Raw genomic sequence first — 72,089 nt, 5'->3', positions numbered from 1 at the left:
ATATTTATTTCCTTCCTACAGCAGTGAAATGGTGCAAAGCTCTAGAACTCGGGTGTCAAACTCGATCGTGTCACCTGACGTATCATGATGTATTGTGACCTTTTTTGCCTTTGGGGAGCTGGGGTGGGTGTGGCCTGCATGTGACACATCCGGCCCATGGGTTACCAGTTTGACAGGCCTGCTCTAGAACATTACAGTTGAAATAATGGATGAAATTAAGTATTCTGTAGAAAAAAACCTCTGGTTTTGCACTTTTCCGAGAGGTGATGGGTAATATTCTCTACATGTGTGTTACTCACCCCACATTTTTTATTTTAAAAGATCAGCCAAACCAGATCAATAGATCTTCCTTTTGCTAGGTTCACACAACTCACTGAAATAAGCTGAAATGGAGTTGGATAATTTGTTAATACAGTGTGTTGTAAGAACTGATTCATTAAGGATATTTTGTAAACAAGAGCATCACTTCAAGCCATAATGTTGGTTTGTTTGTGGTATGTTATAGTAGCTGTGTTAACAAAACATAGCTACTATAACATACCACAAAGCACATCCCATTGTGTGAATCCATTTTCAAGAAGATCAGAAATGGCTGAATTATTGAGACTTGCCTACATTTCAGAAAACACATCCCTGGCAGAGAATGAAGTTCTCCATTCAGTATGGAGCTATTTTTTACAAAGATGGGCAAAGCAGATGATAGAGCTTTCCATAGACGTAGCCTTGTCTGAGTTGCAAAGCATTTATTTATTTAAACCATTTATATCGTTCCCCCAACTTATGAACGGCAACCCTGAGTAGCTAATTTAGGATTCAAGACAGAAAACAAAGTAGCCAATAAACATTTTTTAAAATTACACAGTATAACACAAGGAAGGCCAAACCGCAGTCATATCAACGTTCCCTGATCCATTTCAGGAGTCTGGCCCTCAAAGTCAGGGGGAAACAGGTTTTTAAAACCTTGCAAAAAGAGCAATAGCGTCAGTGCTATCTTAATCTCAGCAGGTGTGTGCTGTTCCAACTGTTACCGATTTCATTGCATTCCTCCTCTTGCACCAGAGTAGTAATCCTAGCAGATCAGGACTTGCTTCCAGCAATAATGTATTTGTACGCTAGTCTGTGTCTAGTGGGACTCATAGATTCTTCTGGCATTCATTCTGCAATGCAGCTCCTTGCCAGCATTTCTCTTTCCATGAACTCATGCTAGAAACATTTCCACACACCCTTCCCTTGATGCAGGGTTCAGCAGATCCAGGCAGAAGGGGGCTGTTTTTTCATTGACTGCTGCTGCTGCTGGGGAGTAGAAAAGGAAAGCTTGGGGGGGGGTGTATTGTCTCTCCACCTAGCTTGTCGATCAACCACAGAAATCAGCTGAACCCAAACACATAGCATTTTTTCCAGAAGTGAAATCCAGCAGGTTCTAACAGGTTCTGGAGAACCGGTAGTGGAAATTTTGAGTAGTTCAGAGAACCAGCAAATACCACTCTGGCTGGCCCCCGAGTGGGGTGGGAATGGAGATTTTGCAGTATCCTTCCCCTGCCACACCCACCAAGCCACGCCCATAAAATTTTGGATTTCACCCTATTTTTTTCCCCTAACTGGCTGTGCTTATCGTCTGAATGTGAATGAAAGCAAAGGTTTTCTTCAGCTTTCCCTGGAAGATTCTATTTTAGTGAAACAGAATAATGCCCGCCTCCATAACTGATCCATCATTCCAGTAAATGGAGGCATTTTTCTTATCTAATTCTTGTCTCACAAAATAATCTAATCCCAGTCAGAACCATTCCTATAACTCAAGGAAACAAATACTGCATTTTCCTGAAAGGCCAGGTCTCCTCTCCCACTCTGCCTCCCCCTGACATGCTTTCAACATGGATCATCTTAGTTTCATAGCAACCATAATGCAAGCAGCTTTCTTGCTATTTAACCCGGTCTTTCATATCAAAACTTAGGGTTGATGTATATATTACATCATATATTAAAATTGACCCCAGTGACAGGTGCACTTACTGCAATGCTAATGATGGTACAGCATCCTTCATCTTATCTGACAACAGCAAAGTAACAAGTTGAGAAGAGTTCAAAGCTCAGTTTCCAGTATGAAACATTTGGGATAGAGTAGTGTCCTTAATTTTGGATGTATTCTTTGATACTCAAACTCTAACAGCAATTCATTTAAAAACAGGAGCAAAAGACGTGTATATACATATAAGAAAGAACAATGGATAAATAGGTGTTGCTCTCTGTGTGTGTATGCTTCTGTATGTAATTTTTATTAAAGGTTTTTTTTAAAATAAAGGATTTTAAATAATAATAATAATAATAATAATAATAATAATAATAATAATAATAACAATAATAAATAAAAGGAAAGAAAGACAGAATTAAGTACAAAGAAAAGGAAGACAACTAAGGAAACTAAATTACTTTACTAAAAAACTCACTATCCCCACTCCCTCTTAAACTATTCCGGATATCCTAAACCCATAAATCGTTTAACCTTTTTTTCTTTTATCAAAAAATCCATAAAAGATTTCCAGATGTTCAAAAGAAGTATTTCTTGCTTTCTCCCTGACTAAACTGGTCAGTTTTGTCTTTTTTGCCAAATCTGACATTTTTCATAGCCCATTGGTCCATTGTGGGAATTTCAGTGCTGAAACTGAGTCAAGTGCTCTCCATCCTTGCATGTACAGTATTATAGTGTATTGTGTGGATACCATATCCAAATTCAAGCTAAATAGCACTTTTGATACAGCAACACCTCTAATTGCATGAGAGTAAAAATGTAGATTAACAGATCAAAGCAACATACCCTAATCTGGTAATTTCCCAATCTGATGGGATTGCAGCAGAAATTCTCTCTGGTGACATGGAATTCAGCACGTCAATTCTGGAAGCAGAATTAGAAAAGACGTTGTACATCACCCATTTCCAGGCGATCTCTCTAGTGAGAAAAACATTCACATGTACATCCCATTCAGTTCAGCAAAGTTTTAAAATTATTTCCATTAGTTTATTTCTCTTATTTCTCTACTGCCAAAATCCAGAGAGACTTTTACAACAATAAAATGTTTACCAGAATAAATGCATAAAGTATATTTCAGGTTTTAAAAAATCTGCATTTCTAAACGCTTGTGGTTGAGGTATACTGTAAATTACAAAATGAAACACTCCCCATGCTTTGTTTACTCAATTCAGTTTTGTTTGAATGCCTTTCTAGTGGAACATTTAAAAAAAAAAATGAGGAAAAAGCTTTTTTCACACAAGAGTTTTTGTCTCAAGAGGCTGTCTATTCTTCATTCTTCTTAGAAGAGAAACATAATGTGCATTTGAGTTCAAAGAATCAGGGCTACACAATGTTTGCTATTTAGAAAATGAGCATATGGGAAATACTAATTTGAAAAAGGAAAAATAACCAGGGAATCTTTATTAATTTAAGGATACTCTAATTTACCAAAAAGGAGTAAATACTTTAAAAAAAGGTAGAGAATCTCATAAAGGCAAACATTTTGAAGAACCCAATTTTTCATAAGAACCAGGCACACTGATCTTCAATGTTAATTCTTGTTTTAATAGTCATAATATTTAATCTAATAAATCATTCAGCCTTGCTTCAAATTGGTCCTTGCCTGCCCTTTCCTCCTCTTCCTTACTGGATAATTTCTCTCATTATCTAACTCCAGGATGTCAAACATCCCAAAATTGTCATGTACATTATCACATGATCAGTTGTGGTTGTGATGGTACCACATTACCAATATCATCTTTGATTCTCTAGGAATTTATAACTATCAGAAATATTTTTTAAAAAAATAATATTATAATTATCTCAGTCCACTTATTTTTTTAAAAAAAGCCCCAAAATGAATACTACCTTTTCATATTAGCTGATGACCCAACTCAATCGAAAGCACAATTGGAGAAATAGCAATAGCATGTAGACTTATATACCGCTTCACAATATTTTACAGCCCTCTCTAAGTGGTTTACAGAGTCAGCATATTGCCCCCAACAATCTGGGTCCTCATTTTACCCACCTCGGAAGGATAGAAGGCTGAGTCAACCTTCAGCCTGGTGAGATTTGAACTGCCAAATTGCAGGCAGTCGGTAGTCAGCAGAAATAGCCTGCAATACTGCATTCTAACCACTGCGCCACTGCGGCTCTGAAAACGGGAAAAAAGCTCATCCATGACCTTATTTAGAGCAGCCCAAAGCTGTTTCTTTCCTCTGCTGCAATGAATTGGAAATTATTGTCTGGACTTCGGTTTTACAGATTTGGTAACAATACTGGCCAGATGTTATATTCAGAAGTTCATCACCATGGCTCCCAATTGGTATATTCCCCTGCTTATTTACCCCTCTTACTTGTGTTAGGAAAGAAAGGGCCAATTGTTTTCCTTTTTATGGGCAGATCTTTGACCAGCTTGCAGTTTCAATTGATAGACTTCTTATGCAGAAGTTTATTCTTTCTCCTTTGACTTCAGATCTGATGCCAGGCAAATATCATGGTGAGAGTTCAAAAAGGTTTAATTTTCTCTTTGCTCCTTGAGCTAAAACTCATAGGACATCTGTAATTTCACCTTGAAACAAAGATTGCTCATGAATTAAAAATAAAAAAATAAAAGTTTAACTAGTCAACTGCTGAAACTGGTAAATAAAAGGCATCCAGTAGTTCACTGATCTTCTCTGACTAGCTCTCGCTTGGCCTGATCATTATTAAACTAGTTAGATGTGAGAAATTGGTAAACTAGTGCTTCAGAGCACTGCTTATTGGATATGATTTATTTATTATATTTTTATTCCGCCTTTATTACTTTAGAACTGCAGAAAAAACAATTGCTGCCAGCCTGCCTTCCACTGAGGACCTGTATACTGCACAAGCCAGAAAGAGGGCTGTGAAAATATCTGCAGACCCCTTGCATCCTGGACATAAACTGTTTCAACTTCTAACCTCAAGACGACGCTATAGGACATTGCATGCCAGAAAACTAGACACAAGGACAGTTTTTTTCCCCTTGCCAACACTCTGCTGAACAACTAATTCTCACAACACTGTCAAACTACCTAGTAGGGCTGTATTACTATTATCCTTCTCATCTTTCCTATTAGCTATTTCCTTATCTTCTTATGACTATAACTTTGTTTTAACTCTGCTTTATAAGCCACAACTTCGGATGTAACTCAACAATATCCTTAACAGCTTGTATCTTACGATTTATATTGTTTTATTTAGCATCCTAGTATGATTTATGTTGATTGCTTATTTAATATCCTATGATAATCACTAAGTGTATCTTATGATTTATGATGAATGTATTTTATGATGATTATGATCGTGATTTATCACTTACTTCTACGTACACTGAGAGTTTATGCACCAGAGACAAATTCCTTGTATGTCCAATCACACTTAGCCAATAAAGAATTCTATTCTAATTAAATTGTGAAGCTGGCCTGACTAAGGCCATCTTTGAGGCTTCAGTGTTGCCACAATGGAGATGAAGGTTAGGGTGGGGGGGAATAGAGATAGCTGGGGGTGGGTGGGTTTGTAGCCAAAACAAAATAGTTTCCTCTGGGAACCAAGGACATTCCCCCAGATGGCTGGAGAGAGGAGGAGTGAAGTTACCAAGCAACCGGACAGCACCATGATTGGACCATGTGACTGATTGTTTGGGAAAAGGGGGAAAACATTTTCTTTTAATTAGATGAAAACTGTGGGAACCATTTTCACCAGTCTTTGCCAATATGATATATCCAATAAAACTGTTATTTAAGAAATCTACCTGCCTCAGAGTTCTGTTTCTTATGGGTATATTACCTGGAATCCTGACATCAAGGCATATATAATATTTCTTCCTCCCTCTGTTTTCCTCACAACAACTTTGTGAAGTGGCTGAATGTCGATGCTGTAGTTTAAGAGTCACTATAAAAAGTCAAATACCAGGACTTAGAGGAAGGACAGTATAGTTTCTACACTTTGGACTTGTGATCTTTAGGTCATCTGGGGATCTGGTTCCTATAACTGTGATACCAGCATAATAAGATTTCCTTTCTAAAACTTTTCATATTTCCTTTTTCTTTAAAGATACACTGACACCATCTTTATGACCTATTTAAAGCTGGAAACTGAATGCAATTTCCTTGATTTCCATCACAGGCAAGGAAAAAGGAAGCAGGTCATCATGCATACAGCATTTGTCAAAGGCCATATGTGAGTGCTGACTCTGAGAATTGGGAAACAGAAAAGAAACAAGTGGCATTTTGCTTAGAAGACCTGTGATTTACTTTCTGGACAGAATGCAATAAATTCATCTCCAGGAAACATGATTCATTTCATGGGTGGAAATGAATTTCAAGAATTTATCTTGATAAATGGTTTGTATAAAAATACCTTCTTTAGTCACCTCCAAGCACCAGCAGGGTCTGAAAAGCAGCAAAACTCAACAACTCTTTTCTGCTTAGAAGCTTGGAATGTCCAGTTTTTGTTTTATGAACTTTATTTATTTCCTGAAGTTTTTAATTTCATTGTGAGCTGCTTGTTCACATATTCCTATAGGGGCAAACAAAGTATACAAAATTCCATTTAAATCCCCTTGGGCTGATTCAGAGCCTCTCCTTTTTTATACACAGCATAAAGTTCAGCCTCAATTTAGAAATCTGAATTTCCCCATCTATTAATAGTAGAAATGATTGGAATTTTTTTCTCTCTCTCTTACAATGTTGATGACATTATCTGTAGTCCCTTATTAAGAATAATGTGCAAAAATCTTCAGAGGAATAAATGTGGGGAAGAGTCCTTTAAATTTTGATTTAAAAACGGGGAACATTGTAAGCATCTTTCAGGAATAGGTGTGATATCCAGAAAGAAACAAGATAAGATCCCTTTAATTGTTCATTTTGGTTTTAGAAGCGGTGAACAAAGACATTAGACAAGATAAAAATATAATGGGATTAAAAATAAGAAAAGAGATATATAAACTGAGAGCTTTTGTTCATGGCCAGATTTTGATTTTATTGGATTCCTTAAAAGGGATTGAGTTTTTGATTGAAAAACTGAATGGCTTTGTCTTATTAGCAGGTGTTAAGATTAATAAACAAAAAATAATGATCCTGGTGAAGTTCTGAATATACAAGATCAAGAAGACTTAATGAAAAAAAAATCTGGCTTTAATATTGAGATGATTAAATATCTGGGTGTTACTTTGACTAATCTGACTTCTATGTTATTTCAAAACATGTTAAAATATGGAATGAAGTTGAAAACGATATGTTGAGATGGGAAAAATTGCATTTGTCGTTGCTGGGGAGAATTTTTGTGAACAAAATAAATGTTTTATCTAGAATGTTATTTCTATTTCAGACAATACTTAGCTTGATGACTCACTTGGAATTGGAAAATTACGCACATCATTGGTTTTCCTATGCTCAGCTAATGGAAATATTTAAATTTGATAAGAACTATGGCTTTGAAAATGGGTAAGAATGAATTTGATGTGGAATTGTGTACAAATGATGATCACATTACTGCTAAAATGTGTAAACTTTTATTGAAAATGAAAACAGAGGATGAATAAATTAAAGTCTGTATATAAAATGGGCAAAAAATCTTGGAAATATATCTTGGTACCAATAGAAAAAATATGTGAAAAAAGAGGTTGAAATTCACTTTGAATTATAGCCTTAAAGATAATTTTAATAAAAGATATATCACTGGTATTTGACACTAGATACATTGTCAAAAATATAGAATGGAATTTCAAATATTTGTTGGAAATGTAATTAATCTGGGAGTACATTTTTTCATCTTTGGTGGACATGCAAGAAAGCCAGAAAATTGATTCAGAAAATTTAGAATCAGAACTGAAACCAAAAGTTTTTATTTTGGGTTAATGGACGAGCAGATTGAAATATCTCATGGAAACTTGCTTTTATATCTGATAACAATGACAAGATTCTATATAAATAAAACAATGGTGGAAGGACTTACAAATACCTGTATTGAAAGAATGGATGACTAAACAGAATTGGTGGAGATGAAAAATTGAGAGTTTCGAATATTTAAAATTTAATAAATCTTTTTTTTTTTAAAAAAAAAATCAAGTTACATTTGTACATAGCAGGGCTGGGTTGCTTTGTTATTTCAGCACTATTATAAATAGGTTCTTCCATTAAAATTTCAATATAGTCTTCCTCCCTTCCTTCCTATTAGTCTTGATCCCTATTGTGGCAGCTATAATTTGCTTAATTTTCCCTAGGATAACCTGCCAAGTCCCAGCCTAAATTTTGCCTAGATTTCATAAATAGATCCATCCAGTAGGGGTTTGTAAATGAGTATGTGAGCATGAAAACACTGATGTAACTTGCCTAAATCTCCATCTGCATGTAAACAAAAGTGTGACGTAACACCTATTTTTCAATCTGACCTTCTGACACAGTATTCATCTTGTCTTCACCCCAGTAAGATCACAGTAAGCTGTCCTTAGTTGTTCTATTCTTACAGTCACATTTTCCCCTGTATTGTAACATTCTCCAAGAAGTGTCTCAAGGGGTATAAAGTCAATTAAGTTTCACTACCTGTTATCTTGGTAGCAAAGTCAGGTGACCTGTGGCAGGTAGGATACCAGAGATGCTTATTGGGTGTTTGAGGTTGATACAAACATGCTGCTTCCATTCAGACTCTTCTGTTGTCATTCAGCAATTCTTTCCCATAACATGTGGTCACAATTTGGGGTATGAAATATCACAAAACCCAAGAAGTAATATGAGTGATAGGAAATTGTTTTATTGACAAGAAAACGAAATGGATATGACTGTGTGGCTACCAGGATTTAAACTTAATTTAATCAAGACTTTTAGGTTACTATTTACATGCAGATAACAGACTGGAGTTGGGGGTGATTGGCCTGAATAGTGCAGTAATGTTAGGCTCCTCCACTCTATAGCCTTTTCTGGTTTTGCCCAAAGCTGAAAAAAATGTAATACTGAATTGATGGAAAGATGAGGAAATTCTAAATAAAAATCCTTTCTCCCAGAAGGAATTGCTAATGACTCAGTTCCCTTCTTGATTCTTTTTCTTTTTTACCCTTAATTCAATTTATGTTACAGTGTAGGAGGAGGGACATACAAAGGAAGCTGGAGATGTATAAAGGGAACAGCACATATTTATCGAACTCCACCCTACCCTATCCCAGCTGTAATGTTATGATTGTTGCCAACTCGGAAGATACGGAGGATGGAGAGGCACTAGAGTCAACCAATCTCTTTGCTAGCACAATGCCATTATGCAGTGGTTCTGAACAGATACAACAGAGGCAGGATCGCAAGCAGGAATAGGAATAGGACAATTCATATTTTTTTGGGTGGACTCAAGGCTAGAGTGATATCACTTTAATTCAGCAGTATAAAAAGGCTATTAAGCTTTGAGATGAGATGCAGGCAGCTCCGAGCACTCAGATCCTGATTTAGATAATGACAACACTATATACAAATAATCATACAGCTATTGGACTGAGAGTCTTCAGAGCTTACCATAAATATTTGACTTTAGCTATGCCTGAATTTGCACATAATATAAAATAAAGCAAACAAGCCACATGGAGACTGGCAAGTGAGGAGTAAGAAGTTCAGATTGGCCAAAACAGAATTTGCAGTCCCAGGCTATGAAAATTGGGAATTCTGAGCGCACATTTCCACAAACTGCAAATCTGCATCTGTTTCTGCTGAGTTAGATGGATTTTAAAAGCAGCTCCCTGGAAGATAACCAAGCCACTCTGGGAAATGCAGAAAAAATTAGTCCCCCCTCCCAATCTTGCTGCTTGGTCTATAATGAAAAAAATCTGGTCAAATAGGATTCCAGCCTGAATTTTTTTTTAATAAGCCTGTTAAGTAGGGAGCAGCACTCCTCCCTGAAACTGGACTCTTGGCACCTAAATGGGATTGAAAGCAGCTTGAAAGTCAAGCCAAACTGTAGGTCTCACCCTCACTTACACCCTTCTAGTCCCAATTCACTTCTTTCCACTCAACCAGTAGCTCCAAGTTATAGTTCCACGACGATTTCCTGCTTTAGCCTCCATCTCAGCAGGAATGAGCTAGTCTTGGAGATGACAGAGTATAAATAAAGGCTATTTCTCTGCTTGGTATGCATTTCCTGTAACGTTCAGCAGCAAACGTGTGGGAATGGGATAGAGAACGTTAATACAAACCGACATATATTAAACATACACCGTTACTCTCAAAGTAGCTGGACATTTGTGAATGTCCCCTTTTTTTCTGCAGCTGCGACTTCCTCTGCTTCCCAGAGAAATAAAGTAAGGACTGGCATGATTGTCTTTTGACACTTCTCATATTTCAACAGGTCTCTGGAGCCATGAATGAAAGAAGGAAAAAGTGCCTTCGAAGTCTTTACGGTATAAAATGTCGCCATTTTCTATCCTGCTGTGCCTGCAAGTTAGAATAGAATGGAATAGAAAGAAGGAATTTGGTTCCCCCTGCTGGTAAAGATTTTAAATGGCTCTGGATCTAATGTGATAGGGAATTTAGAGTTTCGAAAATAAGAAGACAAACAATAGTTTGCTTGTTTCTTCCTCAGGAAAAATCTTGGAAGAGCTCTTGGTGGAATCCAGTCTACTCTGCTTCTGATGGTAGCCTTTTCGCATGTCTGGAGATTCTCCTTCCCTTCCTCAAAAGACTGATCAAACAAATACTGTGAAGACCTGGCTTAAGCAACATTTTTACTTAAAGATGGGCTGCAGTAGGAGTTGGAAAGGTCGGAAGAGTAAATCTCTAGTCCTGGTGACAGATCCAGGTTCGATCTTGCAACATTTTTACTCCCCCTCCCTTTCTTTTTCTGCTTTCCAACTACCTTAAAATGCTTTGGGAAACATGGATGCTTGTACCTGTTTTGTCGCCTTTTGGTTTTGCTGAAGATATTGGAAGCACAACCTGCTTCCTGCCATGCAGTGATATTCTGCTTACCATTTGCTGGCGACATGCAGCAACCAATACAAGGCCACTTTGCTGAGGCAGACTGAAATTTATCCAAGAGATTCTGGCAAGATCGAAGCATTTTCCATCTTATGCCAGCAATCGACCTCTCATTCACAGACAATTCACAGGGAAGAGGAATAGTCTTCAGAGATCAGTAGTCAGATTGCTCTTTCCTGTCTAAACACCAGGCTCTGCCCCTTCATGGCCATTTGTGCTGTGGGCTTCTGAAGACACCAGACATCTCTCTTTGTGGTTGTTTTATTTCTCTCTTGTGGTGCGTGTGTGTCAGAGAGGAGATGCTAATCATATATAAGTCCAAATACAAATTTTCCTGGCAGGTAATATTGTGACATAGAATTAAAGTCTCCAGGATCCTAGTGTTCATATTGACATGCAGGGAAAAAAAATTCTTATATCCTCAAAAGACAATTGAAAGTCATCTTCAGAAGCTTGTTTTAAATTAATATTTGTGCATTTCTCCTGACATGTTACTTTAGATCAGGGGTGTCAAACCCGCAGCCTGCGGGCCGGATGCGTCACGCCCATCCCCCGTTTAGCAAAGGGGGAAAAAGTTACAATACATCACATGATGTGATGCCACGAGTTTGACACCCCTGCCTTAGACACAATCTAGTATGCTTCATCAATAATATATGTGATGAGATTGTCATTGGTCATTTGAGGCTGCAGTGGGTAGGCCACTCCCTTCTGATTTCTTGGCATTACTCTCCTTTTTGGCTTGAAATTTAGGACTCAGTGGACACCTGGCTTCCCCTGAGGCTCCTTGCTAGTGCTTCCTGAAGCAGTTGTCAGGGCTTCCATAGCATCTTTATATACAGAGGTTTAGCACTTTTCTGAGAAGAGTGTTGGACTTGCTTCTCTTAATGACACATTTACTATTCTTGAGAGAATACTACTTCTGTGCTGCACAGGTAGATCGCAATTTGGAAAGAGGGCCAGGGTCTGCTATGGATGTATTGCTTGTTTTCTTTCCAATGAGTGCATTGCAGATTTTCCACTGCCTCTGTTTACATGTGGCTGTACTGTTTAATAATTTTATTACTGGATGGGAAGACTGCCATTTAGTTCACTCTCATCCCATTGCCTTCTTCCAGAATTACTTACAGGAAGGTTTCCTTACTGCTCACCGTGCTATTCCTTTGCAGTACCTGTCGAGGACAGTGTTTGGTCTCCATTGATTGTTTCACCTCACACACACCCATTCACTTTTGACTGTCTATTTTTGGATACAAGGTTAGCACTGTTTCAGAAGCACAGTAAACCGGTGTTCAGAAATAGCCTGACAGACAGGTAACAAGTGCAGGGCACTTCTATGCTTGTAAGTCAAGCCATTTATGTAGTCCTGCTAGTTCTAAGCACCTGGCTACATCCATCCATCCATCCCTACCTCATCATGATTGATGGTCACTTTTTCCACTGCCAGATATAACTTTCAATAGGAAGAGAAACAAAGCCAGGGGACCCCACCAATCACTTTCCTTAACATGTCCCACATTAAACCTGCAAGGACAGCATCAGTTGCTGGTTTTTTTTCCGAGTTAGAAGAGAGATCTGCAAAGAAGGCAGTGCCACTTCTGCCAACATGCTGTTCTGCCTAATTCATGCTTTTTCTCACTAATTCAAAGATAGCATTTGAATGTGGCCACCTAGCTGTGCTCTTAATTTGTTTGATCCCAAGAGAAAATAAACAGGAGTAAAGAGATAACAGGAATAATAATAATAATAATAATAATAATAATAATAATAATAATAATAATGATGATGATGAAGATAATGATAATAATAATTTTATTTCTATATCGCCCTTCTCCTGAAGGACTCAGGGCGGTGTACAGCCTATTTAAAAACACAAGACAAAACATCGATTAAAAATTTAAAATAATTAAATAAATTTGGCTCAATTTAAAACCCCACAAATTTAAAATACCCCAATTTAAAATTATTATGTTGATAGCCCAGCCTGGCGGAACAACAAGGTCTTCAGTGCACAGCGAAACACCCGGAGGTCGGAGATCTTACGTATTTCCGGGGGCAGTTCATTCCACAGGGCTGGGGCTCCCACAGAGAAGGCCCTCCCCCTGGGTGTCGCCAGCCGACATAACTTGGCTGATGGCACCCTGAGGAGACCCTCTCTGTGGGAGCGAACTGGCCGGTGGGAGGCTATTGGTGGCAGAAGTCGGTCTCGAAGGTACCCGGGTCCTGTGCCATGGAGCGCTTTAAAGGTGGTGACCAACACCTTGAATCGCACCCAGAAGACCACTGGGAGTCAGTGCAGCTCGCGCAGGAGGGGTGTCATGCAGGCATGAGTTGCGCCCATAACCACCTGCGCGGCTGCATTCTGGACCAGTTGGGGCCTCCGAGTGCTCTTCAAGGGGAGCCCCATGTAGAGAGCATTACAATAGTCCAGCCGGGAGGTGACAAGGGCGTGAGTGACCGTGCGCAAGGCGTCGGTCAAGAAAGGGCTGCAACTGGCGAATCAGGCAAACCTGATAAAAGGCCCCCCTGGCCACGGCCGTCATATGCTCTTCTAAAGACAGCCGTGCATCCAGGACGACACCCAGATTGCAAGCCCTCTCTGTGGGGGGCAAAGATTCACCCCCAATAGTCAGCCAGCTGACTATATCGGGACGCCGGTAGCCACAGCCACTCAGTCTTGGACAGGTTGAGTCTGAGCCTGTTCCTCCCCATCCAGACCCGCACGGCCTCCAGGCAGCAAGACATCACATCAAGGGCATCGTTGGGGTGGTCTGGGGTGGAGATGTACAGCTGAGTATCATCAGCGTACAGATGACACTTCACCCCAAAACCACGGATGATCTCACCCAGCGGCTTCACATAAATGTTGAACAGAAGGGGCGAGAGGACCCTTCTGGAAGTTTAGAAGAAGGAAGTTTAATTTTATGCTTTTTATATTGAACATCCAACCTTGCTTATTTTGTGGGGGTTTTTTTACTTCTTAAAACTGCCAGAAGTCATTCTATTTGGGCATGCTGATTCTTGTACTCTAGTAGATTGGACAGCATCCAATGGGATTAATTGATGTAGCTTATTCCATGCTTCATTCTTCCTCAATGTTGCTGCTTCTGATGCCCACATGCCTTTGAAAGCATTGCTTCTGTTTCTATTATACCAAAAGTTCATCCAAAATCCTTTTTAATGTTTACATTCCATCAGCTATCAAATTGGGTGGCAAATAAAGGCCACTGCATTCTCACATCATAATGGGATATGTTGCTTCCCAATTGGCAAGAAAAGCAAGATTAGAAAAAGGCTATAATTAGCTGATGTTATTATTACGTGGGTGGGTTTTGTTTTTTGTTCTGAGGGGGAAAAAAAGTACTCCTGAGGAATTAAGTAAACACCACCACAACAAAAGAAAGAGAACCAAAGCCCCTCCCAACATGCATTCACAAGATTATACTATCATACTATTTACCGTATACTTGCAAATGAATCCACCCATGGATAAACAACCCAATTTTGAGAGAATATTCTGGCACCTAAAATTCTCAGCTAATCTACAATTATCTCCAAGGTATTAAGAGCATCCAAAATCCATAGGCATATGGGGGTTTACACGTTAGGGCTCTGCAAAACAGCTGCTGGTACTCTTTTTCACATAACATAATTTATGGTCATGTTACACATTTTTGGCACACAAATTCCCCAATATTTAATCTATTCTTAAATTTAGCAGCTTCAGCCTCATCATGGAAAACATTTGCCAATCTGATATCAATTTTACCAGAAGTGCTATCAACTTAAATTTATATACACCAATTCTTAAATGGAATATAAACATATTATTTATGCAGTAGTTTACAGCTGCTTAAACACCTCAGGGTTTCAGGGTCACCTTGCCAATTTGCAGTTCCATCTCAAGAACTAGGCTCACTTAAATGAATTTAATTTGCCAATTCATTTTCAAGCACCAGCTTCTCTGCCTGAGGTCAATCCAGAATTCTACATCTTCAGCAGCCAATGATAGTAGGGATTGCTTTTTTTATTTTGTAGAGGGGGAACTGTTGGCATTTCATTGAAGGCCTCCAGGGCTGGCTATCCTTCCCCGCTACAAAGGTATAAGAAAAAGTAGGTGGTTGGAAATAAACTTTTTGTTCTTCTCAGCCACCCATTTTTCAAAATCTAGGTTACAGCAAGACACAAGATGCAAAAATTCTAGAATATCCCCCCTCCCCCCAATACTAGACAGAATAGAGAAGGGATATCAAACTTGAGGCCGTGGGCCGGATTCAGCCAGCAGGGTGCTTAGATCTGGCCTGCAGGGCCGCCCTGGAAACAGCAAAGGACCGGCTTGTGGTGCCTATGCCAGCGAAAACGGAGCTTGGAGCTGCCAGAGGGCTGCAGAATGTTGAGCTGGCCATGCCTTCTCCAGCCACGCTCATTCGGCCCCCGAGGTCAAACACAACCCTGATGCAGCCCTCAATGAAATAGTTTGACACCCCTGGAATAGAGGGTGTAATAGCTCAGTAGTTAAATACACTGAGTTTGTTAGCTGGCAAGCTGTCAGCCTGGGTTCAAGACCAGAGCGCCACAAAATGGGGGTGAGCCTGTTACTTGCCTCAGCTCCTGCCCACCTAGCAGTTTGAAAGCATGCAAATGCGAGTAGATAAATAGGTACCAAAATAGGTACCACTTAGGTGGCAAGGTAACAGCATTCTGTGCGCCTTAGTATATAGTCATGCTGGCCACATAACCACAGAAGTGGTGAAGTGGCTCCCTTGTTTAAGAAACAGAGATGAGCATCGTCCCCTAGAGTTGGACAGGGGAAACCTTTACCTTTACTAGATAGTATATCACAAACTGAAGAAACCAGAAAACTATACCTTCTTTTAACAGAGAATTCTCAGCACAAACTTTTATTTCTTGAGAAATTAGGGAAAAGTCAAATCAATGGCCAAATTTGAACATTGTGAGTCGAACAAATAGATATATTCTGAGAACAGACTATAATAGGAATACTCTGGCAAACAGATGCCCTCTAGAAACTTCGAAATAGAGTTTCTACAATGCCTTACCATTTGCCATAGTGGCTGGGATTATTTAGGGAAAATTCCTTTATGTTAGAGAAAAATAAGCTGGAGGTTTTTACGGATCTAGTTCAGGAACTGCAGTTGTACAGACATACAGAAAGCATTTTTAAATGTTCATTTGTAGATAGCTAGCAGTAGGCATGAGCTTAAATGGACTCCAGAGGATGGTAGAGGACAGGAAGGCCTGGAGGAACGTTGTCCATGGGGTTGCAATGGGTTGGACAAGACTTCGCAACTAACAACAATCTCACCTGTATGCATACAGAATTTTTTTCTGGAAGTGAATAAAACAGCTACAAACTTTATTTCCTAAATGATTTAAAATTTGAAATATTTGCACACATACTGAAAAGAACCTGAATTCTCAGAGAGGAGATCCCAGTATCACTGACATTAATTTCCTAACCCTATTTTATAAAAAGAGATTTACCGTATGGCACGACTTGCATTTTGGACATACGTGCTTCTGTTTCAGGTCTTTCCATCTGAAAAGATTGTCCCAGAACAGAAACAAGACAGCGTGTGGGGATTTTGACAGAAGAATAAGGCTGTCTGGATGCTTCATCAAATAACTGCACTGAGGGAAGCATATATTGCATATTAAGATGTCCATCTAGAAACAACCAGAATGAAAAATGCTACCCATAATTAGTGGGAAATGTAGTGAACCATCAGGGAAGGCAATAGTTTGTGTACAGGAAACACAAATGCATACTAATCTTGAAAAATTTCCAAAAGTAAGAATTATAGCAAAGCAACAATTATAGCTGAAAAGAAGCACAGCTTTGCCTTCTAATTTACAAGTAAGAAAGGCAATTTAAACAAAACTGCTCATTTTGCAATGCCTTTATATACTTTCCAGGTGCAATTATCTTTGGAATACTATGAACTTCAACTTAAAAGACTTGAACATTGGGCGCTATCTAACAAAATGAAATTCAACAGTGAAAAAAGCAAGGTTCTACATTTAGGGAAGAAAAACAAAATGCACAGGTAGAGTTTATGTGGTAATTAATAAGTGGAACAACTTGCCTGCAGAAGTTGTGAATGCTCCAATACTGGAAATTTTTAAGATGTTGGATAACCATTTGTTTGAAGTGGTGTAGGTTTCCTGCCTGGGCAGGGGGTTGGACTAGAAGACCTCCAAGGTCCCTTCCAAATATTCTATTCTATTCTATTCTATTCTATTCTATTCTATTCTATTCTATTCTATTCTATTCTATTCTATTCTATTCTATTCTATTCTATTCTATTCTATTCTATTCGCCAAGCCCCAGACTCTCTGATAAAAGGATTATTGCAGAAAATGACTGTGGGTCTGGAACAGTTTACTTAAGAGGAAAGGAAGGTGACAATGTTCAAGGGTTTTACATAGAAAAAAAAAAGGTAAGGCAGGAGGTAATAAGAAAAAATTCAACTCAAACTTGACTTGGTGACTTCATGGATACAATACGTCCACATAGTTGTCCTTGCAACAAATGGAAGCAGAAATTCAAAATACTGTTTGTTGTTATTGTTGATATCCTAATGTAGCCCACATCTCTATTATTCCCTAGGGGTCTCCCTTGTAAGTAAAAATCAGATCTCATTTGGCTTATTTTTTGGAGATCAACCAGATTAGCTGTGAAGAAGACATAATTACAGTGTAAATTTAGACATGCAGACTTTCAGGTTTTTTTCCTTTAATATAAAAATTGATTCATTCCATAAATCTAAAATGTGGAAGAATCGTAACAGAAAAAAGCATTCTACAAACATCTATGCAATATATTAGCATATAATACAGCTGGAAAGTTAATTAACTTTAAAAAGCAACTGGATAGATTTATACAGAATAAGGTTATCAATGGCTGATAAGATATGCATTTATTATGTTAAACAAAGGCAGTCTGCTCTCTAAACCCAGGTTTGGCTGAAATCTCACCATCATTTGATGGATATTTGCTTGGCATCTGATGGGCAAGTTCGGAATATAGGATGATAGTTTATTTGTTTATTAAATTTATATACACCCATCTCGCTAGTTCAGCATGGTCTTTCACGTCTTACAACTATTGGGGAATTTGCCAGTAATTGTGTGCTATGTGAAAACTGTTGCTGGGAAAGGTCCAGCAATGAAAAGTTCTTTGATTTTATTAGATGACTTTGTATAAAAGAAATTATGTTAAACTTTAGAAATGCAAAGACCAGAAAGATTGATAAGCGAAAAGATATGATAGGAAATATAAGCAGCAAAAAAAAATAAAAAATAAAAAAAATGCAAAACTGGGAGATTCTCAAGAATAGCAGCTTGTGTACGTTGTTAAGATTCACACCCATGTAGGCACAACACCAATTTATTCTCTCAGTTAAATGGGTGAAAGGTTTTCCTAGAAAATATTACATTTGCAGTGGTATGAATATTGTTTTTATATTCAATCTGTTGTGACTCTTTTCAGGTAATAATAAAATTATTAGAATAGTTATTGAAAAATGAATTTGCAATCTTGCAATCATTTACACTAGAGTTCACTGTTTGGGTAACCGAGGCTACTGAATACATCACTGAGGAATGCCAGCAACCAAAATGCTCAACTAGATGGCTGCAGTGTCCAGCTAAGGAGATAAAGCTCAAGTTGATTCACAAAATTATTAATAATGCACTTAAAAAAAAACTTGTGCATCTCTGAAACTACTGCAGCCACTTTCCCAGAGAATGCAGTTGTGAAAAATGGAAATGGGCAGAGCTCAAAAAGGCAAGGGAAACAAAGACAAAGAGGGAGGACTATATGAGAGTAGATTCAAGACATAAGCTTATTAATCAACATGAAACTCACTACAGTGTATCACCCAAGACACATGATATTGGCACACTAAATCAAACCCATTCAGAATCTCTCAGCTTTAAAAAAATATATTTCTTTGGAAAACAGGTTAATTTGAAAGGTCCACAAACACGCACAATGCAAAACAGAGATTTTAAATATATTATTTCTGTATTCCAAGAACCTTCACTTTTCATATCTGAATATGAACATTAATTATCAGCATTCATATAGAAACTTGCCAATCGCTTTTCCTTTTAAAAATGAACAATAAACCACCATTAGGCTTATATTGTTTGCTTATAATCAATACTTTTTTCCTAAGCTTAATTTATAAACTTCTGAACAGTAACTGTAACACAGCTTTTAACTCCTGTTTAAGCATCTTGAGAAATATACAAATTGATCATGTTTGAAATGAAGAATTGGATGTCCACCCAGTAAACAGCAGTAACTCAATAAACTTTAATTCCAATTTTGAAAAGCAATCCAACTACCTGTAGCACACCGTGACAAGCTAGGCCCTGTGCATAGGGCTCACTCAAAGCAGTGAGTTTGCAGAAATCTACCACATTCTTAGTAGAGCCTAAATTCACTGAAGCTTTGCTTACATTTGCAAAGAAATACTTGCAGATAGGCTAAATCAGTGGTCCACAACTTTTGCAGCTCGGCAGCCCGGCTGGGGGAAGAAGGGGAGAGGGGAACTGGCCCACACAAGTTGTAGGTCAATGCACATGTGCCTGCAGCTTGACTTGTGCATGTTGAGCTGCACACACATGTGCACGTGTGCCAGCCCACCGCTCACACGGCCTGGTTCCAAATAAGTCACGGCCCAGTAGTGGGCCACGACCTGGGGATTGGGTACTCCTGACCTAAATCATTCCAGTGGATTACCTGGGCTGATTTTTCTAGTAACATGAGCCGCCTAAATAGCTCAATCTCTTATTTCACCAGTTCTGAAGTTGCTTGTTCGAGTTCATTATGAATTGGCACTAGCAATTTCAGAACAGTTCTTCTATAATATCAGTAACTTGTTAAGTGGCACAAAGGGGCACACTCAAATCCTTCCTTTCTCTATAGGATGCTATGAATTGAGATCTACATCCTTGTAGCCTACTATAGTTGTAGCCTGAAAATTCTCTTTTACTCAGATAGTAAGCTGAAGGGAACTTGCCCTTGCTTCTCAGGAAATCTCAATATTCAAGAAGGTTCAGATCAAAACCAAACAAAACAGGAAAGTTATTTTTTGCAGATCAACAGGCATCAGTGTTTTTCTATTCTGATTGTGAAATTGGAACCCTTAGTTCTTCCTCTCAATTCCTGATCTTTAGCTGAAATTATCTAATTGTTCAAATTATCCAATTGAGATCTAAAATACTTGCTTAAAAATACCTGATCTCGCAATAATATAGACATTAAGTCATCTAGTTACATTCCATAGTTCTCACATGAGGAAAGGTTGCTCAAGCCCTTATCATGAGACTTCTTGAACAAGCTGGATTTGAAACAGCAAAAATATTTGACTGCGAAGTTCTTGGGGACAATTCTGGCTATTTCAGGAATGCAACGTTATAAATAGTCACAGATGTCATCACTATTTTTTTTAACCTACTTCTAAGTGGAGAATTAATTAATTAAAGAGTCCAGCAGTCAGTTGAGTCAAGAAGAGTTCTGTAAAATCTAAGTTGTAAGAAATGGTAACAATTAACACTTCTATGAGATATTTAATTACAAAAATCCATACACAGATTATAAATTTCCTGTACAGAGCCCAAGAAATAGGGGTGTCTTTCCCCCTCCATTCTCCATAAGGACTGAAAATGGCAGGTAATGTTTCTTCATGAACTTCAAGATACTGCTTGGTCGTCCTTGGGCGTAGCCTGTAAAAGAAAAGTAAATAGCATTAGATTAGGACTCTATTGACTATACTTAAACTCTTTGAAAAATCGTGTTGTAGGCTGCACTTGCCCTAATTCTGGAAAAAAATATTCTCTGTACCACTTTCTGTGGGCAGACACAATGACTGGAGCTTTGCCTAGAAAAGGCTATCATCAAAGCACCTGTAGAGTTTTTTCAAGGAAAGAATACTGCCTAAACAGAAGATGGTTATTAAAATCACGAGGATCGTCTAAGCCAGGGGTCCCCAACCCCTTGGCCGCAATCCACTACCAGACCATGGTCCGTTTAGAATTGGGCTGCAGAAGCGGCGGCAAGCACGCATGCAACTCCATTTGCGTGTGCAGCAAGCTTGCACGCTGCTTGCGCAAATGGAGCTGCGCAATCCCCTGCCGCTCACACCGAACCATCCCCTCTTCCCCCTCCGCTGCTCCACCAAGCCAGAAAAGTTAGAGACCGATGGTCTAAGCTTCAGACCCTCAAAGTCAGATTTCTCAAAGATAAGTCATATGTATTCAAATTAACAGGAGACAGCATTCTGAAAGCTTATGTGACATATTTCCTCAACAGGCCAAGGCAGAGCTATAATACATACAACCGAAACAAGCACCCATCTCAGCTGTAACAGAACCTGTACAGGCCAGTGTTGGATCCTGAATTCTTACAAAAGAATTTTGCCTACAAAAAGTAGCAAAATCAGGAAATGCAAAGTTTGGGAGAGGCAATGCTGGGAGAGGAGAACAATAGTTGCATAAATAAAATTCCGACATACCTGCCGCAGGAACTGCCTTCCCAAGTAGAAAGTTGCTGCGCTGGTCAGATTCTTCCTGCTACCCACTTTGCACCGAATATAGCCGTAAAGATTAGCTCCTTGCAATGCTACACCCATAATTACTACTGCCTATAAAAGGAGAGGAAGATATGTGAGAGAAGCAAGGCCTCACTGTGCCCCAAGAATGAGCTTAGCAGGAAACAACTGAATATTTTACTCACCAGCCACTTAACTTTGAAAGAAAACAGGGCACTGAAGGCAAAAATCACCCAGAGTAAAGGACATGTGATTAATCCTAGCCAGAAGATTCTGGACTCTGCTTCCGAAATAGCTTTCCTCCCCTGAGCAGATGCCTAAAAATGAACAGTAGTAGTATTTTACTTACACTGTATTTTATTTTTTTAATTAACATAAAGCAACATTACAAAAAGATTACTTTAGTTAAATACTGAAAAATCTCAGTGATGATAATACAGCTTCTGAAGCAGCAGAATCTAATTACAGTATTCTTTAAAGAAATCATGCAATAGAAGGCTTTATATCTTTGGAATTGTATATTTCTTCAGAGTGGAAAAAGAATGAAGTACCCTTTCATCAAAAAGGGGTATCCAGGGAGACAGCCCTTCCTTGACCAACCCAGCACCATATTACAAAGCTTCAGCTATCCCTGTCACCTTGTGTTCTGCAGGCCCTGCCATGCCCAGCTGGCCTTCACTGTCTTACTCCCACTGCCAACAAGACATGTCTGGCATGGCTCTATGTGAGGCAGCCTCTGGCTTCAGCAGGCCTTTCTCCCAATGCTGCTCATGATTTGAAGAATGGCCTTGGGAAAAGGCCTCTCACAATCAGCAGCTGCCTCACACAGGGCAGACCTCATCAGCAGTGGAAGATGGTGAAGGTGAATGTGGCAGAGGAATCTGGCCACAGTTTAGCGCTTGAGATGGCTTTGGACTGAAGTAGAGGCCCACACTCACCAGTGGTGCTGGCTGGCTGTCACTTCCGAAGGCCCCAAGCCACTACTTCAATCCCAGCATTGCTGCTTCTGCCAATAAGTTTCGTTGTGCAGGAGCCAAAAGGGCAGAGATTCCCCTGCAGTCATAAATGCAGGTAGGGTATTGCCAAGTAACTGAATTCTGATCATGTAACCATAACTTCAGGAACTGGGCCTAAGTACCAGTCATTCTCAAATACTTTGGTCACCTAATGAGAAGGAAGGACTCACTGGAGAAGAGCCTAATGTTGGGAAAGATTGAGGGCAAAAGAAGAAAGGGATTATAGAGAACGAAGTGGCTGGATGGAGTCACTGAAGCAGTAGGCGTGAGCTTAAATGGACTCCAGAGGATGGTAGAGGACAGGAAAACCTGGAGGAACATTGTCCATGGAGTCGCGATGGATCGGACACAACTTTGCAACTAACAACAACAAACCAGTCGTTCAGCATCGCTGTAACTTCAGTCGCTGAAACAAATGGTTGTAAAGTGAGAACTACCTGTAAAGAACAGTAAATATCATTGCTTAAACAAGTCTTCACGTGATGAAGACCAAAGGGGATCAAATATTTGAAAACTAACTGTAGTCTGTGTCAGCATGTCAGGAAACAGACAATGCAAGAACTACAGTGACTCATCTTTATTGCTGTAGGATGTAGTAACAGAATCCTGGAAAGCCTGACAGTTTCTCTCTCTCTGTTATAGTCAAAGTGAGTTTCTTCCTCACTCCCTTCTATATTTCCTAGCTAAGATGATGTTTTTGTAATGACTGTTGCATATTCTTCTTCAAGTTTATCTTCATATTCCTGTTCAAGCCTGTAAGATATATAAACTGAGAACCTACCCTCAAACTCACATTAAAGGGAACATTTCATTTGTATTGGCCTGATGTATCTAAATATTTTCATGACTTAAGTTTGAAAAAAAGATTCTCAGTGTGCCTAAAAACTGCTGCTTGTGTTTTCGTTCTTTAAAGTAACTAACAGTTACTGTACAGGAACTCTAAAATATATTGCTTGTATGATTACACAATTTGATCTTAGCTCATTCAATCGTAATTCTTTAAAATAAGTTCAATAGTTTCATATCATTTATCTCACTGCAAATGAACATATTCTGTACATCTTTGTAGCCTAGCCTCCAAATCAGAGGGTAAAGCAGATTTCAAATGCACACAACTACTAACCCCAATAATTGTGCTGTGATTTGTGTGTAGTGACCTTGTATCCAATTCTGTAATTAAAAGTGCTTTAAGCTGTAGAGTACGCCATTCACAGTCATTCCCTCAGCAACAGGGGAGATATTTACCTTCCTGGCTTCAAAAACCCAGTGACTTTTGCCATCATCATCAACCTGATTCCACCATCGGAGGCCAACCATCAACCTTCCTGTGACATTCTGGAGAGAGTTAAATACAGCATGGAAGTGCTTTCTGCAACAGCAATCATACATTTTGCTAAATAAGCTTCCCCAAATGCCTCCACTGTTTTATTCACAGAACTCTAATGAAACAAGAATCTCATTCCTGTTGTGCTGTTCAACATTATGACCACGGGCACCTATTAGAGTCACAGTACTAAGTGAGCTATCAATTGCTCAACTTGCACTAGTATGCCCCTGGGCAATATTCTCGGCAATCCTATTAAGTTTACTGCAAATAGTTGCTTGGCAAGCAAAGTTATAATTTCACTAGTGACATGGAGACATGTTGTTACAAAGCCTCTTAGACCACTATCATGAATATAGGTTATACGCCTTCTGGTTATTTCAAATGCCACAAGAATAGTTTGCCATATGTCTTCCTGCCCAATAACTCTGGAATGTTTATAACAAGTGCCTGCTTGAAAGATATAAAGCAATTACATGATAGAAGTGCTTTTTCAAACATTCAAACATATTTGTAATATTATCAGGCATAAAAGTGCAATAACACATATTTAACAATCTCACTTTGACATGCTCTCTAAAATACGTTATAACAATGAAGCATGACCAAGGAATAGAACTGGCGTCTACTTTGTACAAGGGAAAGAGGCTGTTTTGTTCAGTATCTGTAATAATGATGAGTCCTAAGCAAGCAAATGGACAAATAACACTATTTTTCAATTGGAACATATACTGTACCCTCTTAAGCCCTTGTTATCATATAATCATGCTGTGTTAATTTCACTCTGAATTTAATATATAAATGTGCACAACTTCCTCCTACAATGAAAAGTTCTTTCTTTTTCTTCTTTTTATGTTTTTGGCTCCATTCTGAATTCCACGAATGCAAAAGAAACAAGCATGTTTTCCATAGGATTTCCATCCTCCCAGGTCAAAAACTCTGTAGTAACTTATTATGCTTCTATAAAGGTTAGGAGAATAAATTTAAAAAGTGCTGTCTCCCTTGGTGGCAGAAACATCCCATAAACAGAACTCTTGATAAAGTAATGTTCCAATGAAAACATTAATTAAAATCCACAAAAAGTAGTTATAAAGTATCATAGAGAGCAAGCCTTCTGCATGTATATAGGATGGTAAAATGTCTACAAATAGAATAAAGGATAGAAATAGTCACCTGGTTATATTTGAATGCAAATGCAACTTCCTTATATGTCAAGATGGAAATCACATTCTACACGTTCTGATATAATTTTAGTAAAACAGCTCAAAGCACCAAAGAGCACCTTCCCCCCCCAGCTCATTACTTTGATCTCTGTACTTGACAAACAGAAAGAAAAGCAAGCTAAATGAAATCACAATTAGTATTTGAAATTTGATTAACAGTACTGTTCCCTACACTACCAATTTCTCTGACAACTTTTTCGAATATCAACATCTTACAAAATGATTTACCTTCACTGCCCAAAAGTCACACGACAGCAGTAAGATGATTGTCACCATACACGCAATATAGCTGTTGCTTAACAATTCACAAAGTAAGTAGACAATTATTGCACTGACCCGGAAGAACAAGTGGAAAAAAGAAGCTATAGGGTGTCTGTAAAAGACAAAGGAAGAAAATAATTTGGTTATCAAATTTCAGTGTTTAATCTGGCCAAATCAAGGTTTAGAATTTATGCTATTATTCCAATTTCATAAATGCAGCAATGTTCTTATTAGCATTACTATATTATTATGATTGGTCACACAGTCAGCCAAGTGTTTAGACTGGATTTGGAATTTTTGTCCATCTATTGAGTTCTTCCCAAGGACCTGAGTTAGGTAGATGTTGTTTAATAGTATTAAAAGTATTAAATATGAACAAACAAATTCTTTAACTTGAAACACCATACACCACAACATCATTTCCTTGCAAATGTCTGATGAAGGTAAAAAGATAAGTAAATATTGCAGTTCTTTCTATGTAAGTCTCCTAGATACGACAACGAAAGCAGAATCTGCCGATATTAATGAAAATATTTTCAACCTATACACCTACACAGGATTTCACCTGTGTTTACTAAACCAAACTATATTTGCAGCTTCTTAGAAGAGTTAGGCCATGCCAGAACTTTTTTTCCCCTACCATCACCCCAAAAGCCTGTTAAGACATAGCAGCCTCTTTCTTCCAGACTTACTTTATTTTTGATTTCTTGGACTTTCTGGACATTTCATCTTCTCCATCAAAAAGTGAAACATCTTCTGTCTCATCATTACTATCCTAAAGAGAAACAGATTTTAAAAATGGGATTCTTTTTTTAAAAAAAATCTATGCCATTATGCAACAATTCAACAAAAAACTCCAACCTATGCTATTGTGATAAAACTATGGGTGCCTGGAAGTGAGAGTAAGGGGGGGGCAGATGATAAAACAAGCATTGTGACACAAGCTCCATAGCGGAACACCACTATGATTCTCACAGGGAAATGCCAGATTCTGTGGTACTTCCAGATGAAACTTACAAAATTACTGAGACATGAGGAACCAGTATTTTGGTATAGTGATATATAATTTCACTTGGCAAAACTCTGATTAAAATAATAGCAACAGAATCTAAGTTTTTTTATTTTAAAACTCTATAGCAAAACATGGATCTATTTCCTGTTTAGTTAATTAATGTCATAAAAAGGAATGCAATTGATTAAACAAAAATGTTTTCTTTTATTAAGAGTTGTTATTCTACATTAAACTAGAAAATATTTCATAGGCCCTTCAACAACAAGTTTGCTACAGCAAGTTTTCAGGAATGCACACATTCTTGAAAATGATACCATGTAATGTTAAAAAGGAGATGGCTAACTAACTACACTGGAAACCATGTTTAATTATTTGCTACTTGAAGCCAATAGCAACTTTCTACAGGACCTTTGATAAAACATGTATACTAACTAGTCATCCTCAGGGACAATATTTTTAGGGAAAAAAAATAAAATCTGGACATTGGATTTGTTATCCAATTCTTAGCCTTCAATCAATCAACATAATTATTTCAGTCAAAGAAAGTTTAAAGAAGTAGGGATCAAACAATAGCACTATAAAGAAAACATCAATTTTAATGATTTTCTATGAATGCGTGTATAGCATTTTAGCATACCATTATTAATAAGCTAAAACATTTAAAACCTGAGCTAAGAATAACCTAAAATAAAAGGTAAATCATGGCATTGTTTAATGCTAAAACTATATCCCTGACGAAAACCAAATAATAGGAATCTGAAAACATTATCTGATACCATTGTTCATTATTGTTGAGAATTATTGTTCATAATTCAGAATCATTGAGAATTATTGTTCATAATTCTCTGATGTTAGTAAAAGTTTACATTTAGAGCCGTCAGGTAACAACAATAGGATACTTGTATCCCTTCAAGTATTTGAGAATCTCTAGCCTCAGTTAGCACCCCAATTAACTTTCTTTCATTTCAACCTACCCTGCAGGGTAGTTGCTGCAGGGAAAATTAGAAGGGAGTTCCAAGTTCATTGCTTTGAGTTTTTTGAGTGAAGGGAAGATTAAAGCTCAAATATTAAGTCCATTTCCTCACTAATGAATTATAAACCTACAGGGCCATCCACCCAATTTTGAAGAAATATAAACCCATACTCATTACTGATCTTTCAAACTGTGGGATGACTCTAAAAGACATTATAAATCATAAGTGGGAAATATACATAGTCACATAACTACTAAATAAAACTACTTTAAACTTAATGGCATGTATTCCAATTCACAGGCATGTAATACTACAGCCAACCTGCTGTTCGTGCGATTTCTTAAGGCCACCTTATTATATTTAAGTTAAAAATGACCAGTGGGTACCAGCAATCGTTAAGAGTTAGCTATATGCTGCCGCCTTGCCGACCTCGGATTTTTGCACCCTGCAAATCCTAGTCTTCTTCATAATTTGCTAGAGTTCATCAGAGGATTTTATTTCGACAATTATACACAGTTTCATTCCAATTATACCCACATTTTGATCCCCTGGGAGCCTTAGAAATGCAACTCCCTCACCCCAAATTAAAAGCAATATACAAAAGCATTTAATAGTTGGGGACAGGGAGAAAGAAATGCTTTGCGGGCAGTAAGCCCGGACATCACAGGAGAAGGAAGGAGGATGAGGGGCAAAAGCCAAGCTGGTCTTCCCCTCTTCCAACAAAGCAGCTACAACTTGGGCAGCTTGGGATGGGCTTCATCGCGATGGACTCATTTCCCGCAGCCACGACCTTGGCTTGGAAGTCCTCTACCAGGTCCTCTTCCAGCTCACCTCCCTCTCCAATATTAAAAAGTCCCTTCAGTCCCGATGTGAGTTACCCACTCAACGTCCCTGGCCCGCGCTAGGAAATAATAGCCCCTGAGCTCCCACCTGCCGCAACATCGCTTCCGCCTTCTGCCACGTCACAACCAACTCCCCCAAGCAAAGCCGTCTACGTCATCAACATGCGACGGACGCTAGGCTATGCGGTAACGCCTCCAAGTCCAATAGAAAGCCGTCAAGCGTTAACTGATAGATGTAGAACGCTGGTCTCCGTTTGCGATTAGATTATCTCTATTCCGAGTACGAGAGGCTTCTCTAAGCAATGTTTCTCAGCCTTATCGGTTTTAAGATGCTGGGACTTTTAACTGTTTCTCAGCCTTATCGGTTTTAAGATGCTGGGACTTTTAACTGTTTCTCAGCCTTATCGGTTTTAAGATGCTGGGACTTTTAACTGTTTCTCAGCCTTATCGGTTTTAAGATGCTGGGACTTTTAACTGTCGCAGCACCATGCAGGTCGTTGCTAAGGTTGATAAACACTGCTCCAGATTGACTCTCTAGGCAGGGGTCCCCAAACTTGGCAGCTTTAAGACTTGTGGACTTCAACTACCAGAATTGCTGGGTGGAGAATTCTGGGAGTTGAAGTCCACAAGTCTTAAAGCTACCAAGTTTGAAGACCTCTGCTCTAGATGGGGAAATGTAACGTGGCTCTCAAAATGAAACATGTTGCAATTAATTATTATATTCTTTAAGCTCTTAAGCTTTAAGAATGGGGCTGGCGGCGCAGTGATTAGCTTTAATATAGATTATGTTAGTTTAGCGCTATGCAGCTTTACCCACCTCAGAAGGATGGAAAGCTGAGTCAACCTTCAGCCTGGTGAGATTTGAACTGCCGAATTGCAGGCAGCCAGCAGAAATAGCCAGTACTGCACTCTAACCACTGCACCACCACGGCTCCTAATATCTCCCGAACAATTAGTTCATAAGAGATGAATAATCTGTAAAGCAAAAGGACAAAGGTCTATGAAGATTCTCAGTCATTCAGGTCATGATTGTCCCAAAGGTGCTTTTTCAAGTTTCTTGTAACTACTAGTGGGGTCTCTTTAGAGTTTCATATATAGCATTGATCTTCAGAAGATTGTTCACCTTGGCCTTTTAATAATTTGTGTTCAGGATGAGTGTGCATCTTCCTTTATCAGCTGGCAGGATGGTGATGATTGCGTGTCTTCCTAGAGATGTCACTGCTCTCCTTTCTTGAATTGTGAGGTTGGAAGGGGGTGTTTTTGTCTTGACAAAGGGACAGATGTTCTCAAAAGCAGTTTTTCTTTTAAGATTTTCCAGGGTGGATGTCTGTCTATCTCCCATCCACCCCACCACCCCATTAAGGCTAGGCCAGGAGTTTGGCTTCTATGTATCCGAAGGAACCAGCGATTGTGCAGATGGAAGAGCAGCATGAAATTTTACTTACTTACCAAGGCTTTGCATCATTCCATAATTAGGCCTGTATCTGTATCAGTCTGGCAGCTGAGCCCATTTATTTCTGGATTCATCCTAACATTGCACTTTTTTGAGGAACATGTGCCTTTGAGTCAGTCTTCACTCCTGACAACTGCCTGGATAAGTCCCTGCAATTTTCCTGGAAACGGGTTGCTCTTTAAATATTGCAATAAAGGTTGTTTCCATTACACTCTGAAGCTCTGTACAATCTCCGGGCTGGTCATTTCCTGATTGGCAGCAACTTTTTCTTCTTAAACTAACCTCCCTCCCTTCCCTGCGGATGCATAGGATTTGTAGTAGCATGCCAAGACTCAATTTCATCAGTATTTTAAATACAACCAAATATACAGATTTAGGAACTTTGCAGTTCTCCTCTTTTTTTTTTCTTTTCTTTTCTTTTCTTTTTTTTTTTTGCTGCAAAGCACCAATGAAAGCACTGAACATGATTTAACAATATGGGAGGAGGGCTCTGATGAAATCAACTTGGCTATATTTAGAGTGCTAGATGGCCCCTATAATCTTCAAGGACATTGGCAGATATAACAACCTATTTTTGTCTTTTTCTGTAATAATCTTGTTCCATATTTTAGCGCCTAACCATTTATCTTCTGTGTAAAAAAGCTGAGAAATGGATGACTCTTTCTGTGAAAGATCTGAGTTATGATGCAAAATAAAAACCATTGTTTTGTCATAATAATACAATAGTGAATGCTAAGTATTTGAACTTATATTTTTCTAACAATCTGTGTTCTAAGGAAGTATGTAGAAGAGTAGAAGACCTATCAGCTACAGCCTATTGGCAAAATAAAAGTTGTTTTTTTACAGGACATCCCACTATGATGCCTATGAATGATACTTTTGTGCATACTATCTACCGCAGGGGTGTCAAACTCACATTGTCATGGCGGTGTCACATGATGTAGCGGGACTTTTTCCCCCTTCGTTAAAGCAGGCGTGGATGTGGCCAGTGTATGACGCATCTGGCCCATAGGCCGGGAGTTTGACAGCCCTGATCTACTGCGTACACATGAAACATGAGAAAATAAATTTGCCTTTAAATATTTACTATTAATAATTATATGGTTCAAAAAATAATGTAACTCTTCCCTGCTATATATTTTTTTGTCCATGGCTGCTCTTAAATAGTTCGCTTCATTCTTCCAAAACATGATCTTAACACTCTTAAGCAAAAGGGATAAATATTGGAAAAAACAGGAAGATTAAAATATATTATGATGATTTTGATTATGTATAAGATGCATAAGATGTGACCTGGTCAACATTCTGTTCATAAAATATGTACGATGAAAAGAATTTTTTTTTAATAAAACTTGTCTTTAAAAAAAGCATTCTTAAGCATAATTTGCAAGCAAAATCCCTGAATTTGAATTGTTATTTGAAGTTTTGAGGAATGTAGCCAAATTAAACTACATGCAAGGAACAGAACCATAGGCTATAGAGATAGCTGACCTGATGCAGTTAAGATGGGATTCAATCTTTCCTGCCAAGAGCCCCACCCAATTTTTGAATGTGTACCTAATTTTTGATTGCATGCGTGCCTCAAAGGGGCAAAGTTTTGACAAATGCAGCAAGAGCCTGCAGATGCTCCTGTTTTTTTCATAATAGCTTCCCCCTCCCCTCAGGTATCAGGCTAACAAAAAGGTATTGCTGATTTAGTTGCTCCCATGGAGCTTTTTATGTGAAGAGAAGGGTCACTTGCTGCAATTTTCTGTCTAGGAGCATGTATAATACTTCTACCCACCTGTGTCATTTGTGCAAATTATAAATAAAAGCATTTGATTTCATCTGTTCTATTTTTCAGTGAAGAACAAAGTCTATAAAACAATGACTTACTCTATAAGAAAGTATGGTACAAAACAAACACTAATTTCAAATTTTGAAAAATATGTTCTAAACATAATTTTGATAACTTTTATAACTACACAGTGAAACAGTTACTCTAAGATATCAGCTAAGTAAGACACCTCAGGATTGCACACATAATTTATGAAGCAAAATTTATAAAAGGTATTATCATCTTGTTAATAAACATTCATGAACAGAACAGGAACTTTAATAAAATACAAATGTTGCAAACTGGAATTATTTTAGGAAAGGGAGGAAAACTTCATTTTTGAAAACAAAGGTCATCTAATTTTTTGATATGGTACAGTTTGTCACAGTCTCCCAAAAGAGGGAAATAGGACAAAGTTTCAGATCAGAGGAAATCAACAGTACCTGGGCTGGAATTTTGCATTTGTTTTCCAGGGTTTGTCAGCTGTATTAAAGAAGCTAGCCTCAAATGAAAACATTATCTCCAAGTTCAGGAGCAGCAGCTCTGCCCTCCTTAGTGAAGTCATCTATGGGAAGACCTTTAATTTTCCTCACCCAAGCATTTTTACACACCTTTTCTCTATTTGCAATAACTTTTGTTTTGCTTGCCTGATACTCTGCAATCTTAGCTTCTTCATATTCTTTCATTTGTTGTGTAGTAAGAAGTTGGAACCCAGTATTATAACGATAAGGATTTGCATTAAGGGCATAAAAATATTTTCTGCGCCGTGAAGTTACATTGGTATCAGGTTGGGCAATCTTCATTCGTGGTATTTTGATGGATTCAGCTGAAGTTGTAATGCCACCAATGATGTTACTCTTAGCAACAGCTGGAGATGAGATGTTAAAATAAGCTTTTCTTCTTGACAAGCTGCTGCAAGACTTGGAACGTGTGATAGAGGGGGGAGGAATGAAGGATTTCACAGCACTCCCAAGCAAAGAATTCTTTGTGTTGAGCTGTAGCATTTTGGTTTCATAAGGTGAGGAAATCTTTTCCATACCTAAAGTGACACCAACAGCCTTTAGTTGTTTCACTTGGGCTGCTAGATCTATTGCCTTGTACTTTGAACTTTGAGAAGTTAGAGTTGATTTAGACTGTGATTTCTTGGGCTGAACAGGTTCCCAAGCATCTTTAATGTTCACGTTGTATGCCATATTGGCACTGACATCATCCTGTTGATAGGCATGGTGTACTGTACTGACAGTGAGGAGTATCTGATCATTAGATATGGGACCAATAGGATGCCTCTTCTTTAGGTGATTTAACAAAGCCTTGGTATTCTGGCCAAATAAAGAAGTGGGTGGAGCTTCTGGTACTAATTCCTCACCTGTTTTAAAAAAGAAAAAAGAGAAAGGAGTTTAAAGCCTAAAATATTACCTACTGACATCAGAACAGAAGAGGACAGAACTTGAAGACAGAAAGCAGGGGCAACTCAGTAGAAGGCGCTCAACCTGGTCTTCAAAAACTGACATAAAAAAATACGTATAGAATTAGAAAAATCAGAAGCTTTATTGAAAAACCGAGGAAACTGTTTGATTTATTAATTTAATGAGCTTATGGATCATCTTAATCACAGAGGATTATAAGATTTAAAAGCATCTGATAATGATAATAAAAAAGTAAACACCGAAACTGTCAACAGTAATAACCAATGGCAGGAAGAACAAAAATAAAACCCAATTACAATTATAAGACAGGGATTCAACATCAGGGAACAAGTCATAACTCACCCTGTCCCAGGCTCTATTGAGTGGCTGTATTTGGGCTGATACTTGCCAAAGCAATGCATGGCTACAGAATTATATACAGTAAGCAAAAAAATTCTGATATTTAAAAAACAGGAAATGCAAGGAATATGTTGCACTGAATTCATCCAATCCAATGTTCCAATACTTCTCTAACTCTTAACAGTTTCCCCAAATATCTATTTTTTTTTTGGGGGGGGTGGTGGTAATGCTTTGCAAATCATAATTGTAATCAATGACCACTTACCTACAGTAAGCTTATTGAATATGGTGAAGCTTATTTCTAACTGAGCATACATTAGATCAGTGATGGCAAACCTTTTGGGCTTGGCCTGACAAAAATCTGGAAAATGCCTGACTTGATTCTGCTGATATGTCATATCCCATACCCAAACAAAAGAGAAACAATTCTCTATCTCCCATCCATCTAGGCTTACCTTGAACAATGACACTTGACGCAGCACAAAGACTGGGTCTGAAGTCAAGGCCTGGGCTTTGACTTCAACCCTAGCATCACCACTGCTATTGAAAAAGAAAACCTTGCCCCATGTCCCAAGCCTGTGAGTCATGGGCCAGCACTCCCACAGAGCTACCATGAGCTTCTTCAGTATTTTCTTTCTGTTGACAGCCTACTTGAGGCTGCTCTGAGTTGCCAAGGGCCTTCATTCTTGAAGTGGCTTCAGAGAAAGCTCTTCCGCATCCTCTGCAGCCATTCTTGCATGACCTCTGCAGCCTCAAAAATCGCACAAGTATGGGGCAATGCTTTCAAGAATAGTTGTTGAATATTGGTGAATGCTGGCATGTCACTCAAAACATGATGTGTCATCTCTGACATGTATGTCCTAGGTTCTCCCTCACTGCATTAGATCATGGTGAAAGTCCACCATTTCATTTGTAAAGTATGAACTTGCCAATGCCTTCTTTTTTTCTAAGATTCTTCTACCTCCCTATCTGCTCAATTTAGATTAGTTGTTCATCAAATTCCCAAGGCTATCAGTAAAAGCAGTACTAATTGATATTAACATCATACTACACTGATCCTAAGATAAACTGCCATGCAACAAGCAGTTTAAACTAATTTGGTTTGGTCTTTTATGCAGTGGTCAATAATAGTACCTAGGTGGCAGTTGATGGTTTGTCTGAAGCCTGAATTCTATTTTATGTATGACATAACATAATAATACATAATAGATTACTCTAAACGCCAGTCAGATTTTTGTCTTTGGTAATGGTAGAAAGCTTTAAGCTTTGTGGAAACCAGGCAGACATTTAACGGGGCTCTTGATTTCTTTTGTGGTTTTTTTAAAAGTGTATTTATATTCACTTTTAAATACAATACATACTTCTTGTGCCAAATTCTGTCTTTAGCATTGTAAATAAGAATATTAGATAGAATAGAATAACAGAGTTGGAAGGCACCTTGCAGGTCTTTTAGTCCAACTTCCTGCTTAGGCAGGAAACCCTATATCATTTCAGACAAAGGGTTATCCAATCTCTTCTTAAAAACTTCCAGTGTTGGACCATTTGCAACTTCTGGAGGCAAGTTGTTCCACTGATTAATTGTTTTAACTGTCAGGAAATTTCTCCTTAGTTCTAGGTTGCTTCTCTCTATGATTAGTTTCCACCCATTGCTTCTTGTCCTGCCCTCAGGTGCTTTGGAGAATAGCTTGACTCCCTCTTCTTTGTGGCAGCCCCTGAGATATTGGAACACTGCTATCATGTCACCCTTAGTCCTTCTTTTCATCAAACATATTGAATTTCTTATATTCACAGTTGCTACAAAGGCAATAAAAAGATCTGTTTGGCACATAGCTCAAACCCCTATCATTTTATTTATAATTCTAAAAGTTTTCTTTTCATTCCTATTATGAGATCCTGGGTGCAGAGAAGGCTTGAATATCCATTTGGACTGAATGGTTTGTTTGGCATTGAATGGGGACAGCGCACATCTACATGGAGGGGAATGGAGAGAAAGCATAGGCACAGAGATAGACGAAGGTAAGGCTACAGCAGAAGGGCCTAATGAATGGAATGAAGGCAGGAATAAAATTACCTTCCACATCTTTTAGCCATCATTTGCTTTCTATTTTAAGGGAGAGAATTCAAAAAGGAAACAATCTGGTTATAGGAAGATGTGGGGTGAAAAGAGTTATCCTAAAAGGTTTTGATGAATGCCTCCAATTTCCACCTGCAAGACCAAAGACGATGCTTAATACCCCCTGCTTCTTTAAGAGTATTTTCCATCATTAGCTGAATAATTAATAACTTTGGCTTTGTATACTCAGGAATCCTAGCTTATAGCAGTGTTGGCGAACCTTTTCGGCACCGAGTGCCGAAATGGGAGCACGCGCACACAGGGGAGCACTGGAAATTGGAAGAGCAGTTCCCCAGCATGCATGCATGTGCTGGGAAGCTAAGCTTCTGGTTTCTGATGCGCATGCGCATGCAAAGACCAGCTGGCCAGCACGCATGCACGTGCCGGAAACCAGAAGCTCAGCTTCCCAGCGTGCACATGTGCACTAGGGAGCTGCTCTCCCGGTTTCTGGCACTCCCGCGCATGCAAAGACCAGCTGGCCAGCACGCATGTGTGCGCTGGAACCCAGAAGAGCAACGGGTGATGGCTGGCGTGCCAGGAGCGATGGCTCTGCGTGCCCCTTCTGGCATGCGTGCCGTAGGTTCGCCATCACGGTTCTGGCATAAAAATATACGGAGCAGAACAGTCATTTTTTCTAGTTGCCTTTGATTTGAGGAAATCAGATAAGTCTGCGCAGACTTCAAGCCAATTTTACATTTTTATTTCCTCCCAATTCTTTCTTTCTTTTTTTTAAAAAATAGAATACCCTACTTTGGTAAGAAATTGGGAGATCATGATAGTTTACCCATTTTTTTGTAACTTTCTTTAGTTTTGCCTATAAATTAAAAATGCAATTTATTCTGTTAAGGTATTAATCAGTAGCCTAAAAGTGGATATCAGTAACCGTTATAACTTTTAAAAATAATACCCAAAAATTCTTTACCAGAAGTAATTTTCATTATTGTTGAAGACTGATGTCCCTCTAAGGTTTGATGGGCAAGTTCAGAGAGTCTTTGCTGTTGGTATGGATCCAGGACCGTGGCTCTCTTATCCTCCCTCTTTCGGGGTAAAGGAGTCTTCACAATTTCATAAACGAGGGCTAGAAGAGAATGGCATGGTTAGCAGTCCAAAATGTGATGCAACAGAATGCCGTGGAATGATTCTAATTAAATATGGCCTCATAAAGTTAGAGGGTTAATTCCACAATGGGATTTTGTAGAGCAATGAGACTACACTCAATGTATATTTGTGTGCATAAAGATCCTCAATATGGCAAGTTTTGAAAAAAATATCAAATACCTTGGGAGAAAAGCTTACCAGACCTTTTCAGTCTTGAAAGAAATGTGAAAAGATAATTCATGGTGTTTGCAGATGAAACTTTTATCTTATAATTATTATTTTCTATTATTCTATCTTCTGAAGAAAAGACTTCCTGTTGACCAAGCCATCCATCACCATCTGTTCACTCTGACAAAATTGTTGGCAAAAGGGATTCTTCTTGCCAATTTGATATACAGTAGATACATACATACAGTATACAATTATACCTGCACAAACGTATATACCTGGGACACCTTTGGATAATCTTGTGGCATGCTGGGAAATATAATAGGAAAGTACTGTGTCGTCAGCTTCTCTGTATAGCTTCCAATTTTTCTTTCTGGCTCTTTTCTCCCGCACAGATTTTGTATATGGAGGCGGCTTTATTTGGGCTGGTACGTCATGAAATTTGCTTATGACTGCTTGGTTAGGTATTTTATCAGAAAGCTGATTATGATCCCATTCTACGTCTTCGAACTGGAACAAGACCACACTTCCTTCTGCGTTGATCAATAATCTAGAGAAGAAATTGGATGAGTGGGAAAATATTATGAAATCTGTCCACTGATTTAAGAAAATGATTTGTAATGATGTGGCTTCAGGTTGCTGACACAACTGTTCTTCCTTGCAATTAGGGCCCCCAAATTCTATTATTTAAAATCAGAAGATCAACAATAATAACAATCATTGGAAGGGGAGGTTAGTCACTGCAAAATGAAAGGAAGGTCTTTTTTTCCTCCCCTTTTCTTCCCTGTCACAATCTGAATGAAAAATATTCCTCAAAAACTGTTTTTGCATGGTCAAGGATATTTCCAGTACTTTCCTTCCAGTACTAATTGCTTTGGATGATTTTTCAAGGAATTAAATAGGAATTAATTTATAGCTCACCTTTTCATAAATTGTCTTCTAAGGCAGCTATAAAAATGAGTATATAATACCAGATTGCTATGTGAGTCACTGCTAACACAATAACAGTAACAGAAAACATATCACCTTGGTAGACTCAGGCTTGTCTAAGTAAAAAGACTTTGATATCAAAGGCTATCAAGTAATCAGTTAATTCTCTAATCAGGGAAATCTTTTTTTTTAATTAAAATTGTTAATGAGGACATTATTACAGATTAAAAACAATACAAATTTAAAGACAAGAATAGGAAATAAAAGAGGAAATAACAAAGAAAAAAAGATATAAAGAAACAGCTTCTAATTTTCTTTATAGCTATTGTAAATATATTGATATTTACATTTCAGTTCAGCATTAACATTTAAATTCCTTGTATCATTGTGTATATTTTAATCCTATTTTTCCAACATTTTTACAAGTCCATCAGGCATAATAAAATGACAATTCACATTTACCATATTTCCAATATAAGTTTAGCACCTTTATACATTCCAGAAAGCTTTCCTAATGTATCAACACAGCATTTTACAAATATTCTTTTTTAAATTGTAACATAATGTGAAGTTCAGTCCTTTCAACCACATATTTTCCCACTGATCCATCTGTATATTATAATTGAAGTACTTAGCCCATTTTATCATACACTTGTTCTCCTCCTGTTTTAAATTTTAGTAAAACACATATATTTTAGCAACTAGCTGGATACCCGTGCTTTGCTACGAAACTATGTGATGGGGCTTGATAAATTGACACAGCTTGACAATTGAGTAGTTACAATCAGCCTCTCCTCTCCCCTTCTCTCCCTCAGCCTTGCCCACAGAACCCTCCCCTATCCTATCCCCTTCCCTCCCTCAGCCTTGCCCCACAGAACCCTCCCCTATCCTATCCCCTGGTTGCTGCTGTGAAAGTAAAACTTTTGTATTTGGAACAGATTTCTTTTCAGGTGGGGAGGGGGAGTAGAAATCCTTAGCATCAGAGCATGGAACAGATTTCTTTTCAGGTGGGGAGTAGAACTCCTTAGCATCAGAGGGCTGTTTGGAAAGTGAAACAGTATTTGCTTTGTGAGCAAGAAGGAGACACAAAGGAGCCTGGCTGTGGCTTAGCTCAAGTGTTCTGTATTAAAGCTGCTTCCTGCTGTGAAAGTAAAACTGAAACTCCTCTCCTCTGCTTGTGTTTTGCATTTGGAACAGATTTCTTTTCAGGTAGGGAGGGGAAGTAGAACTCCTCAGCAGCAGAGCATGTTAATAATAATATAGGAAATACAAATGCTCTGATGGTCATTTCGAAAAATCCTTTCTTAGTGAGCACCTAGAAGCCAAGAGGAACATACATGACAAATTTCAAGTATGTAGGCTTTACGGTTCTGGAGATTTTGTGATTATGGCATGAGTGGTTTTTGCATATGTATGTATGTATGTATGTATGTATGTATGTATGTATGTATGTATGTATCTTGTTTTAATAACTCTCAATAGGTTAACCATTTCTGTCTGCTATTTCACAAAAGGAATTTTCAGGCACAGCCTGAATTGTATCTATCCCATTTGTATGTATTCCATATCCTCAATAAGCACTTCTAATGTAATGATTTTTAAAATATACATTAACCTTAAATTTATCAGATTATCAAAAATCATGCTATCCATATTTCAGGTTGTGCTCTTTCAGTTCTAACATTCTCTTATTTTTCAGGAACATCCATTCTTTCATTCAAACCAAACAGTAGGCTGCAAAGTGCAATTTCAGGCCATCCCAGTTCTCCTCGCTCTTTTGCATCCTGAGTAAGTCTTCGTTTATTTCTTCCCATATAAACCTAACTATATCATTTTGCCATTGCTTAAATGGAACATCAGTTGTCAAAATTGGCATTGTTTGATACAAAAAAACATCACTCTAGGCAATACATTCATTTTTATCCCAATGACAATTTTCCCCATGTTAACATATCCTTCTTGAATTCTTTCTTGAAATCTTAGTATAATTAGTTTGAAATAACATATACTGGTAATTCATTTTATTTTTTTCTCAATCTGAAAATCTCAATCTTGGTTTTTATCATTCTTTTTGCTCTCCTTTTTGTTAGCATCTTCATTTTATCATTATTAACTTTAAAATCCTGTTATCACAACAAAATAGTTTAATTTTTCATTAATAATTAAACTAGCCTATTCATAGCAAAGCAATAGCACTTAGACTTATATACCACTTCATAGTGCTTTTACAGCCCTCAAGTTTACATATTGCCGCCAACAATCTGGGCCCTCATTTTACCTACCTCGGAAGGATGGAAGGTTGAGTTAACCTTGAGCCTGGTGAGATTTGATCTGCCAAACTGCTGGCAGACAGTGATCATCAGAAGTAGCCTGAAGTAATGCACTCTAACCACTGTATCACCACTGCTCATATTAATAATTAGTGTAATACTGCTACACTATCATGGCAGCTGTCTAAGGAATGTACATTGTCAATTCTGTTAGAGGAAGCGTTATATTTTTAATTTATTTTGGAATACATTATGATTTTCTTCCTCTTTCTCTCAAAAAAAAAACAGTCAAGAGAAAACAATTGAGAAAACAATACAATGAAGGCAGGATTCAAGAATTTAGAAATCTACCACTTTTTCTTTGAAAATAATAGCTATTGAAGGGAACAATGTTTAGCTATATTTGAAATTCCGTAAAAAGTATTGTGGAAGCAGAAAAACCCAAATTGTCCTTCAATTTTACATGAGAAAACTGAACTCTGGAACTTTTTATAGAAGGAAACAATAAATAAAAGATTCCTCAAAGGCCTCAGTTTAAGTTACATTGATTTGTTTTCTTTAGTTATTTTGTTTGAAAGTGTACATGGAAGGTCAATGCATCATTAATAGCCAGACTTTAAAAATATGTACCTCAGAAGTAACACTCGTCAATTTTAACTAAACTTACTTTTAAGTATCAATAATTCAAGACTATGTTGTTCGGGGCAGGTTGGATTCATAGCATTTCCATATATCTTTTCTTTCATTGCCATTATTATTATTGAATTAGGAAATAAGAACTTTTAACATACCTGTTTTCTAAAATACAGAAGGACACCACTGGGTCACCTCTGCTGTTTCCTCTCATAACCCTCAGACATATTCCAGAGAAGAAGTTAAATATACGTATCTTCCCATCAGCACAGCCACTGATGACTCTGAGATAAACAAAGGCCAGCGATAGAACCTCCCTGTAAACAAGATCAGCAATGAAAAACAAATGGTTGTTTTTTTAATAAAGTTGATACATTATATTATTTTAAAGCAAATTTTAATGCAGTAATGTTTATTTAATATGCTTAAAATTATCAACACTAGTTTAAAAAGCTTATAGTATTGAAAGAAAGAAAAAATAAAGCTTCTTTCAGCATCATCACCATCTATCTATCACCATTTAGAACGTAAGTATTAGGTTAGGATTAATTTTTCATCCAAAGTTGAGTATAATTTTTTTTTACTTAGATGTGGTACAGAGACAGAATAAACTCTATGATAAAACAGATGCAAAATTTCAGATTATGTTCTGAAATGGTTCCCTTATTTGATGAAGGAGAAAGCTATACAGCACAGACTTACAAAACTGATGTCAGCCCTATTAGATAGACTAGATCATAAAATTAACTTCACAGAATGGCTAAAGCTACTTTTATTGAGATTGGCCATAATAACAGAATCTTCCAAGTCTGACTGTTCTAATTCCCTAATTCACTGAAATAAGGATCTATGTGAGCCACTTCCAAATGTTATTGGATGTTCTGGACTTTTAAAAAATGCTTTAATACCTTTTGCCTAGGCAACAAAACACTAATATCTCTGACAGTGTCATCTACCTTATTTTGTACAATGTGAACAGCTAAACATTCATAACCCCTTAGGTGCCATCTATAATTCTGGCCTGCCTAGTCTGTCGGGAGTCCAATTCTGATCTTTCAGGTTCATCCTTGTTTTTGTTTCTTCTTTATGAATTAAAAAATATTCAAAATCACCTGTCCTCACAAATCATTCTAAGAAGAAAAACTGATTGTACTACTGCACTAAGAAAGCAATTGCTAGAGAAAAATTTGGAATGTCTAGAGTGAAAAAATAACTACCAAAACAAACTGAATCTCTTAAATGAAAGCATTTGTTGTATATTATGTGGACTAAATAGGGAGCTACCTGAATTAGGAATTTATATTGGTTTCAGTCCTGTGTACCAGTGACATCTTATTCTAAATGCTAACAATGAAAGAAGCAATAAATCAGAGTAGGGAGGAAATGTGATGCAGAGAAAACATTATTGCACCATTTTGCTGAAGCAAAGTGATGATAGATTAAAAGAAATATTATCTCCTTCCAATTTGTTATCAATGACCTGTTCCAAGTGCGAAGTGGAAGGCAGGTAGATTCTAGTCAATGGTCTCCCAGCTTGATTGGTACGCTTTAAAATCCAAAATGTATTTTATATTAAAAAGACTTACTTGGGATGTCTGAAAGCCATTAGGCATCGCTTGTGTTTTCCCACCATGCTCCATGCCAAAATGTATCCATCACTGCTTCCTGTCACAAGATGCCATTCATCAAATGACAAACATTTTATAGCACCTCGGTGACCTTCTAAAACCTGTAAAAGGAGGAGGAGGAAGAGAGGGGGAAGGCTTCTCTTTGTGTACTTTTGATATAGTTTCAGGCAGGGGTGAAATTCAACAGGTTCTGGAGAAATTTTGAATAGTTCGGAGAACCAGCAAATACCACCTCTGGCTGGCCCCAGACTGGGGTGGAATTGGGGATTTTGCAATATCCTTCTCCTGGAGTGGGGTGGGAATGGGGATTTTGCAGTATCTTTCCTCTGCCATGCCCACCAAGCCACGCTATGTCCACCAAGCCACGCCCACAGAACTGGTAGTAAAAAAAAAATGAATTTCATCACTGGTTTCAGGCATTCTCTGATTGTGGCTGATTGTTTACTTTGCCAGTAAATATTGAAGCTAAAAGTGTGAAAGGCTTTCCATAGATTTTTTTTGCTAACCCCCCACCCCAAATATCACTAAGGCTAGCCTCTTTATTGGATTACAAAATAACCAATGTAGTATTGTTTTTTCCTGCTCAGAAGTATACTGTATAACAAGCATTTCTAAAGCTTTGAATGATTACTATTTATTGTGTGTAAAATGTTTATCTGATATTCCCTGTACAAAATAAAAAGATGTTAGATGTAAGATCCAGTAACAAACCCTTAAACTGGAATAATAGAGTATGAATCACTGTTTCTCAACCTTGGCAATTTTAAAATATATGGACTTCAACTCCCAGAATTCCCAAGCCAGCAAGTTGCCAAGGTTGGTGTACACTAGTATAAGTGTCTCTATCCCATCATGATATATTTCAGATACAGAGTTAATAAAAAATATCCCCAGCAGATGTCTCACGAAGTGAGTTACACATGCTTATTCCCACAGTAGATGTTTCACATAAAATGGATTACATTTGAGTAGAACAAGCATTGCTAAAGAACAATGAGCCTTTTGGGTAGGCATATTAAACACTGACTTTGCTAGAAAAAAAAATAAAGAAGGTAAAGTAATAGTTTTGATTTCTCTTTGAGCCGGCCTTTCAGTTGCTCTGATACAAGCATGAAATTCTGCTTTTTTTCTCCTTAAATATCTTTTTTTGTTTGTAAATCTAACATTTATGTTAAGATTCCAAGATGAAACTTAAAAATCTTTTGTTTGTGATAATCAGCTCACCAATTTTTTATTTATTTGGGGGGAAATTTGTTTGCTTGCTTGAAAACTTTTCTTGTATAAGAAGAAATCCTAGAGTATCATGGGAATCTCAAAACTCTACAAACAAGATCCCAAGATTATTTCCAAATTAGTGATTTATACCATGTTATAGGACTATCCTGCCAGCTTTGTGATAAATAACAGTAATGAAGATCACTTTAAAGGGGACTGAATATGATTTAAATTACTAGTAGAGAATTGATACAGGGCTGAGACCAATCTCTCCTGGGCATATCTAATTTATAATATGATGCCTAAGTGAACTTTGCATTGAAATATATTTTAAGAACTTTCTGTTTCTTCTGGTACTCCTGTCAGCTTGTAGGTACAATTGCACTGTTGGTTACTTACCTGAGTTTAAATGTGAAAGAAATTGGGCCAGACTCTTTTGGAAGATTCATACCTTGATTAGTACATATGACTCAGCATGCCAAACTTTCACGAGGCCCTTGTCACAGGAACTCACGATATGAACCTCATTCATTTTAGCAGCCCAAACATAAGCTTTGTGTGTGAAAGTTTTAACACATCGCCCAGTTTTCATGTCCCACACTGTAAGAAACACAAGAAGATGTAGTAATTTCTTAGCATGTTGCTCATCCTGTTTACTCAGAAGTTGAGTTTCAATGCATTTAATGCAACTCAGTCAAAGATAGAAAAGCATCAGTGAGACTTGTCTGGGAGGTTATACATCAGAAATGGGTGAACAACGCATTTAGCAGAGAGGTCTGCTTTATCTATATTCACTTAATTTTGTTTTATCTTTTTGAAAAATGCACTGCTACATTCCTTATACCGTGTTAAACCTTTGTAAGTAAGTGGTTCAGAATATGATGTCCAAGTTGGCAGGAAGCAGAAGTAGCCTGCACTAATGCATTCTAATCATTGCACCACCATGGATAAAAATGAACCAAGTAGGATTTTTAAGCAAGGGAAATATGGCCCCACTGACTTTTGGAGTGTTGTTCTCAGCATGGTACGTCAAGCCTAGTGCAGCCCTTGGGCTGAGAACATGCTTCTGTTTTATGTTGGAAAAAGTCATGGTTGGCTCATTATCAGGCGAGTCTTCTTTTATCATACAATTTACTAGTGTTCTTACTTTACCAACTTTAGCATTTTAGTTGAAGTCCTTGATTTTTTTTCCCCTACTTCTCTAAGAGGGATTAAATCTGATATTCACATTTTGCTGTGCAGTCTTTGGATCCAGACACAAATCTAGTCTTGCACACATCCAAGCAAGTGATATTCCCTTTATGGCCCAGAAAAATCTTCACACAGGTCCCTTTTCTGATGTTCCACATTCTAAAAAAGAATTCAAGAGAATGGTAAATGAACACCATACAAACAGGAACAGAAAAAGCTAGAATAAAACTGGAATAAAACAAGCTGGTCTTCATTGTTGCTGCATCACCATTCAATCCCCCCAAAATGGAAACTAACTCCTGAAAAAGGCAGATTAAACTGTCCTGGGATAAAGAAAGGGCATTAAAAGCACTCACCTGATACTGAGATCATAGCTGCCACTCAGGAGGAATCCTCTGTCTTCATGGAGATACAAGGATCTGATACTACCAGCATGTCCAAATAAGATAGGAGGGACACTTTTAATCTTCTCCATATCTAGAAAGCGGACTTTTCGATCTAAAGAACCAAAGGCCAATAACTTTCCAGCAGTGCTATGAATCACTCGGTTGGAATCCAGACTGAAGTAGAAAGCAAACATTAAATTAGGACCCTGATTTACTTTAACAGACATACTATAATTTCTACATTCTCCTTTCCACTGGTGGGGTCCAAAATAACCAAAACTTACTGTTTACAGGCAAAGATGCTTCCACGAGCTTGGAAGGCTAGTTCTTCCATGTGCTGTGAAGTTATACGTTTCAACAATTCCTATGGATGAGTTGGTGAGATGTACTGTATCCTGATTCAGGTTTCAGCCACATACATACATGTGGTTTCTTGGGCATTTATCAGTTTTATTTTCAGGCAGCAGAGTTAACAATGTAGCAAGGAATATCAAGCAAAGCAATTTTCAAAGAGGAGTGTGCAAGTTAGTTCACGTTTCAAAGGACATGATGGCTCAATGGTTCAATGCTGAGCTTGTCAGCTGGAAAGCTGACAGCCTGGGTTCAAGATCCGAGGGCCAGGCAACAGGGTGAGCTCTCATTACTTGCCCCAACACCTGCAAACCTAGCAGTTCAAAAGCATGCAAATGTGAGTAGATAAATAGGTACCACTTCAGTGGGAAGGTAACAGCATTCCGTATACCTTGGTGTATAGTGTTGCTGGTCATATGACCAGGGAAATGTCTTCAAATAATGCTGGCTCTCTTAGTTAAAAAACAGAGATAAGCACCACTCCCTAGAGTCAGACACGACTGGACAGAGAAAACCTTTACCGTCACCTTTTCAAGAGCCAGGTCAAAGTTGTCAGCTAGTCTAAGTACAGTAGTTTAAGGACTTAAGGTCCAAGAGTAGAATTCCTACATGGGAGTCATACAGGAGACAGATGTTGTTTCCAGCAAGGAGAACAGAGGCAAAGCAAGTCTCTTATAAAGGCAGCAGCCAGATATCACTAATTAGAATGTTTATTCCCTTGGCAAGTCACCTAATAGACTTTCTCTGTTCTGTTTTCCCTTCTACTCATCCAGAACCTGGGTCCATGACAAGATGAATGAGAAATGGATGAGGATAAATATATTCTATCTTAGACACGTACCTATTTATTAGAATACGAACATTGTAGCCACTGCAGAAGACATTCCTTTCTTCTAATTTGACAGAGTCTGTCTCCTGGCCATGATATGCTTTCTGCATGTATTCAGTCTCTTCACTTTGACTTGTAGTTTGCTGCTGGTCATAATCCTTCAAGCAAAGCAAACAGTGACAGTGACAGATGATGAGAAAGGAAAAGCAAATAGCATACATAGAAATATGTGACTTCCTACTTAAGCTGGCAGAAGTGCTGGATTTCTTTCTCTCCCCAAATCTTCTCCTCCTTAGCATCATAATCGGAACAAAAGGTGTATATACTTTGGAAAGAGAAACAGTACAGTTGAGGGCAGTGGTGGGAGTCAATTTTTTTTACTACCGGTTCTGTGGGCGTGGCTTGGTGGGTGCGGCTTGTGGGCATGGCAGGGGAAGGATACTGTAAAATCTTCATTCCCTCTCCACTCCAGGGGAAGGTTACTGCAAAATCCCCATTCCCTCCCAATCAGTTGGAACTCGGGAGGCAGAGAATAGATGGGGGCGGGGCCAGTCAGAGGTGGTATTTACCGGTTCTCCGAACTACTCAAAATTTCCACTACCGGTTCTCCAGAACTGGTCAGAACCTGCTGAAACCCACTTCTGGTTGAGGACAGCAAAGCTCCACCTTTCTATGTTTGATAGTTTCCATTTGCCACATAGCAGTGAGAAATTATCATCAAAATGCCTTGAGACTAACGTGCTGGACTCATTCATGAAGGTTTCTGGACAATAGTCCAGAAGTAATTTGCCACTAAAATCTGCCAGGATTTGGTTTTCTGATTTAATCTGCAGCCTTAGAATTCCTTGGTGGTCTCTCATGCAAGTAAAAATTAAATTTATCCATCCTTAGCTCCCAAGCCCAGGCACAATCAACTAGGCTCTGCCACCCATACATAATAACTATGTAAAATCCTGGAATTCCCCCATCAGTCAGTTCATGGAATTCCAAGAAGGAAAAGCATCCACAATCTACCTTGAATTGCTTCTTAGTTTTGGTTAGGATTATATCACCATTTGTTGTTATGCGAGGAATAGCAACCTTTACTATTCTGGCATAGGTGGAAACTGCTCCTTTAGGACATAAGCCCTGCAACAGATAGCAAAATTGCAAATTCATAATACTGCACAGGATACAGTTCCTTAAATAAATATGTTCCTGAAAAGGTAAATCCAAAATGCTACAAAAATACAGTAAACATTTCTTTGTGAAAGATGGCTTTGCTCAATCTACTGTATTTAATGGTGCAGGGAGATTTTGGCACTGATATCGTTTTGAAACAAGCCATCTAATTCAGAGCAAGAAAACAAGGAGTTGGGGAGTAAGGTATAATTGTGGCCTCATCAAGTTTTCCACGTCACATTTACTGTAAGAGAGATAGGCAGATTCAGTTGGAATAACGGCAGATGACTGGCAATAAAACGGAGCTCTCTGCCACACTTGAAGGGAGTATAGTAAGAGAGCCTTTTTTTCCTTGGCTCTTGCTTTTTGGAACATCATACCCTCCAATGTAAAATCCACACCAGGGGTGAAATCTACTTACCTTCCCTACCGGTTCAGAAGTGCGCACGCACCATCGCCACGTCCTATTTTTGACCCTCTGTGCATGCACATAAGGCTTTGAACATGCGCAGAGGGTTAAAATCAGGAAGTAACGACGTCCGGGCTGCCGCCGTTACCGGTTCTCCAAATCACACGCCGCCAGCACTCCTGGCTCATGTGGGCCGGACAGAACTGGCAGGATTTCACCACTGATCCACACCCTCCCTTTTGACCTTCCATAAGGATCTGAAGCCTGACTCTCCAGCTGGCCCAGACCTCCAATGGGGATGCACCATTCTAGAGGTGGTTATTGGATTAATTCTGACTGGCTCAAGGTTGATTTAGCCTTCCATCCTTCCACCGGTCGGTAAAATGAGGACCCAGATTGTTGGGGGCAATATGCTGATGCTGCAAACCACTTAGAGAGAGCTGTAAAACATTATGAAGCAGTATATAAGTTTAAGTACTATTGCTATTGCTATGTTTTCTTTATTATTTTAATGTGTGGTAGTTTTAATGTTTGTAAACCACCCAGAGTCATTTTTGGACAAATAAATTTAAATTTAATAAATAAATAAATAAAATTAGATGGGGGAGACCTGATTGTTGCCTGAGCCATTTGCTTTACTCTGCCTAATGGTAAAACCAGCCCTGCGATCACAATTTCCAGTGTTAATCGGAGAAGAAAACACCCTGCTAGAGAATAAAATCATTGTAAATTCCTTTTTATGACCCTATAATCCCTTAATTCGGGGCAGAGTCGGGGCGACTGGGTGGAGCTGAGCGTTTATAAGACCCTACAATGCAAGGCAAATATTTCATTGGGAATGAATATAATGTTCATATGAATGGAAAGTCATTGAAGATTTGCTAGATATAAACCCATTAAGTTAGACAGATGTATTCCAGGGGAATACTCTTCCAGGTATTAAGATGATCAGCTGTCAAGTTTAAAAGTTGCCTTCTCAGATGCATCTTGGAGGAAGAAGAAGAAGACAATAGTGCTAAATGGAAAGGAAGCTCTCTGGACACTTAAAGCTAAAATCCTGCTCTTTTATGAGGTAATCACAAGGAAGGAATTTTCTCCATTCATGTCAATGCTTCGATAAGAGGAAATGAATCTACTACACATACCTGAAAAAATGAAATCTGACTTCGGTGGGCATAATTTGCTATTACGTCACATTTAAGTTGTTTGACCAAAAAGTTCCAGTGTGGACTTACAGAGGCACATCGTGCTAAGGTTTTCATGTCTAACATTCCTGGAAAATCCGAAAGGAAAATATATTGATTTTGACCAAAATTACTATTTCTTTTTTTTTTTTCCCATCAGTTATGGGCCCCATCAGCTCAGTTGAAGAGCAGGGTAGCAACTGAGATTGCCAGTTTGTTCCTTAATTACAATGAATTAAAAATGGTGTGATTATAGTAAAAGCAGAATCCTCCCAGATTTATTAATCAGAGGTTGTTAATAAAGGAATTAGCTTATTAAGGAAGCAGCAAAATGTGTTCTTGGGATCTCTGAGACTTTAGAGCAGGGGTGTCAAACCCAAGGCCCATCAGCCAGATCTGGCTTGTGGGGTACTTACATCTACCCTGCAGGGTGCCCTGGAAAGAACGAAGGACCAGTGCCTCTCCCAGCAAAAATGGAGCTTGGGAGGGCCACGAGCAGCCCTTGCGAGCTCTGTTTTCACTGGCAGAGAATTGCAGGAGGCCATTATAGCCGGAAATGGAGCTTGGGAGCCTGTTTTGGCTGACAGAGCACTCAGGCCGCCACAGGCGCCCCTGACATGAGTGACGTTGAGCTGGCCCTGCCTTCCATGGCCCCATCCACCCTGGCCCCCAGAGGTAAAACACAACCCTGATGCAGCCCTCAATGAAATCAAGTTTGACACCCCTGCTTTAGAGCCATAATAATGAAAACAAAACTGAGATAAACACAATAGACTTCAGATTCTAAATTGAAGACTGATTCCATCTGCTATCAACAGTTTTAAAACAACAAATGCAACCAGTAAAACTAACCATCACTCTTAAAAGCCTGAACACTTTCTCAGACTCAGTAGGGATGGTTCTTGATGCTAGAATATTTTAGGGCTTCCATCAAGGAAGGACTTTAAAGCCATTGCTGAATAGCTGGGCACATACTGTAAATAATTCCTAAACCTCCATGTAGCTTGGATTATTTTCATTTTGGCAAACCTTGTTCCTATATATCTTATCTTTGGCCTGTTAATCTCTCTTACCACTCTCCTGTGTTGTCAATATAGCCCTTTTAGATCTCTGGATCTGGGAGAAATACTGGCCAGTTCACTCCTTGCTTTTCCCTCTCCAAGTCACCTTTGATTGCTTTGTTTATCTACTTGCATACTTGTTAACTTCTGAGGAACATGGAACATTTATAACTTATTCAGCACTGTTGCAGTCAGCTAGGAAGCTGGGTTGATTGAATGGGCTCCTGCAAGGAGGGGGTGGGGGGAGGATGGCTATTGAAGAGAAGCCCTAGAAAGGTTGAAGAGATATAAGATCCTTACTCAAAATGGATTTTGATAAATGGATAGGCAGATACCGGATGAAATCTCTGGATTTGTTGGGGGATTGCTGAGGAGAAGCAGGTGGAGTGGTTGGGTGCAAAGTCAGTACTGCAAAATAGTTAGTCTCATTTTCCAGTTCATACAGTGCTTTTTTGAAGATATTGTCTGATTGTTTGGACCAAATCTTTTGTACACGGATATTACCTGTGGTAAGGAAGAAAAGAAAAGAAAAGAAAAGAAAAGAAAAACAAGGTACAAGTTATAATGTGCAGGGGCAATAAGACATTAATGAACCGAAATGCAAAACCTGAGTGATTCATAGATGAACTACTGGATTCCACATTGTTTACCAGGTGCAATAGAGAAAAGTGACATAGGCTACCACTCTTAGAAGAGAGGCTGAGGAGGCAAGCAAATTAGAACCCTGTTAACCTTCTTCCAATAAACCATTATTTTTTCAATCTTGACAATTTTGAGATGCATGGATTTCTACTCCCAGAATTCCCCAGCCAACCTTCCAGCCCTCAACCAGTCCACATATCTGAAATTACCAAGTTTGAAAAAAAACTGCAATAAGTATCACAATCTACTTGTGTCAGATGCACAGAGGCACTTCTGGGCTGAAAAAGGATTAGCTGGTGATATCATCATTGCTGATGCATACCAATTGGGGACTCCTTTCATGTCCCCGAAGGTGTGGAAGTGAAGGACAGGAGCTTACCCTGCTCCATGGCAGCACTCGGGTCTCAAACAAAAGCTTGTTGCTTGTCAAGACAGTGTCCTAACCACGCAAGCCACTATGCTCCTCATAAGCTATCCAAATCCATAGTATTTGTCATCTTACTTATTAATGCTTATTATCATTATATGTCAAATCTATGTTAAGGGAATGTGAGAGGTATGTTTCTGGGGAGAAATATGCTGCATAATTCATTTCCTCTGCACAGGCTTCACCTGTACATGTGCAGTAATCAGCCATTGTGGGAACAAGTTATATGCAGGTCTTCAATCTAATCTAAAATAAAATTTCTATTTCCTTATGGGAAACTCATGCTGACAAATAGAACATATCCAGAAGTGGGCATAGATTGACCATACTGCACTGGGCATTTTCATTTTCATTTATTCAATGAAAATAATAGTGTTGTTATCCATATAAATGTGTTGACATGAAGAAAATTGCATGTTAAAAATGACTTACATTATGTATTGTATATACCTGTGATAGGGAACCTATGGCACGCGTGCCACAGGTGGCACGTGGAGCCATATCTGTGGGCACACAAGCATTGCCCTAGTTCAGCTCCAGCACACATAGGTGTACCAGCCACCTGATTTTCGGACCTTCCGGGCCCACCGGAATTCGGGAAAAAGGCTGTTTCTGGCCTCTGGAGAGCCTCGGAGGGGAGGGAGGCCATTTTAGCCCTCCCCAGGCTCCAAGAAAGCCTCTGGAGCCTGGGGAGAGCGAAAAATAGGCCTACTGGGCCCACTGTGCCATCATGTGCCAAAAGTGTGGGAAGTGCGGGGGGGTCACACGCGCAAGTGCGGAGGGGGCGGGGCACATTGAATTGCCCCGCCCCCATGCAATTCCCCACACGACCCCCGCTTTTGGCATGCGACAGCAAAAGGGTTAGCCATCACTGGTATATACTATACAGTACATAAAAATCAAACCATACCAAACACGCTGCTTGCTTTTGAAAGAAACTGGGCTTCAGCCATTTGGGAAGGTGTAGCAGATTTCACAGGGAGAAGAGGACGCATGTCAGATTTGCTTCGCCTTAAATAGTCTTCTTCTGTCATAGATTGAAAGATGAAAATAATTGAGCAAGAACAAAAGAAAAGTGAAAGCATAACAATTTCACAAAAATATGGTTCCAGATGGGAAGACAAGAGGAACCAACTTCTTGTGCTTCAGCTCTTCCATTGAGATTTGGGCATTTAGCAAAAGCAATACCACTTAGGCTTATATACCACTCCATAATGCTTTACAGCACTTTAATAGGAAAAAATAATCTGATACCGTTCCAGACCCAACTTTCAGTCCCAGACAGCATGTCAGGCACAAGGAATGAGAATGACATCGTAAAAAGTTGCTTCTTTATTGTTGCTTACTTATTTACAAGAATCTCCCTAGACTAGTTGCATTCTCTTGAGAACAGCCAGATAAAGGCTTCTAGTTGTGATTGGCCATGTGGCAGTAAATGGAAATAAGGTTGAGCTCATCACAGAACAGTCTGGCAGAAGTTCCACTCACAGGAGTTTGAATAAACAAGTACTTTCTTTCGTTTACTCCCCTTGATCTCACAATATTTCCGGGCTCAAAATTATATCCACAAGAATATACATGTTTGGAATAGTGCATATGCATGACAGGATGCATATTTTGAGGAAAAAAAGTTATATTTGGTGTATACCTTAAGGAATGCTGATTATTAGACAGAGACAAAATATGGAAATAAAATTGTGAAAATAATATGTTTTATTTATTCATTTATTTTTTCAAATTTATATAACTGCCCATCTCACAAAACAAGTCACTCTGGGTAGCATACAACAAATGTATTTTACTGTGGGATCCTTGATACTCTCTGAATTTGGCTGTTTTCTTGTAGACATTTCATTACCCAACAGCAACCTCAGAGAGCACCAAGGACCCCATAATTCAACCTGAGCTGCAAATATTCTTTTCAAAATGTATTGCACATTATTTATGAAACTCAGCAGTAGACAACTATGAACAGCCTCCCTCTAGGAAATCCCGGTGGCACCCTCCCTCCCAGTATTTAGGAAGGTAATAAAAATGAAGTTCTGGAGAGCTTGGAAGGATTAGAAGTTATCAATAGGAGATCCCTGTTAGTATAATTTTGATAATTCAGCACAGAATAAAAGGCTGTAATGTTAGGAAAGATGGAAGGAAAAAGATGAAAAGAACTAGCAACAAGATGGATGGACTCAGTTCCAGTGCAATGGGTTCATTGTTGGGAGATTTGAAAGAACAGGTTGGGGATATATACTGATGAATAAAATATATCTATGTGGTCGCTAGGAGTAAAAAATGACTTGATGGCACACAATTTTATTTGTTGTATTGTGTTTTATGCTTTGCAGTCTATCATCAGGAATCTAGTGGGAGTGTGGTGTTATATAAATTAAGAATATAAATTATTACAGGTAACTACAATCCACACTAGAATTTATTTTCTGAATATCAATTTATGTTGCAGTCACATTATATATATAGTATTATAGCAGGGGTGAAATCCAAAATTTTTCCCTACTTGGAAAAGCTACTGGACGTGGCTTGGTGGGTGTGGCAGGGGAAAGATATTGCAAAAATCTCCATTCCCACCCCACCCCAGGGGAAGGATACTGCAAAATCTCCATTCCCTCCCCACTCCTGGGGGAAGGATATTACAAAATCTTCATTCCCACCCCACCCCAGGGGAAGGGTACTGCAAAATCTCCATTCCCTCCCCACTCCTGGGGGAAGGATATTGCAAAATCTTCATTCCCACCCCACCCGAGGGGAAGGATACTGCAAAATCTCCATTCCGTCCCCACTCCTGGGGGAAATTTTGAATAGTTCGGAGAACCGGCAAATACCACTTCTGGCTGGCCGGCTACCGGTTCTCCAGAACCTGTTAGAACCTGCTGGATTTCACCCCTGTATTATAGGTATGATATATAGCAATGCTGCAAGCTAACTGATGATCATTAGATATTTTGAGTGATGAAAGTGGGATAATGCTTCATTCTTTATTTCTTTATTGGATTTTAATCCTATCTTTATTATTTTTATAAATAGTTCAAGGCAGCAACCATACCTAATAGTCTTTCCTTCTCCTATTTTCCCTGCAATAACAACCCGGTGAGGTGAGCCCAGAGAGAGTGACTGACCCAAAGTCATCTTTTAGGCTTGCAGCTGCAGCCTAAAGCAGGACTAGAACTCAGTCTCCCAGTTTTCAGCCTGATGCTTTAACTACTAGACCTGATGGTGGAACAGCAACAACTAAAACACTGGCCGTCCCGTCGCCCCTTCCCCCACCCCTACCCCCACACCTCGCTGGATGCCCAAAATAGCTCCTGCAGTTCTAGCAAATAGTGAAATTTACCTTTTTCCGCGTTTTCAGACATGGCATTCTCGTGTTCAGTTAAGAGGATACGGATCAGAGTAGCAGCCATCAGCAACAACTGTGAGTCGCACATTTGGAGCAAGAGAAGTATGTAGTTTGCTTTGGTCCAGAAACAGGCGCCTACGAACCATCTCCAAAGATCCGCCATGGATTGCGCCAGTTTCTGTGGATCCATTGCCCGATCCAGAGCAGAAGAGGCTCTGAAAGTGGAGCTGACGCAGGAACGGGAATAGGTAAAATCCTTGGTATCGATAGCCTGTAGGAGGTTCCATGAGTATTTCAGGAGGTCGTGGCTTTCGAATCGGTTGATGATCCCCAGCACGAACGACCTCTGAGTTGCTTGGCTGGCACGCACAAACCACTCTCGGGTGGAAAAAATCTTCCAGGACAAGATGCAGGATTTGCAGCGATAGCAAACCGGAACCAAGTCTGTTTCCTTCTCACATCTTAGATCAGGGGTATACTTTAATTTATATTCTAGAATATCTGGCTCATCCAACGTAACTGAAGATGTCTTCATGACAGCAATCTCTGATTCACGAAGGAAGTCAATAGCTGGAGCAACTGGTAAAATGCAACCAGCCTCCTAAATCTCCCCTTGCCTAACTCTAATTCTACGCCAAGCAGCAGCAACAAGCCAAAACTGTCAATACGAGTCCCGGCTAGTTTCTGTTGGTGGAACGCTTTTTTTAAAAAACTCCTAGGAAACCCAGTCGCTACCGTAATTCTCCTAAAATGTGCCTGAGTGGATACTTTTGCAGTAAGCATACCATGTAAATTCCATTGGACGAAGCGCATCAACCAATTAATAGAAAGCAGGAAATGGGATTAAACAACGACCAGCTTCAGAATTTAACACCTTCATATTATCTGTTCAATATTTACTATCTGTTAAATGTCAGATAGATGTTGAAGATCGAAAAGATGGCTGTTAGATAACTGGGATTAATGTTATCTTGGAAATCCTAAAATCCTAGGTGGAGAAGTCTTGAAAGCCAGTAGTATACATTGATTCATTTTCTATAAATGAACAAAAGGGAGTTATTTTTTCTCCTTCTGTCACATTCATTTCATGTCTTTTCTAGGGCAAATCAGAAACAAAACAGAATTGTCTCAGACTTACGGTTTGATGGTGCCAACGATTCAAGATGCAGCCATTAAAATTATATGAATTAAAAAAACAACTTTGTCCTCCCCGCTGCCCCCCCCCCCCCCTTAAACAGTAAATAAGGAAATTTTCCTTTGGAGAATCTGACTGGCAGCAAGTAGTGGCTGAATAAGGGGAAGACTTCCTCCTTGGAATTGACATAGTTTCGATCAGGTAGTGAGAAACAGGTCATACTACACCCCAACAGTTTGTAGTACTGAGCTTGCTGTAGTGTCTTTCTTTCCAAATTCTTAATCCTACATTTTTCTTACTCCCTGCTTTATTTTACACAATGAGCCTCTCAATATTTTAACCCGGTTTCTCTTTTGCTTCCCTTTCTTCCTCTTAAAGATCCCAGCAATTAATTAATTGGGGATCTGCTCTCTCCCATAAATTGACTGTCACTTTTGATCTGACATCTCATGGATTTATATCAATTTGGAATAGATTAATTTGGAACAGATGGTAAAATATGCTCTCATACAGGTGTATTCTAATTTAAAAACTCAACTCTGGCACAACGTATCTGGTACCAATTTATTAAATACACTATTGAAATGTTGTGATTGGAGGGGGAGAGCACAAATAAAGTTCAACCAGAAGTCCATCCATCACTAGAATGTCAGTTTTTCACCTCTGACATCATTCAGAAAACAATGGGTCACATTTAAGACTCTCAAATAACAGTCAAAGATTAACATGTTATGACTTCATCTTGTCTATGATGCATTTTCTGCGTTAACTTTCCCCTGCACATCTATTATATCTCTGAATGTTTTTAAGAATAAGCATTGCTCTATATTTATATGGCACCTAATAAAATTATGATTATGGTTTATTCCAACTGTTTATTAGTTTTTCATATAAATAATTCACAATTAGTCTCTCAGAGATGAGTCCTTTTTATTAATCATTTCCAGTGGGGGGAAACTACACATTTCTGTTTAAAATGTTCATCTTAGTATGAGTTCAGCTTCACCCCTTTTGAGATTTTTTTTTCTTTAGTCACCAGGTTATAAAAACCTGTGAAGTCATTTGAAAAACTGTAGGTGTAGCTTTAGACATTTCTGCTATGTCTAAGGTTGAAGAGATACCTGTAAATTTAATTTTGTTCATACATTTCAGCTAAATAAACAAGCACAATGAGCATTCAGGTCAAAAACTTTTATTTGTTTTAGATAATAGTAAGAAGCTACCTCAGATTACATTGAAATCATTTTACTGAAATCACTACAAGTTATATTACATATGATTCAAATTATGAAACTGTGATTCTGTACTATGGTGGCTATGTACTTCAACAGAGACAAGAAAGCATTGATTAGATTTTTGTTACCAGTGTCACTAAAATGCTTTCATAAAAGGCTGCCAAACAGCATTTTTAATAACATATTTTTTAAAATAATTCTTCAATGTTAACTATTTTTCATTTATTTTAATTACATTCAAATTGAATAAATCTTAATTTTTGGCATGGCTTCAGTCTAAAATTGGGGTTATGGTCCTATCATACCAATAAAAGGTTAAAAGCAATCTTTAGTTTGAAAACGTTTGTGCTTTTGTGAATCAGATTCTCTGGATGAAATCAAAATTCAAACATCAGTAGAAGTAATAGAAATGTGATATTTGATGGTGATGGTGATATTTGTAGTAGAACAGTCATTTACTGAAATATATTTCAAATGCTTTTACTTTTCAGCACTCATTCATTTCTGAAACTTTGAACACAATATTAGAAATGTAGGGCTGGGATGGAGGAAAAAATATTTTTGAGACAATTGCTAATTTATATTTTACGTCTGATAGCCCGAAGGTACCAATGCTTCCCATCCTCTCTACAGCCCATAAACAAGTTCTCCAAATCTATATCTTTAGGGTCCATAGTCAATTCAAAAGTGAAGTTCTGGAGCAGATTGGTAAATGATATGAAGATTTCCAGTTTAGCCAGTGACTCTCCTGGACATACTCTCTTCCCTGTAAAAAGGAAAAAAAAAAAAAGAAGAAGATAAATAGGCAGAGGGAGTGTTGGCTATGTTAGCCATTTTGAGTTATTTCTAAAAATTACAAAGGGGGGATGAAAATAAACAAACAAATTAATTATCCACTGTCTTTATGCTACATAGAAAGTAAGGCTTCATCTTAGATTAACAGATCTACAAGAAAGACCAAATAAAGAATATAAAAGTGACATGGCAAGGCAAAGTATTATATGGCCAGTACATTAAAAAAAAAAAAAAGTTTGCAAAGCAAGTAACAAGACTTAACAATGACTAACAGCAGAAAAATTGAAGAAAGAGACTAATTCTGATTGCATACTATATATGCATATATAATGCATGCTAAGCAAGAATTGAGAAGATAGCACAGACAGTAAATGCCAGCTCTATAAAGAAGCTGAAGAAACAGTAGACCCCCTAGTTGTCTGCTGCAAGAAGATCACATTCTGTTCATGGAGTAACAGAATAGACTGACTACAAACAGTGGCATGACAAAGTAGCAACAATGGTGCATTGGAAGATCAGCAAAAAATACCATTTATCTGCAAGCAAGAATTGGTGGGACCATAAAACAGATGAAGTAATAGAAAATGAAGACACCAAATTGCTTTGGGACTTTAGAATTCAAACAGATAGGTACCTGCCACATAACACTCAAGAGGTGGCCATTATTGATAAGAAAGACAAAAAAAAGTCTTGATAATAGATGTAGCAGTACCTTGAGACAGCGGAATAGAAGAGAAAGATCTGGAGAAAATCACAAAATATGAAGACTGCAAATAGAACTAGAAAGTCTTGTAGCAAAAGAAAGTAAAAACTGTAACAATGGTAATAGGCACCTTAGGTGCAATCCCAAAATAACTAGAGCACCATTTGAACACCATTGAGAAAATCATCATCAGTCAATTGCAAAAGGCAGCTTTACTTGGAACAGCTTACATCCTGCAATGATGTCTTTAACATCATCAGACAAGAACATCTGCGTATCCAAGGTCCTTGGAAGGAATGAATAAGTGGACAAGAATGTCAAATTCAGTCTAAATATCTGACTGACTGTGCAACCAACCATGATAATTAAAAAGAAACACAAACATTTTTAACAGGCAAGACCTAACAATATTACCTAGATAACTACCCTGTAGACCTATATGACTTACATTCACGTTGGCAGAGAAAATTGTGCCATGGAGATGACATAATCAGGTTTCCTGAATCTTCCTGGAATCATAAAATTAAGGAAGAGTGGAAGGGGTTGCTACATATCAAGACTACAGCACTGGGAAGAGGCTCTAACTCTCTGCCTCAATTTCTCCACCCTACACTAGGTGGAGCCTCTCCTCCCTGTTCTTCTCTTCATGGAGTAACAAAAACTAAGAGTAAGAAATAAGGAACTAGAAGCAAATCACGGAAGTTTGTTTTTATATGACAACTGCAGCAAGACTATTATAAACCCACAATTGGAAACATTACCCGCAATGGAGGAATGGTTGGTGAAGATGATATGGAACTAGCAGAGATGGCTAAATTAATTTATTTGATTAGAAAAAAGACAATAGCTACATTTCTGAGCCACGGTGGTACAGTGATTAGAATGAAGTACTGCAGGCTACTTCTACAAAAGGCTGACTGCAATTTGGCAGGTCAAATCTCACCAGGCTCAAGGTTGACTTAGCCTTCCATCCTCCTGAGGTTGGTATAATGAGGACCCAAATTGTTGGGGGCAATATGCTGACTCCGTAAACTGCTTAGAGAGGGCTGTAAAGTACTGTGAAACGGTATATAAGTCTAAGTGCTATTCCTATTGCTATTTATGGCTGTATGAAAACCTCTTATAGTCTTTTTGCATGAAAGAAAGAAAAAATGATTTATGGTTTCAATTATTAGGGAAAAAATGGATAACAGAAAAAAGTGAGGTTTTTTCCCCCAATTTTTAAGGAGATAACTTTGTAATCGTTCTTGTATATGCTGCAAAAGAAATTGGAAGCTTTTTAAAAATTTGTTTTCATTCTTTTTTCTGCACTTTTGTTTTTCTTCTTTCGTCTTTCTTTTTTTTTTCTTTTTAGGCTGTATTAGTTTTTTTATGTTATCTTTAAAACTGTTAATAAATGCTTTTATTTACAAAAAAGAAAAAAGAAATGGGCAAAGGAAACAGCATCAGGAAAACTAAAAAGAAGAAAATATTAATCTCCCCCAGTGCTTTGGTCCTATCATGGTCTGTATTTATCTCCTTGCTCTATACTACTTGTGGCTTTTCAAACCAGTGTTGGAAATGTGAGAAGAGGGAACTTTTTATCATGCATGGTGGACTTGTGAAAAAAAGAAATTTTGATTGCAAATTATACAAATTTTGATTGCAAATTATGGTGCAAAAGATATTGTGGGTTAATATTATATTGAGACCAACACTGGAAAATAATATGGAAAATGAATATGGTAAAATTATTGTATTCACAAAGATAAGAGAATAATGAAATACAGTAGAATATGGGACTCTAAAATTGATGAAGCTTGTGGAAATGGCATAGTTGACCAGCTTGCTAAGGAATAAAAACAATATAAATACTTTTAAAAGACTGGAAGCCTTAATCAACAGAGAGCCTTAGTCTTGGGGATTAAAAAGGATTAAAGAGACAAATTAAGATGATCATTATTCAATGGAAAGGTCAGAAATCATAATTCTGCTCTTCCTTTTTTCATTTCATTTTTTCCTCTTTTTTATACTTACAGTGTACTGAAAAACTGAAATTAAAAGTATTTAAAAAGAAATATGCCACAGAGTAGCACTTGATAGATCAAATACAAAGGTAAGATATTCAAATGCTATGATGTGTCTATATCTTCAAAAATCATAATTGCGTAAGCCATGGCTTCCATTCTATGGAAATGAAAGTTTGAAGCAGGATAAGAAGAATGTTGACAAATTTGATGTTGCAGAAAACTCTTGAGACTATTGCGGACAGGCAAGAAAACAAATCTATGGATCACCAAACCAATTAATCCAAGGCACAAATGACCAGGCTTAAAATTGTCCTACTTCAGCCACATTGTGAAGACATAGTTCTCTGGAAATGGCTCTAATGTTGGGAAAGGTAGAAGGAAAGAGAAGATGATCAGGAGCAAAGTTGATTGGACTCAGAGTGATGATGAGTGCACCATTATGACACTTGAAAGAACAGATTAGGGCTAGATCATCATGGGCAAAATCTATGTGGATACCAGGAGTAAAAACAATTTGATAGCATATAATGAATCTATCAGTAAACCTATGTCTGGAAAGACTTGCGTGAAGTCTTCCTCTAATGGTATTCTACTACATAAAACTATTAATTGATATTGTTACACTTTAAATGAGTTTTTGTATTATATTATCTTCTGAACATAAACAATTTGGGGGTTTATATATTGTGGATGTTTACAAATTTTTATTATATGATTTGCTATTTTTCTAAGCTGTGAAAGTCTACAAGGATTTGTCAGCATATGCATTTAATAAACCAGTACTTCCAGAACTGGGCATTCAAAGAAAGGGGAAAGAGCACGTCATACAATTCACACTTTTATTCATCATAGTTCTTTAATAAGATACAACTGTCTAGGTTCAAGCATCGTATGAAGCCAGAGATTTAAATCTATGTTATATTGGTTCACCCAAAGCCACATAAAAGCCATCTATAGGCAAAGCATGTGACCCTTTATAGTACAATGTGTGAATTTAACTTTTATGTGTTTTATCTCTCTAAAATAAAAATCAATGAAAATTAGCCATCCTGTTTTAATGGCTTCTGAAAATACTTCCCAGATTATCAACTGATTTTCAGAATGAAACAAAAGACTAAAATATAGCCTAATCTGAATAATGCTAACAGGAAAAAACAGTATTATTTTTATTAGATATTACTGATTTTGACCTGTACAACATTCTATGCTTCTTATTCATACCACTTAGTCTTTGATAAAATATGTTCATGGTTAAACCTATAAACAAACAAACAAACAAATAAGCAAGCAAAAGACAGACAGAAGTAGAGCTGAGAGCATCTTTAATAGTGCTGAAAAGAACCCCAACTTTAAAATGGTGGCCGCCTGGGATAGGGCGGCCGCTGATGCTTTGGACCGAGTCGTGCCTGTGCGGCCTCTGACCTGTCGCCGAGTCTACCTGGCTCCTTGGTTCTCCGAGGAGCTGAGGGGGATGAAGCGCCAGAAAAGACACCTAGAGAGCAGTTGGAGATCTAGTCGCTCCGAATCCGACCGAACACTGGTAAGATCTCATATTAAGACTTACCTAGTGGTGATAAAAGCGACAAAATGTAACTATTTTTCCGCTCTTATCGCATTGGCAGATAATCGCCCGGCCGCCCTGTTTAGGGTGACCCGTTCCCTCCTTCATCTGGGAGCACGGGAGGATCCCTTGCAGGGTCGTGCCGAGGATTTTGTCCAGTATCTGCACGATAAAATCACTCAGATTCGGGAAGGCTTGGTCTCTGACTGGGTAGGTACAGACGGGATGATGGGTGTCGGTCTTGAGACTGCCATTTGGGAGGAGTTCGACCCTGTTGCTCCTGAGGACATGGACAGGATACTGGGGCGGCTGAACGCGATCACATGTTTATTGGACCCGTGTCCCTCCTGGTTGGTGCTGGCCTCCCGGGAGGTTACGCGAGGCTGGCTCCAGGGTATTATCAATGCTTCTTTGAGCGAAGGTGTCTTGCCATCCGCCTTGAAAGAAGCCTGCTCTGGATCTGGCTGTTTTGGCTAACTATCGTCCGGTCTCCAACCTTCCCTTCTTGGCGAAGGTTGTTGAGAGTGTGGTGGCGCAACAGCTTCCTGGGTACCTGGATGAAGCTGTCTATCTGGATCCGCTCCAGTCCGGCTTCAGGCCTGGGCACAGCACAGAAACGGCATTGGTGATTTTTTCTCTCTAGCTTTCTCCAGTTCACTCCCCACATTATCTTTTCTCTTTTGTTGGTGTGCTTGCAGGCTACCAGTTATTCCAGAACATAAAATGCTGTGTTTAAGTATTCATTTTGATCCTATAAACAAATCTGAAGCAGGGTGAAGTAATACCCTCTCGACATGCTTCTAACAAAACAAATTTCTAGAGTGAAATAGGTATCTTCTGACTGTGGGTAGATTTAGGATGTAAAATTCAGTTAGATGGTATTACTACAAGTGTAAAGGAGATAGTATTGGAAAGTCATGTTCTGGGCAAGCAACTGGACTTGGTAGATTTCCATAATAAGGAAATTGTGGTGACAAGACCAACTGTTGACTGGTCAGCCAACAAAAGGAAATAGATGAACAGATGAGTCTGTTTTAATATACCCCCAGATGAGGTCATCTTCTGCTCTCATCATCTCTGCATCAGCTGGGCAGACAGCAGAGAGATAGGAGCAGAAACCGCAGCTTGTCAGTTTCCAAACATTTGGACTTCAATTCTAAGACTGCATAGCTAGCATAGTCAGCAATAAGAGATAGTGAGAATTGCAATTCCACAATGGATTGCACATTAGGTTTGTTACCAACCCTTAGTTTCAATACTGAATTTGAAATGCAAAGACCATGGTCAATATTTCTATTTCATACAGAACTCAATAAAGTTTTCTGTCCTTCAGTCTGAGCTACATCTCAAGGCTGTTTATAAAGGTAATGCAGGGAAGAAGATTGGTGGTTTTAAATTTTTGAAATACCCCCGGAGCAATCAAGTTAATAGGGATGGACAAAGTTCTGAAGGGACTTTCACTTTCATGAAGGTGTATGGAAAGCATTCTCATGAAACTGCTTCTCAAAACAATGACCCCCCCCCACCTTCTGAAAGTAAAGCAAAATCAGCATTCAGTTGTGTCTGGAGAGGTTCTGACTCATGAAGACAGTGATGGGAACTGCTTCTGCACAAGTCTCTTCTGGCTACTGAAATTACAGGATAAAGCTCCAGAAACTACATGGAGCATCTGACTGAGGCAAATCATATCCCATCTATTCTGTGGCAATGAAATTGTGTTGGTTCTCATTTGTTGAAACAAAATCTGTCATGTCACATAGGCCTTGAGTGTTTGTTTTTGCAAGTTGTCTATGGAATAGCCACAGAGACCAATGTTCAATGCCTTTATTGTACATCATCTATACCACGAAACTGGTTGGCAATCAATCAAGGGCAATTCACCATAGATTCACTTTACAATAACCCATGAACAATATAACAATAGAAAAAAAAATATTTCTTTGGCTTAAGTTTGCCTGTTCCTAATTCACAAGCACTGGGCATATTTCTGTATTTAGCAAAACTGCAGCAAACTAATCAAGCAATCAAAGCAATGCAATATTTGCATTTAAAGCCTGAAGTTCAACAAAGGTTGTCATGCATTTTTTGTGAATAACAGAGAAATACAATTTTGTATATATGCAATCAGAAAACTCAGTAACAATAATGATACTATTTAAGGAATGAACACATTACACATACCTTTCAACAATCTACTTGAGACTTGTCCTCTACAGCAGTAGCCCCAAATGGTTCCTCTTTGCATGAACATCTGGTTTTATACCTGCTGCGCTTCTTAATTCCCTCCTCTTCCTTTTTGTTCCAGGCAATAGCAGAAGGAATGGAATTGGATTCTTGTTACAAATATCAGAAATAATGTAGCTGAAAACAGCCTTTCTTTTAAGTTGTGCTTTTTTCCCCTACTACACAAACTTAGATCCTTCTGCTACTGTTAAAAAGATGTATCAGTTATCAAAACAGGTATTGTTACAATGTTATAAGATGTAAAGAAAAGAGATCAGGTTTACCTGATTTAAAATTGTATTTTGCAGCTTTCTGTTTGATTTGGATAAAAGAGGGGGTGTTGCTGAGAAATAGAAAGGTTTTGGAGTTGGAAAGACATGCCCTGAGATTTAAATGGTATAGACATTTGTGGTCAAAGTTAAAATAGATTTTAAAAGCCATTATGTTAGACATGCCATATTGAGAATATGGAATAGATACTGATAGATACTGATAGATACTGCCCTCTAGGGGCAGCTCATTCCAGAGGGCAGGTGCCTCCACAAAGAAGGCTCTCCCCCTGGGTGTCGCCAGTCGACATTGTTTGGCCAACGGCACCCTGAGGAGTCCCTCTCTGTGGGAGCGTATTGGCCAGTGGGAGGCTATCGTTGGCAGAAGGCGATCTCGTATATACCCAGGTCCTAAGCCATGGAGCACTTTAAAAGTGGTGACCAACACCTTGAATCGCACCCAGAAGATTGGATCCAAAATAGTTACTTAACCTCTGTTCTATTGCCCTCAGAAAATTCTCAAGATGACCAGTTATGTAATGTTTACAAATGCAGAAAGAAGGTATCTGCCCAAAGGGAATATTTCTTTGTTCCCCAGCCTAGGCACTAATTAACAGTCCTATTAAATATCCAAAAGCTATTGGTTTTTTTTCCAGTGGTCCTCAAATCTTAAACTTCTGCATATTTTCTAGTATTTTGATGTAGATATCTTTCGCTCATAATTGTGAATGGTCATTGAATGTATGGTCATTAAATGAGGGCCACCTCTATAATCATTCTTGTATTATCTAATCTACTTCTGGATTTACAGTTTAACATTTGTAAGACTTTATAGATGTTTCTAGACTCCAAACTATTTTAAAAAAATACCTCTTATGTTTTTCCATACAGTTCTTGGTACTTAATAGTTTCCTCTAAATCAGGGGTGTCAAACTCAAGGCCCGGGGGACAGATCTGGCCCATGAGGTGCTTAGGTCTAACTCGCGGGCCCGCCCTGGAAACAGCGAAGGATCAGCCCGCAGTGACTCTGCCAGTGAAAATGGAGCTCCATTTTTGCTGGCATGGGATTGCAGGAGGCTGTCACTTCTGAAAACGGAGCTCAGGAGCTTGTTTTCACTGGCAGAATGCTTGGGCCACCAGAGCCACCCTGACACAAGTGACATTGATCTGACCACGCCCCCCCTGACCACACACACCCTCCCCCCCCCGAGATCAAACACAACCATGGCCCTCAATAAAATCAAGTTTGGCACTCCTGATCTAAATCAACTGAACTACTCATTAGATATAAGATTTCCTTATTTAGATGCAGAAAGTATATGAATGTTGTGAAACTAATTATGATTCTCTTTGGAAACAGTTATACCAAATATGATTATATATTAATTTAGGGCAGGACTGCAGCAATTAAAATATCTCCTTTGTTAAAACTGCTATTTTTATTTCAAGCTATTTAATTTACTTTGTAAAGATCAAAAAGTTCAGTGACAGAAAACCGAGCTTCTCTGTTTTCATTCAAAATGGCCTGGAATAAATACATTTAATATATTTATATTTTAATCAGGGAAGTTATTTTCATTCCAAATCAGAAATTTTATCTGAAAGCATTTCAGCATAAATGCACGATGATACCTTTAATAATTTGATAGCAAAATAAATGTTAATTTTAAGACTGTTTTGCAGTTTTTAAATCAGGCATATATCAGAACAATCAAAATTCGTATAGAAATATCTGCTCCTAGTAGCTTTTCCTCCCTCAACAGTTATGCAGAAACCATTTTTAAAATATCATCTTTAAAATATAGGTAACATTACTTTATGCCAGATTATGGAAGCTATAAATATAACAAAACATAATATGAAGGCTATCAGATGTGAAATTGAAATCCCCACGAACTGACAGCCTCAGGTCTCTATTGTCAACCCAACATATTCAGCAGCTCAAACAGATATGATGCTGTTCGACCGGTAATATACAAGCAGCAAACACAATTGTTCCCTAAAGCCCATATTCAACCAAGAGCCTCACATGCAGTTTGCACCCCAGGCCTCCAAGCCCTCAACAATTTGCAGATGATAATGCCCAGCCTTTTTCCTCTTTCTAAAGTTTGAGCTACTGTATATACCCAAGAGGCACATTTCCAAGAGAATAACTTCCCACTCTGGGGCCATTCAGGACTTGGTAATGCAAAACAGGGTTGTTGCCACATCCATAATCAAATTTGGATGAGGAAAGATATATTGCAGACTGAAATGGAAATCAAGGGGAGGGGAGGGGTGGAAGGAAGGAAGGAAGGAAGGAAGGAAGGAAGGAAGGAAGGAAGGAAGGAAGGAAGGAGTCATTCATCATGACCTCAGCTTTTTGCTTTGTCTTAATTATTTAACATGTCTCCACTAAATGTTTAACAGCTCGTATAAGGGGGTATTGATTCTTATTTTTGAAATCCATAAACAAAGACTTTATATCTGTGTCTTTGGTGTCCCCATCCTGATAGAATGTGAACCTTTGGAGCAGAGTGGTGAAGAACAGGAAGAACTCCATCCTAGCGAGGGCCTCTCCTGGACAGGCCCTCTTCCCTGCAATAGCAAACAAAACAATACATTTTTATTTTGTAAAAGAAAGTTAGAAATATGAAGGCCAGAAAGACTTGCTAACTAGAAACAGAAACAGAATAACAAAGTTGGAAGGGCCTTGGAGATCTTCTACTCCAACCAGGGGACTCAAGCAGGAGACTCTATTCCAGTGATGATGAACCTTTTAGAGACCAAGTGCCCAAACTGCAACCCAAAACCCACTTACTTATTGCAAAGTGACAACACGGCAATTTAATCCAAATACTGAGGTTTTACTACCTAAAATAATGATAAACGAGGCAGAGTTCAGCTAATTGTTCTAAGAAAAACATGATAAATACACTTTTATGCCCCTTTATTTTTTTCTGCTTTTGAAATATTACGTTTGGCAACAATAAAAAAAAAACTTTTGTAATATCATTTCTCTTTCCCTCCCTCCCTCTCTCTTTCTCTCCCTCTTTCTCTCTCCCTCCCTTTCTCTTTCTCTCCCTCTCTCTCTGCCTGTTTCTCTCTCCTTCCCTCTCTCTCCTTCCCTCCCTCTCTTTCTCCACCTCTCTCACTGCCTGTTTCTCTTTCCCTCCCTCCCTCTCTCCTTCCCCTCTGCCTGTTTCTCTCTTTCTTTCCCTCCCTCTCTTTCTCTCTTTCCCCCCCTCTCTATCTCTCTATCTGCTTCCCTCTGTTTCTTTCTCTCTCTTTCTCCCGGGGTGGGGGGGGAGGAACCCCTGAACTGGTGGTGGGTGGTGGGAATCTGACATCAGGAGGCCGACAAGCCCAGGATCAGCACGCTGAAGCTCAGCTGGCCACTGGGGAGGCAGAGCATCCCCAAACAGGCAGCTCTGCAAGAAAAGCAACTAATTGGATGTCAGTTGCTTTTTTTTGCCGAGCCAACGGAGGGTCGCATTGTAGCTCCGCATTGTAATGGGCTTCAGGAGGAGGGGACCCCATCTCCTCCCATTGTAAAGTGTGCGAGTGAAAAAGTTCAATGAATTCCAACTTCGTGAGATCTTTTTCTTTTGTGAGAAGTTGTAATTGATTGAGTGAATTTTTTTTTTTTAGTCTCACAAACTTTTGTTTCCCTGCCAATGAAGGCGGGAAACGCAAGAGAAATGCAATGGAGCTGGGCTGGGGCATCAGCGCACATACCCACAGAGAGGGCTCTGTGTGCCACCTCTGGCATGCATGCCATACGTTCACCACAACGGCTCTATACCATTCCAGACAAGTGGCTGTCCAGTCTCTTTTTAAAAGCCTCCACCCACAACCTCTGAAGACAAGCCTTTCCACTGGTTAATTATTTTCACTGTCAAGAAATTTCTCCTTAGTTTTGTATCCTGATCAGTGATAAAAGGAAGATGTCTTAAATTGGTTAAACAAATAGCATGACTATTATTGGTATTAATATATATTGATATAAATGTGATGAATATTGTTGAAAACATTTTGAATATTACTTCCTAAAACAATTTGTACCCAGACAACACACCATTCAATCGAAGTTGGAATTTTATATACTATACTATAAAATAAAAACTTATTACAAAAAAAAATCTCCTTAATTCTAGGTTGCTTCTTTCCTTGGTTAGTTTCCATCCATTGTTTCTTGTTTTGCCTTCTAGTGCTTTCTAAAATAAGTTGGCCTCCTCTTTTTTCTGGCAGCCCCTCAAAGATTGGAATGCTGCTATCATGTCATCCTTAGTCCCTCCCTCCCTCCCAATTTGTTGCAAAGGCTACTTGGAAACTAAATCCAGCCATCCACTTTTTGGTGAGTGAGAACTTCAACTTGTATGTTACTCTGGAGCTGCAGCGCTTCATTGCTTGACAGGAGGTCCTAGAGAATAATTCAAGATGCTTGTTTTAACCTAGAAAGAGCTTATGTAGTGTGGTTTGAAATGTCCACGTGGGGATGCTAAAGGTTAACGTTTGCAAGAAACGTTCGCCTGGAACAGGCGAAATGTCAATTTTTCTCTGTGGCAGTTCCTACCCTCTGGATCCAGGAGCTCCAGGTGGCACCCTCCTTCCAATATTTAGGAAAGTGATAAAAATAGAGTTCCAGAGAGCTTGTAAATATTAGAAGTTATGAATAGGAGATTCCTGTATTAGTGTAATTTTGATAATTCATCATAGTCCTACATAAAAAGCTAGAATGTTAGAAAATGCAGTTCTGTAAGCAAAATTATAACCAGAAGCCAACATGGGTTTGTCAAAAACAGATCAAGCCAAAAATATTTTATTTCATTCTTTGACAAAGTGAGTAAATTAGCAGACCAAATGCTGTGGACATAATATACTTGGATTTCAGTAAGACATTTAACAAAGTAGACCGCAACCTACTTCTTAGTAAGTTAGAAAAATGTGGGACAGACGGCAGCACCACCAGATGGATTTGTAATTGGCTGATTGTGAGAAAAATAAGAATTATTCCTGTAAAAGCATAACCTGAGTTACGCCATTTTGAAATCATGTTAAGGTTTTGTTTTACCTTGTATAACCTGATTATATAATTTAGCTGACATTTAAGAACATGAGAAAGGAAGTGTGTAATTCCTGTGTTTTTTAGAGGATGTTTGTTTTGCAGGAAATATGTTCTTGGGTCAACTTGCCCTTATTAATTAAAGGAAGTACGCCATTGATGTTTTTGAGGGGTATTTCTGTTGGGAATTGGGGAATTTCCAGGGTGGAATTATGTATTGCATATGTTATATAAGATGTTATGTAAGATCTGAAACTGATTCCCAAGGTACTTTATTGACGTGTATTCTGAATGTCCTGAAGACTATAAAAACTTGTGTAAATTGTTTTATTTTCGTCTTTCTCTACTCTAGAGAGAAAGGCCCTTTGCAAAGAATAAACTTTGTTCCAGGATTATTTTGGTCTTTGTCTCTTTAAAACGATAATGGGATTTACCTGTCTACCACACTGATGAACCGCACTCAACCTGCAGTCTTTAATGGAACTACATTTACATGGAGGGAAGTAAGCAGTGGGGATCCCAAGGGGGGATCCCAAGGTTCCGTACTCTTCAATATCTTCATAAACAAATTAGATGAGGGAATAGAAGGGGAATACATCAAATTTGCAGACAATACCAAGCTGACATAGCCAACATCCCAGAAGATAGGCTCACAATCCAGAAGGATCTTGAAAGACTTGAAACCTGGGCCCTAACTAACAAAATGAAATTCAATGGTGAGAAAAGTAAGGTTTTGCACTTTGATAAGAAAAAACAAATGTACAGCATAGAACAGGTGGAACTTGCTCAATAGCAGTTAACTGCAAGAGGGATCTTGGAGTCCTAGTGGATAATCACTTAGATATGAGCCAGCAATGGGTTGCGACCACCAAAAGAACCAATGCAATCCTAGGCTGCATTAATAGAGGGATAGAATCAAGATCACGTGAAATGTTAGTACTGCTTTATAATGCCTTGGTAAGATCACATATGGAATACTGCATCCACTTTTGGGTCACCACTGTATAAAAAAGATGTGGAGACTCTGTAAAGAGTGAAGAGAAGAACAACAAAGATGATTAGGGGGCTGGAAGCTAAAACATATGAAGGATGGTTTTAAGAATTGGGTATGTCTAGTCTAGTAAAAAGAAGGCCTAGGGGTGACATGATAAGAGTGTTCCAATATTTGAGGGGCTGCCACAAAGAAGAGGGGGCAAACCTATTCTCCAAAGCACCAAAAGGCAGGATAAGAAGAAATGGTTGGAAACTGAACAAGGAAAGAAGCAACCTAGAATTAAGGAGAAATTTCATAACAGTGAGAACAATTAAACTGTGGTTCCTGCCTTCATAAGTTGTGGGTGCTCATTCACTGGATGTTTTAAAGAAGAGATTGGACAGCCATTTATCCAGAATGGTATAGGTCTCCTGCTTGAGCAGTGGATTGGATTAGAAGACCTCCAAGGTCCCTTCCAACTCTGTTCTGTTATTCTGAAACACGGAAGGAAAGAGAACTTCGCAAGGTGGATAGATTTAATTACAGGGGCGACGGATGCAATTGTTGGGAGCCTTAAAAGAACAGGTTGGAGATAGATCATAATGGAGAAAATCTATCTCTGTGGTCGCTAAGAGTAAAGAAGGACTTGATGGCAGATAATCATGTCTGAAATTAATTTTTAATCATAATCAATTTTATTTTAATTTTTGTTTTATATTTTATACTTTACAGTCCATCACCAGGAGTCTGACAGTAGTCTGACATTATAAAATTTAAGAACATAAATGATTCTTAGAGATAACTATAAATCACACTGTATTTATTTATTTATTTTTATCATACTTTATCATACACTGTAAGTTACTTTCTCAATAAGTCTATCATCTTATGCTGCAGTCACATTATATTTATACCCAATTTACCTTGGAATAACTCCTTTTGCATTCACCGTATGTTTTCCTTCAATATCAAGCACAGGATTGTAATGGAATGCCTGCAAGAAAACAACAAAGCTCAGACAGCATCAAGGAACCTTCATTTCAACCCTACAGCTACAAATATTCTCCTCTATCGATTGTACCATTAAGCATCATACTTTACAATGGTGCAAATCAACTATAAACACCCCCAGATCATCAGATAATTTGGGTGATAAAAACGGGTACAGTCCCCTTGGTCTGTAATTAAATTTCGATGGTTGAATATCAACATGCAGTGCATTCTCCCCTCACCCCCAAAAACATTTCAGCGCTGGCTGGATGCTAGTAACAGCACGTGCACTTCTGCCGACACATTGCAAAATTTACCTTTTACCTTGTTTTTTCAAACATGATACTTTCATGTTCATCTAAGTAAGAGGATACGGATCAGAGTAAGCAGCCATCAGCAACAACTGTGAGTCGCACATTTGCAGCAAATGAAGTACGTAGTTTGCTTTGGTCCAGAAACAGGCGCCTACGAACCATCTCCAAAGATCCGCCATGGATTGCACCAGTTTCTGTGGATCCATTGCCCGATCCAGAGCAGAAGAGGCTCTGAAAGTGGAGCTGACGCAGGAAAGGGAATCCTTGGTATTGATAGCCAGTAGGAGGTTCCATGAGTATTTTAGGAGGTCATGACTTTTGAATTGGATGATGATCCCCATCACGAACGACCTCTGATTTGCGTGACTAGCCTGCACAAACCATTACACGGTGTGAAAGAGCCAAGTTTGCCTACCACTGAACTAGGACAATCTAGATAAAAAGCCTCCATTTGCCTAACTCTAATGCTCCACCTAGCAGCGGCAGGCGGCAGGCCACAGCTGTTAATAAAAGCTGCAGCTCTTGTGGAAAGCTATT

General features: G+C 38.6%; 2 protein-coding genes and 1 long non-coding RNA gene across 5 annotated transcripts; all 3 read right to left on the bottom strand.

Moving 5' to 3' along the window:
* Positions 1–17,723: 17,723 nt before the first annotated feature.
* On the bottom strand, positions 17,724–28,343 carry LOC139310362 (Golgi apparatus membrane protein TVP23 homolog B-like). 3 transcript variants are annotated; one of them, XM_070934519.1, is made up of 7 exons: positions 28,307–28,343; positions 26,083–26,165; positions 25,358–25,502; positions 23,828–23,917; positions 21,752–21,883; positions 21,531–21,659; positions 17,724–20,742 (listed from the first exon to the last, which is right to left on the bottom strand). In XM_070934519.1, exons 1-7 carry the CDS (start codon positions 28,316–28,318, stop codon positions 20,710–20,712), a joined length of 624 nt encoding a protein of 207 aa, XP_070790620.1. In that variant the 5' UTR covers positions 28,319–28,343; the 3' UTR covers positions 17,724–20,709. The 3 variants fall into 3 exon arrangements, with proteins under 3 accessions (XP_070790620.1, XP_070790621.1, XP_070790622.1); XM_070934520.1 differs by lacking the exon at positions 28,307–28,343 and adding an exon at positions 28,208–28,243; XM_070934521.1 differs by lacking the exon at positions 28,307–28,343 and adding an exon at positions 27,914–27,940.
* A 3,447-nt stretch (positions 28,344–31,790) lies between these two features.
* FBXW10B (F-box and WD repeat domain containing 10B) lies at positions 31,791–54,881 on the bottom strand. The gene is made up of 14 exons (XM_070934518.1): positions 54,296–54,881; positions 51,860–51,976; positions 50,181–50,384; positions 48,781–48,908; positions 47,080–47,193; positions 46,078–46,223; positions 44,856–45,059; positions 44,537–44,658; positions 43,760–43,908; positions 42,052–42,194; positions 40,624–40,782; positions 36,911–37,182; positions 36,289–36,444; positions 31,791–32,853 (listed from the first exon to the last, which is right to left on the bottom strand). Exons 1-14 carry the CDS (start codon positions 54,834–54,836, stop codon positions 31,991–31,993), a joined length of 3,318 nt encoding a protein of 1,105 aa, XP_070790619.1. The 5' UTR covers positions 54,837–54,881; the 3' UTR covers positions 31,791–31,990.
* Positions 54,882–65,798: 10,917 nt separating this feature from the next.
* Positions 65,799–71,587, bottom strand: LOC139312574 (uncharacterized). Its single transcript, XR_011600007.1, has 3 exons — positions 71,556–71,587; positions 71,172–71,242; positions 65,799–66,808 (listed from the first exon to the last, which is right to left on the bottom strand). It is a non-coding gene; the product is annotated as an uncharacterized lncRNA (long non-coding RNA).
* Positions 71,588–72,089: the final 502 nt, after the last annotated feature.

Source organism: Pituophis catenifer, unplaced genomic scaffold, assembly GCF_029215685.1.
Source record: "Pituophis catenifer annectens isolate HBS135680 unplaced genomic scaffold, rPitCat1.0.hap2 SCAF_2, whole genome shotgun sequence".
Lineage (NCBI taxonomy): Eukaryota > Metazoa > Chordata > Lepidosauria > Squamata > Colubridae > Pituophis > Pituophis catenifer.
Note: the sequence above shows the minus strand (reverse complement) of the source record. Positions and strands in the feature narration are given on the sequence as shown.

Bases quoted from the DNA above. Each gene is read 5' to 3' on its own strand.
- FBXW10B (XM_070934518.1), bottom strand. From the start codon at position 54,836: ATGAAGACATCTTCAGTTACGTTGGATGAGCCAGATATTCTAGAATAT. The intron at 43,909-44,536 runs GTGAATATCAGA...TGTTTCTTACAG, and splicing joins CAAAGACTGCACAGCAAAAT to TGTGGGACATGAAAACTGGG. The intron at 32,854-36,288 runs GTAAAGAATTTT...TTTTTAAAACAG, and splicing joins AATAATGAAAATTACTTCTG to GTGAGGAATTAGTACCAGAA.
- LOC139310362 (XM_070934519.1), bottom strand. The intron at 23,918-25,357 runs GTAAATCATTTT...AACTCTCTCCAG, and splicing joins GTGACTTTTGGGCAGTGAAG to AATGTCACAGGAAGGTTGAT. The intron at 21,660-21,751 runs GTGAGTAAAATA...CTCCTTTTATAG, and splicing joins CTTTCAAAGTTAAGTGGCTG to GCAGTAGTAATTATGGGTGT.